The sequence below is a fragment of the Glycine max genome, chromosome 14 (assembly GCF_000004515.6).
Source record: "Glycine max cultivar Williams 82 chromosome 14, Glycine_max_v4.0, whole genome shotgun sequence".
Taxonomy (NCBI): domain Eukaryota; kingdom Viridiplantae; phylum Streptophyta; class Magnoliopsida; order Fabales; family Fabaceae; genus Glycine; species Glycine max.
Window position 1 is genome coordinate 30796416 of NC_038250.2, and position 72089 is coordinate 30868504.

Below are 72089 nucleotides of genomic sequence, written 5' to 3' on the forward strand. Positions count from 1 at the left end.
TTCTTGATTCAATCTTGAACTCATTCTTTGATTCTTGAGATCATCATCTTTGTTATCATGAAGTGTTCTTGACTTTTGAGCTTTTTGTCATCACCTTTGTTATCATCAAAACTTCTTTGAATCAATCTTGATTCATCATGAAGCTTGCTTCTACATTTCTCTGTAATTCAATGTTAGGTTTTCGAAAGACTTATTGTAGCTAAATTATCACAATGGATAGGAATTTTACTCTCATAGACACTATAGTCTTCAAGCTAGTTCTTTATCCATAGAAGTTGAGCATAACAACTTGTTGCTGACATGTATTCTGCTTCAGCAACGAATAATGCAGTTGATACCTACTTCTTGCATATCCATGTGACTATGTTGCCTCCTATCAAGTGACAAATTCCTCTTGTTCTTTTCCTTTCAACTTTATCACTAGCATAGTTTACATTGCAATAGCTTGTGAGCCTGAAATTTTATCTTCTTTTGAACAAAAGACAAAGCTTAGAAGTTCTAGTTAAATTTTTGAATATACATTTAACTGCAATCAAATGAACTTCCCTTGGTTCCTTTTGGAATCTAGCACATATACAAACAAAAAACATATATCAAGCCTGGGCATACCAAGGTAGAGCAATGAGCCAATGATTGCTTTGTACAAGGTTCCATCCACCTTCGTTGATTCCTTGTCCAGTCCAAGATGTGTAATGGGATGCATAAGAGTCTTAATCCCTTTTTCATCACTCAAGTTGAACTTCTTTAATAGTTCTTTTACATACTTGGTCTGATGAATATAAATACCTCGAGGTTTTTGCTTTATTTGCAATTCTAGAAAGAACTTCAGTTCACTCATCATGCTCATTTCAAACTCAGTCTACATTAACTTAGAGAAATCTTCACAGAGCATTTCATTAGTGGCACCTTTGCCTGGCCAAGTTTTCTATGCCATAGCTTATGATTTTCTTTGATAGAGATTAAGCATGACACCTTTTGATTTGAGAGTTCCCCTAGTCTTATCTTGTAGAGGTTAACTTTTCTATTTACAGAGAATAGGGGAGACCCATCATCACACTAGATGACACACTCATCCTTGCAAAAGGATACACAATATCCACTCTAACGTAATTGACTTATGCTTAGTAGATTATGATTAAGACCTTCAACAAATAAGATGTTATCAATAGTGTGGTAAGGATGAATAGTGATCTTACCCTTGCTAATTATTTTGCCTTTTGGATTGCCTCCAAGAATGACTGTTCCACCATAATAGGGAGTCAAGCATTGGAACATACACTTTTCTTCCATCATGTGTCATGAGCAGGCACTGTCTAGATACTATGACAGGAGTCTGCTTCCTATTATCAAGGATATCTGTAACAGGAAAAATTCTTTTCTTAGGTACCCAAATCCTTTTGGGTTCTTTTGTGTTAGTCATGAACAGGATGGGGGAACCCTTCTTAGGACGATCCCTACATCTGGACATCATGTGTCCAGTTCTTTTAGAGAAGTAGCATATAATTGTATCTTTATCATGAACATGTATCTTCCCCTCATACCCATTTCCAGATTTGTTAGTATAACTTCTACATCATCCTGACAACTTTTTACGATTGTCTGTTCCATTGACAAACTTGGATAATGTAGTATTTAAGGTTTTTATTTCCTCATGAAGTTTTACAACATCTTAAGATTGACGTTTAAGTTCTTGATGCTTCAGAAGCTCATCTTTTAGAAAAACTTACAAATTTCTTGTGTTTTTCACATTCCACCCAAAGATTGTGTTTACTCACTTTAAATTCATCATAATATTTGTGTGCTTGTGCACATTCTCTCCAAAGATCATATCTTTCTTCTTTTTGATGTTTTCCAGCTCCTAGAAGTTCTGGCATTTGTCTTTATCTCAATGCACAAGTTGAACTCTTTTTCTTTAAGAGTTTCACAAGCTTTACATGCTTAAACGGACTCATCCATTGAACCATATTCTTTATCCTGAAGGGTTTTCTTAAGCTTTAGATGATCTTTGGATAGATTTTTTAAATCTCTACATAGGATTCTATAAGCTTTTGAAAGAATAGATGAGTTTGATCAAAGTTCATGATACGCTTTCCTAAGAGACTCAAGGTCATCAAGATTTACCTTACTATCCTGGTCTGATTCAGATCTTTTAGAGGTTTTGTCTTCCATCAGGCATATGTTTGCTTCTTTATCATCTTCATTAGACAAGGTGTCGTCCACGTCCCCACGTGCACATAAGCCCCTTATTTTCTTTAGTCTTAAATATTTTCATTTTATTTTGATTTTTCTCTAGATCTGAATATTCTGACTTGAAGTGTTCAGGGTTTCTGCTCTCATACTAGACTACGGAACTTTTCTCTTTGTCCTTCTTGTCCCAAGGCATTCTTCTTGAAGAGATTCTCCATTTAGACCCACTTTTTTTTCACAACATCTTGCGGATTTTGTGAGAGATGAAGGCGAGTTCATCCTCATCCTCATCTTTTTCAAATTCATTGTCAAATGAATCATTGACTTTAAGCGCTTTGGAGGACCTTCTCCATACTTGTTCTCTAGATAATGGTTCTTTCTTGTTCTTTTAATTGCTAAGAGCCAGATATTTTCCTTTTCTAAGATTTTCGTCTTGCTAGAGCTCTTGTTCATGAACCTCGAGGGTACCAACAATTCCTCAAGGGACATAGACTTAAGATTATTTATCGCTCTCAGTGTTGTTACCTGTAGTCTCCATTTCCTAGATAGACTTCTTAGAATTTTGTCAATGTGATTATAATTATCATAAGTTATACCTAAGGATCTTAATTCATTAAGAATGGTCTAAAAACATCTAAACATACATTGTTTGTCTTCATTTTATTCCATGGAAAAGAGTTCATACTTACGAGTGAGGAGACTGAGTTTGTTCCTCTTTACCTATGAGGTGCCCTCGTATGTTACATCTAAGGAGTTCCACATTTGTTTGGTATTCTTGAAGCTATGTACCTTTTTGTACTCCTCTTCTGAAAAAGCACACACCATTACATTCATAGCCTTGGTGTTTAAGAAAAATCTGAGCTTGGGGATTTCATTTAGCTGGTCACTGTATGGTATGTAATCTATGTTTTCCACCACATCCCATCAGTCTTTGCGAATATATTCAAAATGGGATATCATAAGCTCCTTCCAGTAGTCATACTTTATCTCTCTCAATAGAGGTGCTGATGGAAGCTTGCTTGTAAAGCTTCTATGGAGGTTGGATCTTTGAGCTTCAATGAGGTCCTTCAATGGTGTTTTTCCACCATGGAGATGCAATGGAAGATAAAGGAGAAAAGGTGAAAGGAGGCACCATCCACTAGGGAATAAGCCATGAAAGAAGGAGTTTCACCACCAAGAAAGTGCCTTGGATAAGAAGCTTAGAGAGGAAGCTTCAATGGAAGAAAAGAAAGAGAGAGAGAGAGGGAAAGAGAGAGGGGGGAGCACGAAATTGAAGGAAGAAAAAAGGGAGAGAAGTTGAACTCTGAAGTGTGTCTCACAAGACTCTCATTCATCAAAGTTACAAAAAGTGTTACACATGCTTCTATTTTTAGCCTAGGTAGCTTCCTTGAGAAACTTTTTTGAGAAGCTTCTTTAAGAAGCTTCCTTGAGAAGCTAGATCTTAGCTATACACATCCCCTAATAACTAAGCTCAACTCCTTGAGAAGCTTCCTTGAGAAGATTCCTAGAGAAGCTAGAGCTTAGCTACATACACCTCTCTAATAGCTAAGCTCATCTCCTTGAGATGAGAAGCTAGAGCTTAGCTACACACTCCCTATAATAGCTAAGCTCACCCCAATGACAAAATACATGAAAATACAAAAAAGTCCCTACTACAAAAACTACTCAAAATGCCCTGAAATACAAGGCTAAAACCCTATACTACTAGAATGGCCTAATACAAGCCCCAAAAGACGGAAAAACTTATTCTAATATTAACAAAGAAGAGTGGACCCAACCTTAGCCCATGGGCTTAAAAATCTACCGTGAGGTTCATGAGAATCCTAGGGCCTTCTTTAGTAGCTCTAGCCCAATCCTCTTGGATTCTTCTATCCAATACCCTTGGGGGGTAGGATTGCATCATCCCCTCCAACATGGAAAGGATTTGACCTTAAATCCCAAGGATCTTCATACTCTGGGCTCCTTCCCTCGACACTTGTAAAAAGAATAAAAGCATATATATTAGAGATGTTGGGTATGTTAGAGTAGGATAAGGTTTGAAAATCCCTTTCATGGGCATCTTCCCATGAGGGAACATGGTTCTTCACCAAATCAATGAGTGGTACTACAAGTATAGAAAAATATGGGACAAACCTTTTGTAAAAGTTTGTTAAGTCATGGTAGCCCCAGATTTCCCTTATACTTGGTGGAGTGGGCCAATCAGGAATGACCTTTATTCTCTTAGGGTCCATGGGAACCCCTTGATCGTTATTAAGAAAATTAAGGAAAGTAATGCAATAAAACGTACCTTTTCTGTATTTTCATGTTGATTATCCCTACAAAAAAGTATGATAAACCTAAGGTGTCCCATATGAGCACCTAGGTTTGTATTAAAACCAAAAGTAAGAACAAACCTACCTAATGAGTCCCTATGTACACGAATCATGAAGATGTTGGGTGCATGAGTGATTTAACAAAAGAGGGTTGCACCACTCAACACATTCATCATACCATCTATTTTAGGGATTTGGTGCCTAATAATACCTATTTTGGGCACCAACAAAGCACAAGGATTTAAGCTCTTACAAACCAAACCCTTATCAAACAACTCCTTTACTTGAGGAATAACCTGAACCCCAAGAGGTGTGGCAATGCTAACAAGTGTCTTTTTACAAAAGAGGAAATGTGGAGGTTGTCTAAGAGGGGAAGTTTCTTCAATGTTTGTCTTTATTGTAAAATGACTTTCCTTCTTAGCTAACCTCTTGGAGGAGACACTTACCTCCTTACACTTCTCTTTAACCACTAATGGTTGTCCATCTTCTTGGGGGTAGATTTCTTCACTAGATTATTCCCCTTTTGCTTCTTCACTTTCACTTGAGGAAGGTGAAGTAGTAGCCTCATCTTGGCTACTATAAATGTCTTGGCCCTTCATAATCATGGGTTTCTTGGTGGGGCATTGAGAAGTAATGTGTCCTTTTCCAAGACATTTAAAGCACTTTATGGAGCTTGTCTTCTCTTGCATACTAGCCTTAAATGGTTGCTTTTCTATTATCTTCCCCTTATCATCTTTGGGATTAGAAGGTGTCACCTCTAAGATGCCTTACCCTTGGTCTTTCTTTGGATAAGAGTGAGAGTCATAAGATTTTGAAGTAGACTTCCTTTTATGTTATTGCTCTACCCTTTTTACCCAATCTAAGTTAGCCTCTACATTCTCCTTCCCATGGATGTATAGGAGGTTAATGTTAGCCTGTTAAGGCTTTCTTTCTTTTTTTCTCCTATGGGAGTGAGGTCTAAGATGTGACCTATGTCTTCCTTCATAATAGTCACGAAGTTCTTCACTTAGGCTCTTGCAAGAGTTATGACTACTATAGGAGGCATGTTTTTCTTTTCTTAACTCTTTTAGTATTTTTCTTATTTCTTCTTCCCTTATTTTCTCTTTTTCATCTTGATTTATTTCTTCCACTCTTTTTTTTCCTTTTTCTTTTCTCTCTTGTTTTTCCTTCCACAACTTAAGGGATCCCAACTCATTTAATATCTTATACAAGGGGTCCTTAGGAGTAGAACCCTCACCATTAATACTAGATGAAGAATGAAGACTCATGTTGGTTTCTAAGTTGTGGTTCTTTCTTGTCGGGGGTTTGAAAACAAAAGGTAAAAGAAACTATGGTTGAAACTAGCCAAAATAAATACTAAAAGAGGTGTGAAAGATAAGGTAAAAAGTAATTGGTAAAAGGCAAACTATCTAGGCGGTTTGACAATGGAAGGTAAAGGAAATAAGCTATGAAAATAAGCAAGAAATGTACACTAGGTGAATCCTAAGAGTGTTTGGATGACCACATTTAAGGCTCCGAACAAAACACTCACAATCCTAAGGTAAAATTTCCTAAAATTATTACACACAAATAGAAGTTTGGTAACCTATTGGAGGTTCCCAACACACTTCCAATGAAAGGCCATTTTGTTACAAAACTTGAAAGCAATGAAGGTAAGTAAATTGCAAATTACAAAACGGTCCTCAATTTTGGTGGTTGTTCTCTCTTTGGTGATTCACTCAATTTGGAGTGCTTCTTAGTCCAATAGCTCTTAAGGTGGTTGGCCCCTCACTTCTTGACTGAAATTCTTCAATGGATGGCACCAATCCTCATTTCCAATTCCCTATATGGAAACTCACAACAAGGAAACAGAGAGACAAGCAATAACCAACCACCAAAATAAAATGAAATGAAAGCTAAACCAATAGAGTTTTAACAAGACAATTTTTTTCAAGGATTATTCAACAATCAAAGCAATGAAAAGGACATAGAAGCAAACTAGGACTCAAAGAGAAACATAGAATGGCTCAAGAGTAGAGTAAAAAACGAAAAAAAAAAGACTCAACAAACCTCTAGTTTTGGCACTTGTTTTCACACTAATTTTAAATTGAAATTTCAGAACTAAGATTGGTATAAAATAGGAACCAATTATAGCACAAATTTCGAGCCAAAACAACAAGCACGTTTCCCTATCACTTTTCTTTTTCCTGAACTCTAATTTTTTTGTCAACTTGTGTGATTGTTCGTATTTTCTTCTTTTTCCAAATCCATTGGTTCTTTTTTTATAATTTTTTTCCAGATGTCCAAAAAATTCCATAAACATTTCAGCTCAAAATTCGCAGTTACCAATTCTCAGTAATTTTTACAAGTTCGTATGTTCAAGATGCCAGCACCAGCAATTTCAGACTTCAAATTTTTTTTAAGCATGGTATATTGATTGCCTTGGGCTTACTTTCAACCTTCTTATGTATGTTGAGCTCACTAGGCTTGTTTACCACAGTGTTAGGAGTTCAATATTCACTTAGGATCAAAATTTCAGCCAGCAATTCAATCACCAAAACTCAAATTCGCAATAGACACACTCATAAGAAAACCTATAAGTTCAAGAAAAGGTTCACAATCAAAGACTCTCTAAGAATTTTGCATGAACATGTTAAGGAATAATTAACATGAAATATTTTACTCAAATCAAATAATAGGATAAAAGAATTTCATACACTCATGAACAAATGAGTTAGACAAAGAAACGAGAAAAATAAAATTCAGCACAACATAAGAAATCTTATGTGACAAGTTTCATGACTAGACATGACTTCTATGAAAAAACTACAATAGATGAACAAGTCACTCTAGATTTTTGAGGTTTTCTTCTAATTTAATGTTTTTGTAAGAATTTTACGGTTTAGGTTTCAGCCACAAAAAATAACAAGACAAAAATCAAAGGAACCCAAACTCAACACAATTCATGGTTCAAGAACAAGAACAAGAAATTTAAACCATAGAAAATCAAATCTAGCTTCTATGGCAAGGTTAATCAGTGGAAACTCTAAAGAATCATGTTAACAACATTTAGCACAAGACATGTGAGGAGATACATGGAGAAAAATGAAGAAACGACAATGGAGGAGAAGGTAAAGCTGAAAATTAATAGAGGTTTAAGAAGCACCTACTTGAAGCTCTTGTGCTCTGATACCACTTGATGGAAGCTTGCTTGTGAAGCTTCTATAGAGGCTGGATCTTTGAGCTTCAATGAGTTCCTTCAATGGTAATTTTCCACCATGGACATGCAGCAGAAGATAAAGGATTAAAGGTGAAAGGAGGCACCATCCACTAGGGAATAAGCCATGGAAGAAGGAGCTTCACCACCAAGAAAGTGCCTTGGATAAGAAGCTTAAAGAGGAAGCTTCAATGGAGGAAAAGAAAGAGAGAGAGAGAGAGAGAAAGAGAGAGGGGGGAGCACGAACTTGAAGGAAGAAAAGAGGGAGAAAAGTTGAACTTTGAAGTGTGTCTCACAAGACTCTCATTCATCAAAGTTACAAAAAGTGTTACACATGCTTCTATTTATAGCCTAGGTAGCTTCCTTGAGAAACTTCCTTGAGAAGCTTCCTTGAGAAGCTTTCTTGAGACACTTCCTTTAGAAGCTTCTTTGAGAAGCTTCCTTGAGAAGGTTCCTAGAGAAGCTAGAGCTTAGCTACACAAACCTCTCTAATAGCTAAGCTCACCTCCTTGAGATGAGAAGCTAGAGATTAGCTACACACCTCCTATAATAGCTAAGCTCACCCCCATGACAAAATACATGAAAATACAAAAAAGTTCCTACTACAAAGACTACTCAAAATGCCCTGAAATACAAGGCTAAAATCCTATACTACTAGAATGGCCAGATACAAGGCCCAAAAGAAGGAAAAATCTATTCTAATATTTACAAAGAAGAGGGGATCCAACCTTGGCCCATGGGGTCAAAAATCTACCCTGAGGTTCATGAGAACCCTAGGGCCTTCTTTAGTAACCCTAGCCCAATCCTCTTGGATTCTTCTATCCAATACCCTTGGGGGGTAGGATTGCATCAGGTGGTTTGTTGGTGGCAAGTCCTTCTTCCATATCTTTGATATATATAGGATCTTTTCCATTACATACTCAACCCTCAAGGCCAAGCATTTTTTCCAACTATAATTGCAAGAAATACACTAAAAGGAAGGGTTGGATAGTGTGTATATCAAAGATAAAAACTTTTCGCAATAACAGAGAAAGTATGGATAAAAATAGAGACAAACATTGGTCATCCACTAATAACAATTAGACTAATGAGAAAGAATAACTTTGTTTATGCTGGTTCGCTCAACTTGAACTATGTCTTGTTCTCCTTTACTCACTAGTAAAGGCTTCCACTAATCAATAACTAATTACAAAGAAGTATTCTAACTGGCCACTCCTAGCTTTACAAGTATTCTTAATACCACTTCTAGTATCTCAATAGACTCTCCCTGAATCTAAGAATCCAAATATTTTTTAACATCATGCCACTCTGGCTTTCACAAACAAATGTTTGATCGAATACAATTATTCTTAACACTCAAAGATTGCATATACAATTTAGCACAAATGCGAACTACATTGCTTTTGCAAAAGATAATAACAATGTAAAACTTGTTGCGCTAATAATAGAGTTTCTCTTCAAATATTTCTTGCACTCTTGTTCTTTTTTTTCTCATTTTTCATCAGCTGCTTCATTGACAAAGACATCCTTTTATAGTCTTTAGTGAGATATCTATTGTAGTATCTATGTTGTTATCTTGGTAGGATTGTTGTCTCACAAAAAGGATTTGGTCGATGTGTCAAGCTCTAAATGGTAAGATTTATAAAAAGTACAGACAACGCCATGTGCTTTTTGTCCACTGTGAAAGCGACCGTCAAGAGAATATTCCATAAAAGCCTTCTATTCTCTTCTATACTATCTTTTTCTTAAATTCAAATGTTAGTTATTCAAATGTAAGAGAGAAAAATATAATGTGAATAAAACAGTACATAAGCACTTCCCTTTTCGTGATACAGTCTTTGCGACTAGACGCATGAGTTTACCTTATGACAACGTGCTATGTTTTTATGCATGAAAGTGGATGCTCAGTGAATATAGTATGTTGGATGCTTGGTTAAAATAAACATACTTTCTATAGATGTGGGTGATATTCTTTTAACATAATAATCTTGTCCACTTGTCAAAAACTCGTTATAATATCAATAATTTATACTTATTTTAACATCAAAATCTAGGCTGGATGAGACACATGGTCGTCTGGACCTAACAAGAAGTGGAAACACTTAATTTATATTGGTTCACTCAAATAAAACTACGTCCAATTCTTATTTACAAAACTAAAAAGGGTTCCACTAATTAGTACTTAATTACAAACAAGTATTTTATCCATATAATATTTGCTAGACATGTATTCTCTAGGCCACTACTGGCACAACTTTAGACTCCCCCTAAGTCTAAGAACACTTAAGCATTGTTTTTCACTAAGTCACTCCTGGCTTTCACAAACAAAAGTTTCAATGAATACAATAAAACTCAAATATAAATAAATTTTGCTTGACAATGGATGAACAAATTAAATGCAAGTGTATTGTCCATAAATTTTAACATCGCTTCACTTCAAAGAACTTTTGCTCATTTTCACTTGATATACTTCACTATTGATTTCTTGAGAAAGAGGCACCTTTTATAGACTTCTGTGAAGGATTCATTACGGATTAGAATTGAGCCTTGCTATGACCGTTATCTCATAGATGAAGGTGAAACCACATGGCATGCTATAAATGGAGAGAATAGGAATAATAGTACAAACAATTTCATGTGGTCCTCTTTTACAACTAAAGAAAACCTTAAGAAATATTCTGGAAATTCCTTTTATTTTCTTACATTTGGTCCTTTCTTTAAATTCAAATGTTAGCAATGCCTAATAAAGAGAGGCAAAACTAAAATTTGCAAAGCGAGATCGTTTACTTCCCGTTGTAGCTAACATTGTCCTTTAGTAAATTGTTGGTGTGAGTGTACGAATACAAGGTTTTGATGATGTCAAGGTTTCTTTAACAAACATTCAAAGGTTAAGCATTGCTTTTTAAGATTAATTCAAGGTCAAGCAAACAAGATCAAGAAAAAGATAATGGAGTGAAAATTGTATGGGTTCCAAAAGGATCCTTAGTCAAAACTTTGGACCCAAGAAAATTTGGGTACCAAAGTCAAAATATGATTATATGAATGATGGACTCCTTGAAGTAAAGTTCATACATTGATAGCGGTTGCTCTAAACACATGGTGGGAGATGCATCAAAGTTTATTCATATTTCTCCTAAAAATAGTGAACATGTGATCTATGGAGACAACAAGAAAGGTAAAATTGTTGGAGTTGGAAAACTAAGTATGAATCTCTCTACCTCAATAGAAAATGTTTTATTTATTCATGGTCTTAAGAATAGTTTATTAAGTATTTATCAATTATGTGAAAAAGGCCTTTTGATATCATTTGATTATCATATATTCCAACAAGTGGTATCAGTTTTCTTTTGGGCCAAGAAATGATACTTTGAACGTATGGCATGCTCTACTTTTTTAATTCATTATAAATTGTTGAATGCTTTTCTTCTCTTTCCTCATGATTTGTTTTTGATGTTGACAAAGGGGGAGAGATAGATAAAAAGCTAAGATAGTAAGGGAAATTATCTATTTTTATTGAGACAATTTTTTTATATATGTGAAATATTCAACTGTCTCATATATGCAATCATTGCAAAATCAAGGGGGAGTAAACAACCCAAATAGATATTCCTTTTACTCTTAACCTACAGATGGTTGTCATCATAAAAAGGGGGAGAATGTGAATCATGCAGGTTTTGATGATGTCAAAAAGAATATACTTGATAATGGCTGTCATCATCAAAAAGGGGGAGAATGTGAATAACGCAGGTTTTGATGATGCCGAAAAGAATTCACTTGATAATGAATGTAATCATCAAAAAGGGGGAGAATGTGGGTGTATGAATACAAGGTTTTGATGATGCCAAGGTTGCTTCAACAAACATTCAAAGGTTAAACATTGCTTCAAGATTAATTTAAGGTTAAGCAAACAAGATCAAGAAAAAGATAAGGCCTCAAACAATCTCATTGGTTGATTGGTTTTTGTCTTAAAACAAACTGTTTCCAAGATAGCAAAGGCTCTGGTAATCGATTACCAGGACCTGTAATCGATTACCAGAAGATAAATTTTGCAAATCAGCATTTCAAAAGGATTTTGAAATTTGAATTTAAAAGCTATAATCCATTACCATTGATGTGTAATCCATTACCATTGATGTGTAATCAATTACCAGTAACAGAACTTCTGAAATTCAATTTGAAAAGTCATGACCCTTCAAAATATAACTACATTACCATTGATGTAGGATTTTTCAGCCCTTGTATTTTAGGGCACCTAGACTAGTTTTTGTATTAGGTGTAGCTTTGTAATTTCACATGCATTAAGTGAATATTTGGTGTGTGTATTGGTAAATAAATTTAATTGAATTGGGAGAAGCCCAATCCAATTAAATTTTAGAGGGGGAAGTGAGCATTTGCATGTTACACCCCATTGCCACATCATATAGTCACACTTTGTGCATGTCCTTCATGCTTTACATGCCTCATGACACCTAAGCACACTTAGTGGAGAATCTTGGACTTGATCTTGGATTAGTGGGTTGAACCATAGCTAAAATTTACTAATCATAATTAGGGAAATTTTGGCTCCAAAATTTGGCTCCACAAATTCAATTTCAAATTCAAGTGAAATTTGAATAGAAATTCAAATTTCCCTCCAATTTTGTGTGACACTTAGGCTATAAATAGAGGTCATGTGTGTGCATTTTTTCAACTTTGATCATTTGAAAATTAAACTTCAGATTTCAGAGCTCTTTTAGAGCACAAAATTTCGTGCTTTTCTCTTCCTCTCCCTTCATTCATCTCCTTCTTCCTCCAAGCTCTTATCCATAGCCTCCTATGGTGGTGAGCTTCTTCTAGACTCATCTTCTCCTTGAAGTGGTGTCTCCTCTATCTCATCCTTCTCCATTCCACTGCCATTCATCTTTCAAGAAGCAAAGGAATCCATTGATGAAGAAGATCCTAGGCCTACAAGCTCCAATGGAGCTTACATCATGTGGTATCAGAGCATCTTCATCTAGGTGATGTTCTTTTGCTTCCTCTATCTTTTTGTTTGGTGAATTCTCTTTAATTCCTTGTTCTTCATCTTATTCTCCATGTATATCCTCCATTTTCTTGTGGTTTTGTGTTGTTTAGAGTAGATTAAAAAAAATAAACCGATTAAATCTTAGATCTACACTTATTCTTGCATTTCTATGGTTCAAATTTTGTAGATTTACTCTTGAATCATGTTTTTGTGTTGATTTTAGGTTCTGCCATTTTTCATTCATAATATTCTTGTACTGAACCTTAGATCTAAATTTTCTTCCAAAATATTGATTAGAAAAAAAAAACAAAAATCTAAGTGTAAATCACTTAATCCATGTTGTCTTAGAGTCATGCTTAGTCATAGTAATTGTCACATTATGTTTTAAGTTTGTGTTAAATTTTTATTTTTGTTGATTAAATTCTAGATACATTTGTTCATGTATTCTTGTCATTCTTAGCCTATCTTTTGAATTTTGAGTCTAATTCATGCATGTTATTTAGTTCATAACATGTTCTAAATCAATTCCTAGAAGTAGTCTTGTTGTTGAACTCCTTTTTTTTTCTAAGTTTCCTACATGATGCCTATGATGAAGTTGAGTTGTGGTGCTGAGTTGTGGCTGGATTTTTGAATCAAAATAAGTCTTAAGCTCTCTTGAATTGTGTTATTCAAGATAATTGAGCATAAGCAAACACAAATTGTAACTATCCAAACCTTAAGCAACATAAACACTACTCTTGATTTCTAGGTTGAAATCGCTGGTACTGGCAGCTTGAACATATGAACTTGTATAAATTACTGGGAATTGGTAACTACGTTTTTTGAACCAAGTGATTTGGAATTACAGGAAAAAATAATAAAAATCACACAATTTGAAAGAAAAATCAGTGTCCAGGAAAAAAAAGTGAAAGGGAAGTGTGCTTGTTGTTTTGCTCAAAATTTGTTCTATAATTGGTGCCTATTTTATACTAATCCTAGTTCTGAAATTTCAATTGAAAATTACTGTTAATACAAGTTCCAAAACTAGAGGTTTCTTGAGTCTTTTTTTTTAGTTTTTTTTACTCTACTCTAGAGTCATTCTAAGTTTATCTTTGAGTCCTAGCTTGCTTTTATATGCTTTTCATTGCTTTAATTGTTGAAGAATCCTTGAAAATTTGTCTTGTTAAAACTCTTTTGGTTTAGAAGACTCCTTGGAGGTCAATCTTGTGATCTATCTCAATCCCAAAGAGAGAACATCTTTCATACAAGATGCAAAATTTTAGATAAAAATTGTTCTCTCATTGTGGATAGTGGATCTTGTTGCAATTGTTGTAGCACAAGATTAGTTTCCAAGTTGAACCTCACTATCATTTCCCACCCAAAACCTTATAAACTTCAATGGCTCAATGAGCAAGGGGAAATGATAGTTAACCAACAAGTGAAGGTACCTTTCTCCATTGGGACATATAAGGATAAAGTTAATTATGATATAGTTCCCATGGAGGCAGGACATATTCTTTTAGGAAGGCCATGGAAATTTGATAGGAAGATCATTTACAATGGCCTAACTAATGAGATTACCCTCACCCATCTTGGCACTAAATTTGTGTTGCATCCTCAAACACCTTCACAAGTGGCCAAGGATCAACTAACTATGAAAGATAAGAGGGATGAGGAAGAAAAACTAGAAAACCAAAAGAAAAAGAAGGATAGTAAGGCCTTGTCTTCAAAGGCCAAGGGGAAGGAAAAAGAGGAAAAGGATTCCTCCAAGAAGATTGTTAAGAAGGAAAATCATTTTGCAACAAAATGTGATATCAAAAGAGCACTCCTTCTTAAACAATCTTTCTACCTTCTTCTATCAAGGGAAACATCCCTTAGCACCGCCATACCTCTTGAGCTTGAGGTTATTCCTCAAGTAAAGGAGTTGTTGGATAAGGGTTTGGTTTGTAAGAGCTTATATCCTTATGCTTTGTTGGTGCCCAAAATAAGTATTATGAGGCACCAAATCCCTATGATAGGTGGTATGATGAATGTGTTGAGTGGTGCAACCCTCTTTTGTAAAATCACTCATGCACCCAACATCTTCATGATTTGTATACACAGGGACTCATTAGGTAGGTTTGTTCTTATTTTTTGTTTCAATACAAACTTAGGTGCTCATATCGGACACCTTAGGTTTGTCATAATTTTTTGTAGGAATAATCAACATGAAAATAAAGACAAAGGTATGTTTTATTCCATTACTTTCCTTAACTTTTTAAATAGTGATCAAGGGCTTCCCATGGACCCTAAGAGAATAAAGGTCATTCCTGAGTGGCCTACTCCACCATGTATAAGGGAAATTTGGGGCTTCAATGACTTAACAAACTTTTACAAAAGGCTTGTCCCATATTTTTTTATACTTGTAGCACCACTCATTGAGTTGGTGAGGAATTATGTTCTCTCATAGGAAGATGGTCAGGAAAGGGGTTTTCAGTCCTTACCCTACTCTAACATACCCAGCATCACTAATACATATGTTTTTATTCTTTTTACAGGTGTTGAGGAAAGAATCCCTGAGTTTCAAGAACCTATGGATTTAAGGTCAAATCCTTTTGAAGGGGGAGGGAATGATGCAATCCTACCCCCCAAGAGCATTGGATAGAAGACTCCAAGAAGATTGGGTCAGAGATGCAAGAGAAGGCCCTAAGGTTCTCATGAGCCTTAGGGTAGATTTTGGGCCCATGGGCTAAGTATGAGCCCACTTATCTTTGTACATATTAGATTAGGATTTCATTATTTTTGGGCCTTGTATTTAAGACTCCATAATATAAGTAGGGTACCCTAGAAATGTAGGATTTTTCAGCCCTTGTATTTTAGGGCACCTAGACTAGTTTCTATATTAGGGGTAGTTTTGTAATTTCACATGCATTAAGTGAATATTTGATGTGTGTGTTGGTAAATACATTTAATTGAATTGGGAGAAGCCTAATCCAATTAAATTTTAGAGGGGAAAGTGAGCATTTGCTTGCTACACCCCATTGTCACATCATATAGTCATACTTTGTGCATGTCCTTCATGCTTTACATGCCTCATGACACCTAAGCACACTTAATGGAGAATCTTGGACTTGATCTTGAATTAGTGGGTTGAACCATAGCTAAAATTTACTAATCATAATTAGTGAAATTTTGGCTCCAAAATTTGGCTCCACAAATTCAAGTGAAATTTAAATAGAAATTCAAATTTCCCTCCAATTTTGTGTGACACTTAGGCTATAAATGGAGGTCATGTGTGTACATTTTTTCAACTTTGATCATTTGAAAATTAAACTTTAGATTTCAGAGCTCTTTTAGAGCACAAAATTTTGTGCTCTTCTCTTCCTCTCCCTTCATTCATCTCCTTCTTCCTCCAAGCTCTTATCTATGGCCTCCTATGATGGTGAGCTTCTTCTAGACTCATCTTCTCCTTGAAGTGGCATCTCCTCTCTCTCTTCCTTCTCCATTCCGCTGCTATTCATCTTCCAAGAAGCAAAGGAATCCATTAATGAAAAAGATCCTAGGCCTACAAGCTCCAATGGAGCTTACATCACGACTCAATCCCCGGATTTTGATAAGAATAAATTATGGCAAAAAATAATTAAAATTATAATATAAATATGTAATGGTTTTGATAATATCGTTTTTTTACAGAGAATTTTAATTATTTAACGATACTATTCACATATTAATTGTTTTCCTAATTAATTATATTCTATTATACTCTCTCCAATTCTTTTTATAAAACAAAAAGTTATAATGTATTTTATGCTATAACTTATTTTATATAAAAAAGCCAGAGATAGTATTTAAGTATCATTTTTTATACTTCATAACATTTTTTTATTTTTTAGAAAATTTATGCTCTCTTTTGCTATTGAATAAAAAAATAGGGTAAATATCTAAGTTGGCACAAGCAAATTCATATTCATGAAATAACCGAAATAAAATTTCTTTTAGACTTTAAATTTTGGAGCCATTTAAGAAAATTTTCTTTATTCTACTCCAAGCTCAATCTGCTATATTTTACAAATGTTTGTGCCAAGCCAAGTCAGCTTCCAAAAACTTTTTACAATTGAGTACCTTTGTTTCATCAAAAATCATACACTACTAGAAAATATGTTTTTTACATCAGTTATTTAGGACTTTCAACATCGGTTATTAACCGATGTTGAAAGTACCGACGTTGAAAGTATTAATGTTAATATCGAATATTTAAATAACTGATGTTATATAATAAGAATTACACAAAAAAGGTAGTAGCGTTGGAATTTGACATCAATTTTTGTAGAAAACCAATGTTAACATTTTGGAAGTTAACATCGGTTTTTGTTGAAAACCAATGTTAACATTGATAGTTAACATCGGTTTTTGGAAAAATTGATGTTGTTTGCGTAGGTTAACATCAATTTTTTAAAAAAACCGATGTTGTTATTAGGAATTTTTTTTAATGCATGTTTTTTCAATAAATCCAAAAGTCAACCTACAAATTTGAAATCAGACCACAAGCATATATCATTTGCATTCTATTTTGAAGTAGTTTTTAGCATAAAGCTAGCTAGTAAACTATCCATTGTAAAAATCAATTGATAACTATATATCAATAAAAATTTATTAATGACTATGAATAAAGAATATTCAATTAATGTTAAAAGGTTACATCAATTGTAAAGCAAGGTAGTAAACTAATGAATTAAACTAAAATTACAATGTTGCCTAACATCCTAAGTTGCCTAACATCCTAACTAAAATTACAAGCTAGTAAACTGAGTTTCATTTCTAACTTTGAGCTAATAGTTTGCCCACTGGATGCGAAGCGCCTTCAATGTGTCTGACTCCAATGGTCTAACATCATTAAAATACTGCAAGATAAAATAAAACATAAGTTAATAATATAATACCAATGATAAGAAAATCAAATTTGTTTGAAATAAACAATTGCCATTTCCTAATTATTCCTAAAACTTCCTAAAATTATAGTTGACATCCAGTGCATCACGTAATAGTCACACTCAGTGCTTCCTTTTTGTTTATTATACTAAATACATAATGAAATTTAGATATTCAACGTTAACTACAGATTAGTGTACACAGACATAAAATATATATAAGTAAAAGCATTGTTTAAAATACTTACTTTAACAACAATCCACCTAGCACCTGCAGCCATGGATTTGGGTTGTGAAGTATCGTCAACTCCTTTCAAAGCACTGTTGAATACAAGGAACATTAAAATATTGATGTTGTTGACTAATGCTAATGTAAATGTATTGAGAAACAACATTTACTTGTTAATTAATCCTTTCAGATAGTTGTCTGGCCTATTATGTAAGGAACAAAATCAGACAACAAGATTTTCCTTAGGCAAAATGGCAACCATTTGCCAGTGTGCACTACAGTGGAGACTAATATAGGTTATTGTAGTATTATACATTATTTAAATTCATTTGTTTGGTTTTACTTACCCATTCAGGTAGGCTCCCAGGTAGGCATCCCATTTTGAACTCTGCATCCAGTTCTTCATGTAACTTTCTGATTCAAACTATGACTGCCCAGATCACTGGATGGACTGTGGCTCGAGGAATCCATACACATCAGAATTCCCCAATCGCATACTTGTCTCAATCATATATCTATTGTTGTTAACACAAAGTAAATTATGTATCAATCTAAAACAATAACTCAGGTAATTAACAATAATCTAAATTGACTTACAGAATCCACAACTGTATAACAAAGATGCTGAGACATTGACCACCGTGTGCTATTTCAGACAGATCTTTATGCTTTATGTACAAGGGGAAGTCTGAATTAAACAGCTTAAAAAGGGAAGCATCCCACATAACCTGCAACGACTTCAAAAAAATTTGTGGGATGGTCAATGTCATTAGATATAAGAGATTATCAACCTCGGGATCCGGCCTATCTGCAGGTTTTGCTAGAGACACAGCTTCTTGTTTATCCAACATAGTTAATTAACATAATTTAATTACAGTGAACAATTCAATTGAAAAAAAGAAGCATATAATGAGAGTAAAATACTTGTTCTGATAAACGCTTGACGAGATGTGTCAGCCAAGCAAGGAAGGTGTTAAGTGTCTGCCCCACTAAAATAACCTCATCAGTGGGTATAGGAATGAGAGCATCTGCATCTTTAACTTCCTAAACACCAACCTTCACTTGATCATACAACAAAGGGATGTTGTGAACGATTGTGGATCCCTCATAAACTCTTCCTAGGGCAACCAGGCGAGGAAGATTTTCTTCGATGTACAACCCATATTTTTCTGAGTCACCCGTGTCTGGATCAATCGCTGAGGGATCAACACAACTCCCCTTTGTGTTGACACGAGTAGTTGAGGGACCAACCTCAGGCTCCAGAGATAGTGCAAGTCCCTGTGATTGCATCTGTGACTGAAACTGGGACTGCATCTGGCTGAAGGATAACATCAGTTGCCGAGTCACTTTTTCTGTAATCGACTCCTCCAGCTAGTCCCTGATTTGTTGAGTCAGTTGCTCTAGTTCTTCAGGAGCGACGGAGGAAGAAGTGCGGGAGGTCCGTTGAGCCGGTCCAAAGTATTGTTTGATGGTCACACTGGCTCCAGAAGCATGCACACGACCAGGGTGTTCTGGTCGACCAATGGCAGCAATCAAGACATCTTGACGTCCATGGGGGACAAACGAACCCTGTGACGCCTGCTCCTCCAACGAATCATGTATAGAATACATTTGCATGCCAAAGATTGTGACAAAATAAACATAACTAATTACGATTATTGATTAAAAGTGACTTACAATTTTCTCAGCAATTTCCTTTGCTACCTCAAATGTCATCTGGCCAGTTTTTTTGGTGTAGGTCATCTTCCACTTCACGTGTCGTCTGATGGGAGATGAAGGATCAATCATGGCCTCAGTACTTCCGAATTGAGCAGCTTCCTCCTGTTTTTTCTTTCTTTTCTCATCCATCAACTTCTTTTCTAAATATTCATAACCCCCATGAGACAACACGTGGGGGGCAACATTCTACTTCTGGATGGCGTGTGCCTTTTTCCGCACATCCTGCAAAAATCAAACATTAATCAAACTCATTATTACAATGTATTATAAGAAGTGAATTTAAACTTGAAAACAATGAAAATCACAATGTACATACCTCCCATGAGGGGTCTCTACAGCTCTGACAAAATTGGGCCCATTTCTCCTTGGTAATGCCGTATTTTTCGCATACAGTGTCATCGACACTGTCCTTGTCAACTGCAAGTGTCCATTTTGACGTCAAGTCAGACATAAATTGTCTCCACCGCTCCCCCACAAACTAAAGTATTTTCTTCTTTGTCCTAACGTCAGATGCTTCAAGGATATCAAATTCAGTCTGACAAACAATAAATTAGGTTTTATTGTTAATAAATGAAATTTTTTGGCTAATAAACAATATGCAAAATGAAAACTAAAATACCTGAATATCCTCCCATATCAGATCCTTCTGAGCAGCAGGGACTTGCTTCCAAGTCTCGTATGTCATGTCAACCTTATCACGAGCAACAATCCCCAAATATGTTCTTAATTTCTTCTTGTGGGGACTTTTGGCCTTCTCGGTCACATGATCAACGTGAACCATCGGTCTGTCAGCCCCAACTAGTCTAGTCGCCAATGATCGTAGCCGTGTGGCTTTTCTTGTCCGCTTCAAAGTAGACAACGACTGTGATACTGCTTCTATAGGAGGAGGAGGAAGAGGAGGAGAACTGGGTGGACTAGCCATCTGCCTGCAAAGAAAAAAAACATTATTTAATTAACATTATCAAAAAATTGTAATCGGTTATTTAAATGAATGGACTCAAATCATTGCACGCATAATAAGAAAATTACATTAGACGATGTTAATTAATTCTCCTTCATCATGATCATTACGATTAGCATGAACATCGTTAGCTTCTTCTTCTCCAATGACGTTAGGCGATATTTGTGTGGACAAAGGACTAACATAAGTATCAATGTATGATCATCATCTTCTACATTAACACCAATTATTTTCCTGTGTAGAACCACTGACCACCTTTTATCACAAGGGTCTTGAACATAAAATACATGTTTTGCTTGTTTTGCCCTGATAAAAAGGTCATTCTGGTAAGCTAGTTTCTTTAGATCTACCAATGTAAATCCCACATCATCGGTCTACACGTCGTTGTTGCTGTTAATCCATTTATATTTGAAAACACAAATAGTAAATTTGACATAGTTAAGCTCCCAAATTTTTTCAATGAATCCAAAGTAAAGGATGGAAGCTACACATGGATTGTCATCATGTACACTGGCGAAGTGTTGAGATTCAGCCCTTAGGGTGCCGCACTGTTTTGCATTTTACTTTTCTCGTCTTGTGCTTTTATATAAAAGGAATACTTGTTTCTGTCGTATCCTTGCCAAGTTGTAACATTTCTATTAGGCCCATCTGCTAGCTTTCTTAATGTTTCAGAAGCATTTTCATCAGCAAAGATTGTATCTTTAAACCAATCAAGGAAAGTCCTGTTATGCTTTTTCAAGACCCAGTTCTTTGACATTTTTGGATTACTTTCTTTGACTAAACCTTCATGTTGAAGTATGTATGGCAAAACTTCATTACTATTATTCAACACATACAAGTGAGCTTGTAACAAATCTTCTACACTTGGAGTGATAACATGTAGTCCTCTTGAATCCTTACCGCCCACCTTGTCGTCATGCCGACACTCGAGAAGCCTAACCGGTTTAGCCTTTTCAATCTACTCTGAACAAAAATCAATGGCTTCTTCTACAATGTACCTTTCAACAATAGATGCTTCCAGACGATGCAGATTTTTCATATACCCTTTTAAGATCTTCATGTATCGCTCAACCGGGTACATCCACCGCAAAAAAATAGGCCCACAACATTTGATTTCTCTGACCAAATGAGCAATTAAGTGACCATGATGTCAAAGAAAGTAGGAAGACAATACATCTCCAACTGGCACAGTATAATAGCAGCCTTGTTTTCCAGCTCATCTAACTTCACAGGATCAATGACCTTGCTACATATGACATTGAAGAAAAAGCACAGACGCATTATGGCTAGCCTTACTTTGTTAGGCAAAATGTCTCATATGGCCACCGGTAACAATTGTTGCATCAAGATGTGAACATCGTGAGACTTTAACCCTACTAACTTCAGATCCTTCAACTGCACAAGGCTCTTAATATTTGAAGAGTATCCTTGGGGGACTTTGACCCGGCACAGACACTAACAGAAACTGATCTTCTCCTTTTTGGACAAAGTATGACAAGTTGGAGGCAAGTATATTTTTTTACCATCAGACATTGGATGCAACTGCGATCGTATACCCATCTCAGCTAGATCTTGATGTGTATTCAAACCATCTTTTGTCTTGCCTTGAATGTTAAGGAGCATCCCAATGACATTATCACATACATTTTTCTCCACATGCATAACATCAATTCATTGTCTAATATCCAGATCAGACTAGTACGGAAGATCAAAGAAAATCAACCTCTTCTTCCATATGCAAGTCTTACTTTTTTCCTTCTTTTGGGTCTTTCCAAATGTAGTATTTAGGAGTTAAACTTGCTGGAAGACCTGCTCACCAATCAACGGTATCGGCGCAGTTTCGTGCTCTTGACTTCCATTAAATGCCTTTTTCAATCGCCTGTAAGGGTGATGAGGTTTTAAAAAACGCCGATGCCTAGTGTAGACTATTTTTCTACCATGTTTTAGTTGTATGTAGCTTGTGTCTTCTTCATAGATGGGGCATGCATGATGACCCTTAACACCGTATTGCTCAAATTCCCATATGCTGGAAAGTCATTAATGGTACAAAAAAGTGTTGCACGCATTAGAAAAGTCTCATTCTGAAACCCATCAAACACTAAAACCCCATCGTCCCGCAACTTTGTCAGGTCTTCAATCAACGGACTTAGATAAACATCAATGTCATTTCCTAGCTGTCTTGGGCCTAATATCATCATAGACAACATCATGTATTTTTGCTTCATGCACAACCAATGAGGCAAATTGTAAATTACTAGTAGAACTAGCCATGAACTGTGTTGAGTGCTTAAATTGCCATATGAATTCATTCAATCACTGGCTAGTCCAAGCCTAAGATTTCTTGCCTCTTTGCCGAAATTCGAAAACAAATGATCTATCCTTTTCCACTAGGAGCAATCATCCGGATGACGGACCATTCCATCGCAGTTGCTCTCATTTGCATGCCATGTAAGATGTCTTTAGCATCGTTTCCATTAGCAAAAAGACGCTTAAACCTTGGAACAATTGAAAGATACCACAACACCTTCGCTAGGGGGCCCTTCTTTGAGTTTTCATCACTACTACACTCATCATCATCCTTGACTATGTACCGTGATACCCCACACCTAGGGCATTTGGACATTTCTTCAAATTTATGTCTGTACAGTATGCAATCATTCGAGCAAGCATGAATCTTCTGATACTCCATACCCATTGAACACAATATCTTCTTCGCCTGATAGTAACTCTTAGGCAATGTGTTTTCCTCTAGAAACATATCGTACACTACTTGAAGCAGTGAACTAAAGCTTTTGTCACTCCACCCATATCTAACCTTCACACTAACCAGACTTAACACCGCTGACAACAGCGTCAAGGAATTCTTACACCCCGGATACAAAGGCTTCTTTGAATGACTTTGCAATGTATCATACATAGGGGCATGTGCTTGCTGAAAAGACTCTTGTCCAAGGTCACAAATCATATCCTCCAACGATCTCCCATTTCTACATCAAACGGTTCAAAATGGGACCCACTCTGCATGTCTGTCAATTCACCATGTCATATCCACGTGGTGTAATTCTTCTTAATCCCATCACACAATAGATGCTCCCGTATATCATTCATTATTTGTTGTCTTCCGTTCAAACAATTGGTGCAAAGACATTAATATTTTTTGTCCTCATTCGGTCGACTTCTTTCGGAGGCAAATTGCAAGAACAGTTCAATGCCTTCCTCATATGCAGGGCTCATGCAACTTTCATTCATCCAACTTCGATCCATCTAAATAATAACTTCGTGATACTCACAAAGTTATTCAATGCATGAAAATCTCACTTTTTATTATAGGTGTGGCCCTATACCATTCAGGAAGACCTTTTTTAATGTTAGCTTCATACGTCAAGGTTAATTTTATTTTGTTAAATTTTGACAATAATTGGTCTCCAAGTACACAACATGAAATCGGTGAAATTAATTTCCTGATAATCAAGTATGCATTCAGAGAACAACTAGAAATAATTTCATCAAATTAAACAAAATAATGTTAACCTTAACGCATGAATCTACCATAAAAATATCAGTCTCCCCAAACTATCCAAACAGACAATTCAATATTGAATACAATGATTAATACAAACTGTTTGCAAGAATCATTGCATTCAGTCTCAAACGGGAATCTAAGGTTCACTCATCATGAACACAATTTGTATAGCATATATCAGTTGTCATTAATGGCAGTGAACAAGTAATAAAAACATTAATTGGTAACAAACATTTGTACATGTGATGATGAGCAGCACAATCCAAATAGCAAGGCAACTAACTCTTCCTAGAGCAGAACAATTTTGAGGCTATCACATTGGGAATCCATACTTTGATTTTCATTTGGAAGTTAATTTCAACAAAATGTTGTGTTATCTGTAGCTTTGATACTAAGCTGGAATCCATACTTTAAATTTGTTTAACGAAAGAAAGATCAAGGTGGCTTTAAAGAGAAGAAAATAGATAGAAAAATGAGAAGGGAGGGTGATCGTGGTAGGGAGATAGGGATGGGGGAAGGAGAAGGCAGAGCAGTTTTAGTATATTAAAAAAAAGGTGTCAAGAGTTACTTCAGTAGCTTATTTCATTGAATGTTGTTCTCACTTCTCACAGCTAAATTCATGGTTCTTTCAGTAGAGGTTATAAATTAAGTTATATGACACTGTGTGTGACAAGCAAACACTTGAAAGTTATTCTAGTAGGAGTGGGACAGCCCAATACTTCAGCCCAAGACCAAATCATTGCTCACAACAAGAGGAAATTTCAGCACCAACACAAAACATGCATCCTTAGCTTAATGGGTCAGTTGTCGCTAAACAAAATGCAAAGAAAGCTGATTCAAACCTCCATGGTTTTAATTTACTCCTGGTATTGAGACACCAATTGCTTCAAATGCAGCCACTACTAGATAGGAATTACGATTAAATATAGTGTTTCAGGTATACAGCTTACAAAGTTGATGGATGTTGGATTATTCCACTTTAAGCTTTACTTATCCTAACTAATAATTGATGGACACCCATCACCAGCTATTAATCCTATCAATGGAACAAAGACTAATGAATTTCTACCCATTGCTTTCTACCATCATGCCACTCAAGGCCATAATTGATTGAGGGGACAGTAAACACTTGTGAAAAATCAAATCATTCTAAAAATTTGACATTTATGTCTGCTTAAATTGATGTGAGTGCAAATTTCAAGTGAGCAACGTAACAGCATAACAAACATAAACTACAACCACTACTAGCTAGGAATCACGATTAAAAACAACGTAACAATGTGCTTTACACATATACATGTATATATAAGCAGTAGTAACAATGTGCTTTACTTGGAGTTGCTATAATCAAACAACTTCCACAACAAGGCCACTAAGCAATAGTAAATGATAACCTAAAAATAAAAAGCATATGCCAGTTAGTCATGGGCCATACTGCCACAACAACGATATGTATCGCATTTTGCAGAAAATAACCTTTGAGAACTAATGAGTAATGGCATTAGAAGAACTCAAAGTAATTCAGCTACAGCAAAGTAATTCAGCTTATGCTCAACCAAACTATGTAACATTACTAATGCTCATATGACCAGACTGCATGAACTAATGACTCTGTAATAACTTAGCCTACAGAATTGTGGAGTTCATATAATGAAAGACAAAACTCTACAAAAATGATCATGTTCTCAACTCAAATTATGATATGTGGATAACAATAATTCAATATGTGCATTTTCTCTAGTTTTTTAGGGCTTTATTTGGATTTTCTCTAACTTCTGGGAGCCATACATGTTAGTTATCAATTATAATTCGGAGCATGAACAACACAATTCCCTTTTGGAGCATCACAGTGATCCTTCTTTTGATGAGCATGCTAGTGGTCATCATCACAGTGACATTGCTTGTTCAAAAAGGACAAAGTTGCTTGAAAGGCTAAAGAGATGGGTTGATGCAGGCAGTGAAAAACCTAGAGTTAGGCATTCTATTTCCAAAGGGGCAGAGGAACATTACACCTGAATGGCTAAGGAATGCACTAATTAATAACTGCCAAAGTTGACAAATACATGGCACGAGTGTCTAAAAACTTTGTTTCCTTCCTAGTATTGCCTCTTTCAATGGATACATGACATCAGTGCATAGAAGGGAAAAACATAAACAATAGGACCATATTGGCTAAGGAATGCATACTACCTTCAATTAGAAACACTAAACTATGTGTTTTGTCCTTTTAATAAGAAAGAGTGAACTGTGGATCGGGTTTCAGATTCAATTTGAAAAAGCAACTCAGTCCAATCCAAATTAAACTTATATGTGCATATATACTTTTTTAGTCAAATTTTATCTCCATTTTCTCTCTACTCTATATCTTTCTAATCAGATTTCTGCATAATCAAGTGAAAAACACTATTATTCTTTCTACTTTCTATGGTATCCATGAACAATACTTAACTGTATAGGGGTGCAAACATGTTTATATGCTAACAAAATAGCATAGTTTTGCCACTATAGGACATGCAGTTTAGGTTATCCATATTCTACAAGGTAAAGGCAATATGGAATGTTGAACCAAATGCCTCTCATAACACAAAGTTTAGCCAACTACATTTCACAAGTACAGAACAAACCCATGCTATACTACCATAGGTTTAGTGAAATGTTACAAAACAAATAAATAATTTTATCTGCAATGTTCCTTCTATGGAAGAAAGAAATAGCAACTACAACTCCTAAACCTGCAGCAACAGAGCTTCATCAACAACAACACAAATAATAATCACTAAGAACAAAGGGGTAATTGCCAATAGGCTAACTCACCTCTGATATAGTGCAAATCAAAGTGCCTGAACCTAGTTTCAGGGTATCTGAACCTTCAAACAGTCAAAACAACTTTCCAAAATAGATCAAATGCAGGTTGCGACCAACTAAGGGAAGTTAAAGGCTTAGTTTAAGGGAACTTATAACCAAGGGAAGTTAACAGAATAGCGAAGACTGCGAGGGTGGGGTGAGCAAAACTTACCTTGTGATTGCGAGTACAAACACGACCAAAGACTGCTTTTGTGCCAATGGAATGCCTGCAAGAAAACCAATGAAACTTGTTCTAACACAATGGCAGTGACCTGAGGGTGAGGTCAGCGTGTTGAAACACCAAGCTTGTTCAAACATGAAGGTCGTTCAAGGAAACCAACAAAACTTATCAAAACACGAGGGTGGGGTGAGCGTCACGACGCCCACGGCAACCTGAGCGTGGCTATGCGAGACTCAGCGTTGGGGGTCAGGGACAATGCCAGTGACGACGGCGACCTGAGGGTGCCTTTGCAAGAGTGAGCATTGGGGGTTAGGGAGAAGCAAGAGGGTGGGTTTGCAACAGACTGATGAGCGCAAGAAGTTTTGGCTTTTGAGTTTGTAAATTTAAGTAAAACGACAACAACTGTTTTTTAAAAAAAACCGATGTTAACATATGATCGTTAACATCGGTTTTTGAAAAAATCAATGTTAACATAGAATTCTTAACATCGGTTTTGACAAAATCGATGTTACCTACGTAATGTTAACATCGATTTTCACAAAACTGATGTTACCTACGTCATGTTAACATCAGTTTTAAAAAAACTGATGTTAACATCTGATGTTAATAAACTGGTCTTAATTACAAGTATGTCAGCGCGTTTGTGTTAACGTCGGTGTTTTTAAAACCGATGTTAACATCGGTGCTTTTAAAACCGATGTTAACATCGGTTTTTTTAACAATCTGGTCTTAATTACAAGTATGTTATCGCGTTTGTGTTAACATCGTTTTTTCCAAAAAAACTAATGTTAATAATCTGGTCTTAATTACAAGTATGTCACCAATGTCAATAATCTGGTCTTAACATCAGTTTTTTTAAAACCGATGTTAATAAACTGGTCTTAATTACAAGTATGTCACCGCGTTTGTGTTAACATTGGTTTTTCTTAAAACCGATGTTAACCAAGTGATGTTAAATGTATAATTTTTAGTAGTGATAGCAAATACATGTGAATTTGTTTTTGCAAATAAATCTGCAGTAAATGCCTACGGATTTTTTCACACCAAAATCCACATCAACCTAACAAATTTCTAGTAGTTTATATGATAAAACATGATCTAAAAAAAAATAAACCAGCTGGATAAATAAAGGAACACTATTAAACCTGTAGGGCAAAGCGTGTACAAAGAGCAAAATGCATATAAGAATGATAATAAAGATCAATGCAGTAACAAATGGAAGCACAAAGCGCATATATGAAGACTTAAATGATGAGTAGAAACAAAATAAAGGTAAAGGATGAACATGAGAGGGATCAAACTCAAAAAAGTGAAAGGCGACTCAATCCCCGTATTTTGATAAGAAAAAATTATGGCAAAAAATAATTAAAATTATAATATAAATATGTAATGGTTTTGATAATATCGTTTCTTACAGAGGAATTTAATTATTTAATGATACTATTCACATATTAATTGTTTTCCTAATTAATTATATTCTATTATACTCTCTCCAATTCTTTTTATAAAACAAAAATTTATAATATATTTTATGCTATAACTTATTTTATATAAAAAACCCAGAGATTGTATTAAAATATCATTTTTTATACTTGATAACATTTTTTTATCTTTTAGAAAGTTTATGCTCTCTTTTTCTATTGAATAAAAAAATAGGGTAAATATCTAAGTTGGCACAAGCAAATTCTGTTGAAATATAAACTTGATTTGGGCCCAAATTAATTATTTGATTCCTTGGACTTAGTTATTTTGGGCTTAAGTAATTATGGGTCATGTTTCTAGAGAATTCTTGTAGTGTTTGGAGTGTCTAGATATTTCTTATGGTTGTAATATTCTCTAGAATACTCTTTGGATCTCTAGAGTTGAGAACTCTCTAGAATTAGTGTGTCTAGAGTTCTCCTTAGAGTAGTATAAATAGAGATGTAATCCTACACATTTGTATCAAGCAAAAATACAAAGTTCTCTCCTCCATAAAGAATTCTCCTTCCTATCAAGTGTCTATTCAAAGTCTCCAATATTCCTAAACACTTTTCCTAAACATAAAAGCCTTATTTCCAACAAATTCATATTCATGAAATAACCGAAATAAAATTTCTTCTAGACTTTAAATTTTGGAGCCATTTGTGCGAAGCCAAGTCAGCTACCAAAAACTGTTTACAATTGAGTACCTCTGTCTCTTTTTTTATTTTTAGCAAACAAAAGACCCTTCTAATGCGTTCTCGGCATTTGAGGCCCAGGGCTGGTTGTTATAATATACAAAATTAGAGATGTCTTGATCTTCTGAAAACTGAGTATAAAATGAAATTCACGGGTTTTGCTTTTTGACGATCATGCATATACTTTTTGATTTCTTTTTCCCTCTCTCTCTCACTTTCTTTGTCCGATTTAAATGTTTTTAAATTTTATCATGCTTATGGCTGTCTATATCTCACCGCATTCCTTCTCTTAACATTCATTTTGCACTTTTGACTGAGAAAATTCATTAATTTTAGAACAACATTAATTGTGTGCGAAAATTCCAATCACTGTTCAGTCTTCCTCAAGTCAAAACACTACACAAAAAAAAAAAAATTAGAGTTTATAGTTTATAATTTATAAATAAATGAAACCCTCAGGCCACTAGGCAGCACAAGAAACTACAAAATTGTCCCTTCCAAAGCCTTATTTTCTAATTTGTGATTGTAAGCAAGGGAACACTTGCAAATGTGCAGGGTGCTAATGCTTGCATTAGCCCTGGTAGTAGTAATAGTAGCTATTGCACCTCATCAAACCCTTTCTGCACCACTAAACAGAACACTGCCTGGATGCAAATCCACTTGTGGAAATGTCGAAATTCCATATCCATTTGGTATAGGCAACTCATCTACACCCGATCAACGACCCTGTTTCTTGAAGCCCGTATTTAATCTTGCTTGCAATAACTCCACGTTAAAATGGGGTACGGTCACAGTTTTAAACATAAGCGTCCCAGCTCATCAAGTGGACGTATTGCAATTGGTTTCATGGTTTTGTAATAGCGAAGATTACTGGGAGACTTGGTTGACAACTGGTATATCCAGAATTTCAAGGAAGGAAAACAAGTTCATAACTGTAGGTTGCGACAGTTACGGCAATCTCAATAGCGTTTATAATGACAAAACATATACAACAGGGTGCTTAACAAGATGTTATGGCAATGCTTTGGTGATTGATGATGGAACATGCTCAGGTATAGGGTGTTGCCAGGTTGATATTCCTCCTCGAATGACTAATATCACTATAAAAGCATTTGCCTTCACAACCTCAAGGAGAAATATCAGCATAAATAATGCCTCTGTCATCTCCAATTCAACCTGCAGTTATTCCTTTGTTGTCAAAAATGGCTTTTATAATTTTTCTACCACTCATTTAAAAAGTTTCCCAAACAAGACGCTACCGTTGGTTCTTGATTGGACCGTGGGAAACAAAAGCTGTGACGATTCCAAAAGTAGAGGCGACTACGCGTGCAAGGAGAATAGCTATTGCGACGACAAGGACAGTGATTATGGTTACCGATGCATGTGTCGGGATGGTTATGAAGGAAATCCATATCTTGGCTGCATAGGTACTTTAATTTATTCCCCCAAATATTAATTACCCATCTTCTTCACATAACTCTTCATTCACAATTTGACAGACATTTGCAATCATATACCACTGTTTGATGTTTATATACAGTTTTTTGTTGGATTAGTTGGTGAGAAGTATTCACTAATTTTTTTAATGACTAATATTCACTAATTAACTCATTATCTTTATTTAAGTCTTTTCTTCTAATTCACAGTTTTATTCAATATACTTTTTTGTAATTTTCCCGTTTTTGTAGTTTTATTGATTAGTTATTTTCCAATTTTTTTCTAATATCTCCCGTACTATGTATTTGGCTAAAGATGGTGAGGAGTAGACAAAAGATTTAACATTTGACATGGTATTATTGGAAGGTTACAATTATTAATTACTGACTTCGAAATTTAGTGAAGTAGGAAAAAATTACTTCAGAACTAATCACGAATATTTTGATTCTTAAATTCTTATTTATTATTTTTAATATAAGATCTAATTAACCTAATATACTAAATATATTATGAATACATAAGGATCTAAAACTTATAAAATTTATATAAACAAAAAAACAAAAAATAGGCTACTATTTTTGGACCATATCAATTTAAGATTAGACTTAGGTTTCAGTTAGCTCCATAACTACATCTCTTTTATTGACTTTGAAAATATAGAACCTACCACAACAAAATTTCAATTTAGTGAGTTCTCCGTTGTTTCTATTTGGGATTTGCAGACATTGACGAATGTAAGACAGGCCATCATACATGCGTAAGTGAAAAATATTGTCTCAACACCAATGGATCGCACAAATGTTTCTGTCCAAAGGGGCAATCCGGAAATGGAACAAAGGAAGAAGGGTGCCACAAAAAAGATGTAGTTACCAAGGTTGTCATAGGTAAGCAACAAAGCAGATGCAATTATTTTAAGGTTTTTTTTTTTCATTTCCTCTTTAACCTTTTTTTTTCATGTATCTATGTTCTGTTAGTATGTAAGCTACTAATACCAGGGTTTAGTGTGGATAAATTTTTTAATAAGTACTTGTACGAAAGAATTAAAAAGATAAAATGAACTAAATTTCTTTCCCAAGGTAAAAATCAGTTTTAGAAATTCAAATTTTATAGATGTTTTTTTTTTTCAAAAGCTGAGGTGTATAAATTAATTTTCATTTATGAAAATAATTGATTTTTTTATAAGTCTTTATTGAAAAATTTATTCAGATCGGAAGTAGTTTAGAAAACGATTCAAGAATTGTCTTTGACATACTTTCAATGCAGGAGTCGCAGCAGGAACTATTATTTTAGTTGTGGGGACTACCTTACTGTACTTGATATACCAGAAAAGAAGACTCAACAAACTCAGAGAGAAATACTTTCAGCAGAATGGTGGTTCCATTTTGCTACAGAATCTCTCTACAAGAGAAAACTCCTCCCAAATTCAAATTTTCACAGAAGAACAACTAAAGAAGGCCACCAACAACTTTGACGAGAGCTTAATCATTGGTAAAGGAGGTTTTGGTACAGTTTACAAAGGTCATCTAGCAGATAACAGAATTGTTGCTATCAAGAAGTCCAAAATAGTTGATAAGAGCCAAAATGAACAATTTGCTAACGAGGTGATTGTTCTATCCCAAATCAATCATAGGAATGTTGTCAAGCTCTTGGGATGTTGTTTAGAGACAGAAGTTCCATTACTGGTTTATGAATTTGTTAATCATGGCACCCTATTTGATTTTATACACACCGAAAGAAACATAAATGATGCAACTTGGAAAACCCGTGTAAGAATAGCAGCAGAGGCAGCTGGAGCTCTATCATATCTGCATTCAGAAGCCTCAATACCCATTATCCACAGAGATGTGAAGACTGCTAACATCCTCTTGGATAACACTTACACTGCCAAAGTGTCTGATTTTGGAGCTTCAAGATTCGTCCCTCTTGATCAAACTGAAATAGCAACAATGGTGCAAGGAACTTTTGGTTACCTGGATCCAGAGTACATGCGTACAAGCCAACTAACTGAGAAAAGTGATGTCTATAGCTTTGGGGTAGTGCTTGTAGAGCTGCTAACAGTGGAGAAACCATATTCATTTGGCAAGCCAGAAGAGAAAAGAAGTCTCACTAACCACTTTTTATCTTGCTTGAAAGAGGGTCGCCTATCTGATGTTGTTCAAGTTGGCATTATGAATGAAGAAAATAAAAAGGAGATCATGGAGTTTTCTATTCTTGCTGCAAAGTGCTTGAGACTCAATGGGGAGGAACGACCTAGCATGAAGGAAGTGGCAATGGAGTTGGAAGGGATGCGGCTAACTGAGAAGCATCCTTGGATCAATACATTTCAAAATCCAGAGGAGGCTCACTTGCTTCAAAAGGGATCATCTAGCGTCTGTGAACCTGGTGATAGCAGCAGCCATCAATATACTATTGGGTATGACAGCATTAATGATCATGTACAAATTGCTTTTGATGATGGAAGATGATCATGGCTTGGCAGCATACCCTCCATTTTATATCAAATTTCTGTGTTACCTTTCGTAATCTTTTTGAATAATCCAGTTAGTTGTTTTCAGGAGTGTGTATTTGTGTGTTTGTATGTATTGAAATATGTTAATGCAGAGAGGTTACAGCCTCAATATACTCTGAATTTGTGTACTTTGATAGAGATTGAAACTTAAATCACCATGAATTGAGTATGGTCAACGCTTCTTATAAATGGTTATTTCTGAATAGACCTCTTCTACAGATTCTACAGATTCCTCTTCAATAGGTTGTGGCCTTGTGGGATTCGGTAGTTTTGTTTGTTAGATCCGAGGTGGGCTAGTTGGTGATAGGGACCATTTTCGGTTGCTTGGAGTTATGGAAACAGAAGGAACAACCCATTTGGACTTGGAATCAAGTTGCAGAAATGTTTCAGGTTGCGATGGTATGTGGAGGTTATATCAGAAATGTAGGCCAGCGGACAAAGAGACCAAACTTGCCAATTTTGAAAAGTAATTAATTTAATAACTATTAATCATAATTATTTGTTAATAATCAAAATATAAGTGTGTCACATAAGAAATTAATTGATCAACGTTCTAATGGTCAACGGAAGCTTTGAAAAACTAGGGAGATTAAAATTGCAATTTAGAAAGAACAAAATGAAAGGTTGCTTGGTTCAAATGGAGGACCGTGATCCTCCTTTCCTGAATTATTCAATATGCTGAACATTAAAAATAATTTTTGCAGACAAATACTATTCATGAATTATAAAATACATACGACCTCACACTTCTCACACTTATGTTAAACATATTTAATATATTACATTACAATTTAATACATAAACATTTTTTTCCAAGATAAACACCAATCGGATAATTATATAATTCACAACTCACAGCACAAGTAATATCACATTAATTATTAATCACATACTTATTCACAATCATATCTCATATCTACAATTTAACATCTCACACAATTTAACTAATTACAAAATATACATAAACATGTATAATAATAATAACAAAACACATCTAAGTTCTTCAAGACTTATAAATATATTTACATGTATCAAATATATATAACACACCATTAATATATAATTACATGTAATACTAAATATATATATATAATTAATAATAACAATAATAATAAACATATCACTAGATAAATATTATATATATAGATACATAAAAATAATTAAACACATTACATATATCTGTAAATAATTAAATGTATTATAAACATTAATATATATATATATATATATATATATATATATATAAAAGTAATTAACATACTAAATATGTTAACGTAAACTTAATGATATATATATATATATATATATATATATATATATATATATATATATATATATATATATATATATATATATATATATATATATATATATTAATATTAAATAATAACAATAATATCAACCATATCATTAGATAAATATATAGTATATATATATATATAACAAATCAAAAATCTATATACTTATATTGATTTACATGAAAAACAACATGTATACCTATATCTTAAACATATTTCAATGAAGTCATGGATATTGACTAAATATCTAATTACAAATGTGAATAAAGCTTTAGTCAATTCTTTCAAATAGCTTTAATCCAATTATCCAATAAAAGTGTATGTGTATACAATGCAGCGTCAAAAATTTTAGAAAGAAGAAAAAGAAATCGACAAGATTGAAAGGTCAATATATCAAATATAAAAAAATCATTGTCACACAATTTTTATGTTAATTATAAAGAATCCCAATTTCTAGGATTTACACTCAACACAAGAACACATCAATTTCACAATAACTTTGCATCAGGATTCCAATTTGTCCATCAAAGGCAGTCAATCCACGATTAAAAATATAAAAATATAATTGAATTTCATAAAACAATCCAAAATAATCCAAAAATTGATCCTCTGAGGTCCTCACACATGTTCATTCTAATCCCCAAACATGAATAATTCATTTCTTATCTCGATGTTGTCACTCAAGTGTTCTTCGTTAGTAGTGGTGGCGTCTCTAGAGTGCTTCTCCTCCGGTTGCTCTGTTAGGGTTCTTGTACGTCATAGAAAAAAAAAGAATAGAAGGTGTTTTGTAAAGATTGCTCTGGGTTAAAAGTTCCTTTATAGTGAAGGAACTAATGACCTAATTTTTTTAAAATTTTAAATGAAAACCAAAAGACATGACTGTTACAATTTCATCCCACTTAAAAGAAGTTTCACCCCTGAAACTTACCAGTATCAAACAAGTTAGGATATGCGTCACACATCTAGCCTTCTAATTCCCAGGTGGCATCCTTGCCCGAAGCACTCCCCAATACCACTTTGACTAAAGGAATCTCCTTCCCCCTTAGTTGCTTGACCATACGGTCATTGATCCTTAGTGGTTGTATTTTATATGCCAAGTTCTCTTTCACTTGGACATTGTCCAACTCAATCACGTGCATCGGGTCATGAACATATTTTATGATATGGAAGACACTATGGAGATTTGAGAGACATGGTGGCAAGGCCACCTGATACGCAGCTGGACCGAGATGCTTTAGGATTTCAAAGTGACCAATGAATCTAGGTGTGAGCTTACAGGACTTCAACACCCTGCCTACCCCAGTCCATAGAGTGATTCTTAGGAATACAGGATCACCTACAGCAAATTCAAGGTCCTTTATTCTCCTATCATGGTAGCTCTTCTGCCTGCTTTGGGCTACTCCCATCCTCTCTTGGATCAACTTGACATTTTTTAGTGGTCTATTAAACCATCTCAAGTCCTAAGGCAATGCTCTCACCAGGATCTACCCAACGCAGAGGTGTCCTACATCTCCTACCATACAACGCCTCGTAAGGTGCCATAACTATACTGGAGTGAAAACTATTGTTGTATGTAAACTCTATCAAGGGTAAGAAACCATCCCAACTACCCCTTTGCTCTAACACACAAGCTCTCAAGAGGTCCTCTAAGGAATGCATGGTGTGCTCGGTCTAACCGTTAGTCTATGGATGGTAAGCAGAACTCAACCTAAGCTTGGTCCCTAAGACTTTATGAAGACTTTCCCAAAATCTTGAGGTAAACTTGGGATCTTTATCAGAGACTATGCTAGAAGGAACATCGTGTAGTCTAACTATCTCACTGACGTAAAGCTAGTCAACCTCTCTAAGGAAATATGATGTTAATTGGGATGAAGTGAGCAGATTTCATCAACCTTTCCACGATAACCCAAATGGAATCTAAACCTTTGGGGGTCCTAGGTAACCCCACAATGAAATTCATAGAGATGTTATCCCACTTCCATTCAGGTACCTCTAAAGGTTGCAAATTCCCTGAAGACTTCTGGTCTTCTATCTTAGCTTTCCGACACACTAGGCATGCAAGGACAAACTCATTAACCTCTCTCTTCATACCCGGCCACCAAAACATCTTCCTAAGGTCTTGGTACATCTTAGTCACTCCCGGGTGGATACTCAGACTACTATGGCCCTCTTCCAAGATCGCTCTCCTAAGCTTGGGTACAATAGGAACACACACCCTATCCTAGAATCTCAAGACTCCACCAGGCCCCACTCTAAAACTACTTTCTCTCCCTGTAGTTATGGACTCTAACTGGGCTGACAAGAATGGGTCAGACTTTTGACCTTCACGGATCTCGCTCAAGAGTTCACTGGTGACTCTTAACATACCCAACTTAATGCTACCAGAGGTGATCTCACATGCTAAACTCATGTCACTAACCAGCTCTAAGAGGTCTAACTCTTTAACCATCAAAGTAGACATCTAAAGGGATTTCCCATTCAAGGCATTAGCTACTACATTATCTTTACTTGAGTGATAGCTAAGCTCAAAATCATAATCCTTAAGGAACTTTAACCATTTCCTCTGCCTCATGTTAAACTCTCTCTGATCAAACAAGTATTTTAGGTTCTTATGGTCACTAAACACCTCAAATTTAGATCCATAAAGATAATGCCTCCAAAGCTTAAGTGCAAACACTACGACTGCCAAATCGAGATCGTGCGCGGGATAATTCCTTTCATGAATCTTGAGCTGTCGGGAAGCATAGGCCACTACTTGGCCCCGTTGCATAAGCACTCCACCCAAACCCATTTTGGATGCATCACAGTACATCACAAAGGGTTTACTCAGGTTGGGTAACACTAAAACAAGTGCAGTGGTCAACCTTTTCTTAAGGGTACATAAACTACTCTCACACTGGGTATCCCACACAAAAACTTGACTCTTACGAGTAAGCTTGGTCAAAGGTAAGGCTAGCTTAGAAAAACCCTCTATGAACCTACGATAGTATCCTGCTAAATCAAGGAAACTCCTAATCTCAAACACTGACTTAGGACTTTCCCAACTCATCACCGCCTCTACCTTGGAAGGATCCACTGTTATCCCTCCCTTGGATATAACGTGCCCTAGGAAGCTCATCTCCTCTAGCTAAAACTCACACTTGGATAACTTAGCATACAGTCAGTTGTCCTTGAGGGTTTGCAACACAACCCTTAGATGCTCCTCATGTTCCTCCCTAGTCTTGGAATACACCAAGATATCATCTATGAAGACCACTACAAAACTATCTAGGTAGGGATGAAAGATCTTATTCATGTAGTCCATGAACACACTAGGGGCGTTGGTCACAACAAAAGGCATAACCAAGTACTCATAATGGTCGTAACGGGTCCTAAAGGCAGTCTTCAGAATATCCTCAGGCTTCACTTTAATCTGGTGGTAACATAACCTGAGATCTATCTTACTGAACACACAAGCCCCTACTAATTGGTCCATCAGATCATCTATCCTAGGCAAAGGGTACCTATTCTTAATTGTCACCTTGTTTGACTGACGATAGTCTATACATAGCCTCATAGTCTCATCCTTCTTCTTAACTAACAACACTAGTGCTCCCCAGGGTGACACACTAGGCCTCACAAATTGTTTCTCTAAGATCTCCTCTAATTGTTTCTTAAGCTCGCTCAACTCTACAGGGGACATCCTATAAGGTGCTATGGACATAGGTCCAGTATAGGCACTAGGTCTACTCAACCTTTCTCTCAAGTGGTAATGCAGACACCTCCTCAAACACCTTTGGAAACTCCCTCACCAAGGGTATATTACTCACAGGGTTTTGGTCTCAACACTCATACTAGCTAAGATCATGTATACTTGTGCATCCTCCCTCAAAGATGCCTCAACTTGGTTAGTAGACAAAAACATATCCTCTTCACTCATACCAAACTCAAGAAAGACAACAAATTTCTCAAAACAGTTTAATAAGACATGGTTGGAAGATAACCAATCCATACTAAGAATAACATCAATTTGACTTAAAGGTAAAACAACCAAATCAATCAGAAAATCGTCTATCAGAAATTAAGACATTACATTGCAAACACACATCAAAAGTTAAAATAGACCCACTAGTAGGTGTATCCACAATCAAGTCAAATTTCAAAGAAGACACAACCAAGGAAAGTTTTCACGAGAAATAAATGAATATGTTGCACTTGAATCATACAACACAATCAAGGGGACTTGACTTATGAAACACGTATCTTGGATGAGATCATTGAACTATGCAACATTAATACCACTAAGAGCAAACACTCTCCTCGGGGTCCTCGGTCATCCACTTTGGTTATTCAAACTTCCACTGTTCTTCTCCTTCCTCGAATGTGGGCAACTGGTACTGAGGTGGCCCTAACCTTGGTAGTTAAAGCAAGTCACCTCTCTATCTATGCACTCACGAGCTATATGCCTAAGTCGACCACACTTCCCACACCTGAGTGGTGTAGAAACAATAGCATGAGCACCACCACCACCACTACCTCTGTTAGTAGGCTAAGACATCCTGTTAACTGGCTGAGAACTCCCACCAGCTGGGTGAAGTCCTCCAGTAGTCCTCTGTCCCCTAAAATAGTTTCCATATTTCCCAAGAGGGGAAGAATACGGCTTGGCACGACTATGAGTCACAAGGTTCTTCTCTTTCTCATGACTAGCATTGGCATTCCCATAAAATGCGAACTTCTCCCACTAATCCTCGTCAAAGATCCTACACATGTTGGTCAACTGTGCAAAGTTGTGGATACTGTGACAATTCACCATCATCTTTAGTTCTGGTCGGAGGCCATTGATAAACTTCACACATTTGAACCTCTCCCCAGTTTCCCCCTTTAAGGTCGCCCTTAAAGGAACTTAGCATTAACTCATCGCCCTTAAAAGGACTTAACATTAACTCGTCGCCCTTAAAGGGACTTAGCATTAACTCGTCGCCCTTAAAGGGACTTATGGTCGTGTGATTTTACAATTCATAGTTCACAACTCAATACACATATATATCTCAATCATATACATACTCAATTTATCACATACACTCAATCTCAATCACAATGGTATAATCTCAATTTAACACGTTATCACACCTCATGAATCATATACATTTTACCTATGAACTATACAATGCACACAATTACTCAATTATTTTCGAAATCATTTTAACCCGTCGGGTTCTCATAGTGGATCTCATCACAATACTTGTCGCCCTTAAAGGATCTTACAATTGTGTGATTGCACAGTTCATAACTCACAACTCAATACACACATCTCAATACACATTTATTTCACCATTTGTCACAGGTTCAATTTATCACATACTCATAATTTGAATCACCATTTCATAATCTCAATATAATAATTTATACAAAAGGTTTATCACAACATGGACAGTAAAACCCCTCAAATAATTTCACACAATTATATCAAAATCAAAGGTCAAAACGCAAAAACATCAAGAACACTCAAGTTCATCAATTAATTCTTATCAGAACATCAATTGGTACATAAAGACAATAATATTGTATTTATAATTGTAAAGAAAAAATTATAATTTAATAAACACCCCAAAATAAACCCCAATTTAATCCTCTAAGTATCCCGACACATGTTCTCACTAATCTCCAATTGTGAATAACTCATCTCTTACCTCTAAGCGAGCTCACGTATGTTCCGGCAACGATAACAACATCTCTAGCAATTTCTTGAGATTCCTAAAGTTTCTCCTCTTATTGCTCTGATAGGGTTCCCAAACGTTAGAGAGAAGGAGAAGGGATTGAAGTCTCCATTTGTACTATCTGCGTGCGATTCTGTTATCTTCCTCCATGAATACTAAATCGAAAATCCCAACGGTGAAGGTGTGGGGAATTGAATCTCCAACAACATATCAAAATTTTACAACAATCCAACGGTTAACGAATCTGGAATAGTAGTTTTACCGAGACAGTTTTGGATTTCTGCGGGAAAAGAAAATGTTACGATGCGAAGTGTATTTCTCTCAGCTCCGATATTTTCTCATAATTCCCAACGGTGAAAAGCCTAGGAATTGAGTTTTGAACCTGGTGCTTAAATTTCATGATGATCCAACAGTGAATGAGTCTGAGATCGTCATATTTCTAAGACAGATTTGGTGGTCTGCGGGAAAAAGAGAACGAAAATGAGAAGAGGAGACATCGTCGGTGTGAAAACTGGCCTAATATCGTTATTTATACCTAGGATACTCACAACTTATTATTTACTCTATTTATTTATTTTTATAATTTTATAAAAACAAACTATATTTTATTCTCTACATGATAAAAAGTATATATGGAATTACTTTTCGTCTTTTTCCTTCCAATAAATTCTTTAGTTGTTGCTATAGATATGTAATTGTTTCAATGTTTCTGGCTTGAAATAACCTGCATAAACCTGGTTTTAAAAAAATGGATTGGATTTTAATTGGTTTGCATATTTTTTTTTTTTGTAAAAATCTAGGTGTTCTTTAAGTATAATTTCTTTTTAAGCTTTTCATTGATGAACCTATAGCAAGATTGTGTTCAAAGTGTGTCATTAACGATAAATGTTATTCCTATGTCAAATATTACTCTTGAATTCTTTTAAGAGTGTATTTGGATAGGGTAATTTAATTAGGTAATGTATTTTTTATAGGAAATTAAATTCTTTTTTATTAAAAAGAACTGTTTGGATATTTTAGTAAAAAGAATTTAAAATTTTAGAAATTTAGAAAGGATTTTAGTTATTGAAAGAATAGAATTTCAAATTCTATCTTCAAGAGAGTGAATTTTGAAATTGCTTACTTTCATGAACCCAGATGGCAGAAAATGAAGGTATCGCTTCTCTTATATCCTCCCAGTCAATCTCCACCACACACCTCACCATCATCACCCCCACCACTATCAGCGACGGCCCCACCGCCCATGCCAGAATTGACGCCAGCAACGATGCGAAAAAAAAAACGCCATGAAAAATATCCTGCACCGTCACCACCGTCCTCCCCCCTCCCATATCCCCGTTGACAACTCGATGAACACCGTCACCGGCGACGTACCCAAGGACCCCACTACAATTGACGACGCGCCCGCCATGAACGCAAAATACCGTTGTCATCAACAAACCCTGCTCAAAAAAACCAGTTTTTTTTTTAAAAAAAATAATAACTATAACTAATTATATAATAACAAGTTATACAAAAGTAAGTAGTTATAAAATTATAATTAATCTTATAAAAATAATTTACTTTTATTTATTCATAATAATATATAATTTGTTATATAACTAATTATATTCATAAACGATTATATAACTAACCTTACATATAACTTGTTAAACAAAAAATAAGTAGGGTTATAATTTAGCTATTTACTAATTATAATTATGATTATTAAATAATGAAACCATGACCACATCTACCTGCAAATCTGGCCATCGAATATAACGTCCCTGTGTCCAATACATCAGAATTTTTAAAAAAAAGAGAGTTTAAATTGAATATTTCTTGATTGTTGAAGAGATAGGTTATATCCAAATAAAAAATTTTAAAAATAAAGAAATTAAATTAAAGTATTTAAAATTCTCATAATTTAAATTTCTTTAAAATTTTAAATTATTTCATCCAAATACACTCTTAAAAAAATTTCCAACTTTCATTTTGGAGGATTGGACTAATGTTACTATTTATATATATGCAACATATAATGTCTGACACATCTTGTTAGGAACCAGATTAGAAAAAAAATAAGAAAAGAGTTTCTGCGTAGTTCTCTCAAAATATAAGATTGAGTGATCCCCATTCTTCTAGCATACAAACTAAGTTACTGATTATTCTAGTTAACTATTGATACTCTACTTTAATTTGGCTAACTTGTAACTAACAATAACACATTTTATTGAATACAGTTCACTCCAGGTGCAAGTAGTATATAAAACTGGAGTTACTGCACTTAGGACAAGGCGATGCTGGTTCGGTATAATTGAGAATTCTGATTCCCTCTGTCGATACCAGTTGGACAAGGGCTTGGTATACTCATGTAATCTCCTTTAAGATTTTATTCATGTTTTATCCACCATATTTTCTAAAAAGTAGTCATTGAACTTTAAAAAATCTTTATTTTGTTGGACAAGGGCTTGGTATACTCATGCATTTAGGACAAGGGCTTTTAAGATTTTGTGGTTTAGCATCATGTTTTGACTTTTATTTGTAATCACACTACACAATGCCAAGTTGAGTTATTGCCAATTGCCCCTGATATTGTATCCCCTTGTGTGCCATTCAGCCTGATAACATGGTGTTATATATGTTCCTTCACCATTAGAATCCCCATTCTACAATTAACGTCTTTTCTAAAGGAGCAGGGGGCAAATTGAAAAGACTCGGTGACTTGCAGAAGGACAATTCTTCTTGTGATAATGAAGAACAACTGAAGAAATTCTCTGCCAAAACTTTTAATTGACGAAGGAAGCAAGATATTTTGGCGCGTAATGGCAATTAATAGAGGAGGGTTGAGTCTCTGTATAAATAGTAATAAAAATAAAATAAAACAAAAAAAAAATGCGAATTGAATTAACAAGTTGAACGGTAGACAGGTAAAGCTTTTAAAAATTAGATGAGAGATAGTTTCCAAAAGTGAGTTTTTTTTGGGTACAATCCAAAAGAGAATTTCTGAGAGTCTCCTTAGCATTAATCTTTTAATAATTATTCCGGGTTAGAGGCTGTACATAATTATTTGTTGTTGTTATAAACATCAGGAAAAATTTCATGAGATTGAAATATGATTATTTAGAAACTGTGATATAGAATAACTTAATAATTTCTCTAACGTGTGACGTGATCAATGATGAGTGAAAATGTAAAATTTGTGACGTGTGAGTTAAGTGTGCAATGAATGAAAAAGTGAGGTTTGTTATGTGTCTGAATGAAGCACACTGGGTGAGAGACAAAGAGAGTTATTTTTATTGAGCGCATTTCCTCGTGTCGAATTGTGGATAATGATTTTTCATTTGCAAGCTGTAAAGCGTAAAAAAAAATTAGAAAAAAAAAACAAAATTTAGTGGCAAAACAACTCCAACGGCTTATGGACAAAAATAAACAATTTTGACTTTTATTTCTAGTGTAAGTCACATTAGTGTGATTTGTGTATTATCCAATTATACTATGATGTGATTTAAATCTCATATTAAATAATTTATTTAATTAAATTTAATAAAATATAATCTAATTAATTGTAATTAAATATTATTTAATAAATTTAAAATTTATCTAATAAAATAATATGATCTAATTATATATAATAAATTAATCTTGTAATTGTGTTTTATCCAACATTAGAACAAGTCTATATTTTATCAAAATTTAATAAAATTTCAAAATATATATTTATTTTATCTTTATCTTAATTTCGAAATATATATTTCCGAAATAACCATCAATAATTTTTATAAGTTATTTGAAACATTCTTATAAATATTTGTTACAAAATAAGTTTAAATAAATTATTCCTAAACTAATTTTAATGAGATAAAACGATAAGATACGCGTTGACTAGCCTAATCAACTGTGTAAGTCAAGGTTTAATTATGCCTTGCAGTCACCATTCACTTAGCTGGACGAGTACTGGTGTTTAGTTATTTTCCGCCATAAATTATCTAACCTCTCCCTTGGCCTACCTGCGTGAAATATTATCGTTTACTTAATTTTTTTTTTCTATCTCATTATTACTTTACTTTTTTGTACTAGTATTTCTTTCTTATTTTATTGCATCCTTTTTAACATTTGTTAATAGGAATTGACTCTAGTAAAATTGAGGTTAAATAATTTATTTCATTTCTAATAATTTAGACAATTATTTTATTTTAAAATTTTATCATTAATGTTATAATTATCACATTTAATGTAGCATCTTTAATTTTTCTTTTATATTATTTATGTGTAAAATTAAACCTTTATATTTTTGGATTAAAAGTTAATAATTAAAATTATAATACAATTTTAAAATATTAAATCTTAATAATCACTTTTTTAATTCACTTTAAGTAAATAGTTATTAGAAAAAAAAACAAATTTTAGGTAAATAGTTTTGATTTATTTCACAACTTCTAAGTATGATACTTTAAATATTTTTCAACATTTTCTTTATAATTTTTAATTAAAAATTATAGATAAAGATTATAACTTTTAATTAAAAATTATAAAATTAAAATTACAGCTATATATATTTTTCCTAAGGTGAATAAAGAATATAGTGATTAAAAAATAATTATTAAGGATTTAAATATTTTATAATTTTATTACATATATATTTTTGTATTTTAGTGTAATTTTAATTATAAAATTTTTAGTTTACATATAAATAAATATGCAAGAAAAATTAAAGATGATGCATTAAATAAGATAGTCATAACATTAATGATAAAAATTTTGAATAAGACAATTGTTTAAATTCTATTATCAAATTATTTAATCTTAATTTTATTTGAAATTAATTAGACAAACCTTTCTTAATATATCTTTCTTGTTTTATCTTTCTTCTTTACTGTTTACTCATACTATACTGGCGAACCTTTAAAGTATGTTTGGATAGAAAATTTTAATTAAGGAAAATAATTTATCAAAAAATTTTAATTAAGGAAAGTAATTTATCAGAAAATTTTAATTAAGGAAAGTATTAGAATTCATTGTTTGGATGTTTTTTTGTGAAGAATTTAAAATTTTAGAATTTTAAACAACTAAAAATCTGGAATTTCAATTTTCTTCTAAAATGTGAGAAATTGAAATTCTCTTCTTACCGTCTTCTTCAAGAAACACTGTATGAAACATCAATCGGGTCTGAGCGTAGAGGAACGGGTATAACTAGCACATCAATCATATCTTGTCTTTTTTTCATTCATTTTTTTCATCCTCATAATGTTAACTTTTTTTATCCAAATATAAAATTTTGAAAATAAAATAATTTCAATAGAAGTATTTAAAATTCTTAAAATTTAAAATTTCTCATAATTTTAGATTCCTCCATTCAAACATACTCTTAATATTTTCCTAACATAAAATTGACACAAAACAAGGATAAATACAGTCAAATAACCAATCAGATTTACTATGACATTATCCTTTCGTACTATCAACTTTATAATTAGGGCCGTCCAGCTTTTCTCTTTGCAACAATCAGATTCTTTGGTATCGCTTCGTCCTATCAACGTTTAATATCATGCAGCATTTCTCTTTTAATAATTTCTTTCATACTTTAATCCAATCTGACCCGGGCTGTCTAAAGTAAAAAGTAAAAACCCACTTGCTACAAATTTGCTCATAGAAAAAGAAGCAACTACTACAATAATATCGCGTCCCTTCCAAAGGTGGCCTATATAAAAATTGTAATCCTGTAAATTGAGTTATATTAATATTGAACTTATGACAACAATGGGATTGATGGCCATGTCGATGCGGATGCAACTAGCCCTGATACAAGGTCAGTCCAAGATACGGTTGCTAACATCAATCAACAAAATTTATGTTGTTATTTTATGTTAAACAAAAAGTTACACATAGACCAAAAGACTAAACATATAATTTTCTGGTTTAATTAAATTTATTTTAGATCTCACTCATCATAATTTTGGATTCTAGTGGTGTTGGTGATTGTGCCGGCAAGCATGGGAACTACAGCAGCTAACCAAACCCTGCTTGGCTGCCCAAGGTTTTGTGGAAGTGTTCCAATTCCATATCCATTTGGAATAGGCAAATCATCTGAAACCGGTCACAACCGTTTCTTGGAGGGAGCATTGGAGCTCACTTGCGAGGCAAAAACACCAAAAGGGGGTCTTTTTACAAATTATTTACCAAAAAGAGGCTCTTTTGCAATTATTTGTGGGGGGGTCTGTTTTTTTATTGCAAAGCGCCCCCCAGATAGGCGCCTTCACTGTGCACGTGACACGTGGCACAGCAGGTAGCGCCCCTGACGCGGGCGCCTTTGGTAGCGCCTAGGGGTCAGGCACCACTGGTGGCGCCCCTACTGTAGGCGCTACGGCTAGCGCAGGGCAGCCAGGCGCCTGCCCCCCCAGCCCCTTCCCACACCCCCCCCCCCCCAGCCTCTTCTTCTCACACCCCCCCAATCTCTTCCCACACCCCCCACCCCAAAATTGTATATTTTTTATATTGTTTATCAAAAATTTAAATTTTGTTTCATTTTTGTTATTAGTATTATTTGTTATTTTTTTATATTCCCACACCCCCCACCCCAAAATTTCAATAAGATTATTTTTTATACACTCTAAATTGTATATTTTTTAATTTGTTTATCAAAAATTTAAATTTTTTTCATTTTTATTATTAGTATTATTTGTTATTTTTTTATATTTTATTATTCTCTCTTTTTGAAGTATATATAAGTACATTTTCAATAAAATACATTTTCACCTAAAATACATTTTGAAATCCTAAAATGTTTTAAAATGCTTTTTGATTTGGTCAATTCTTTTTTGATTTGGCCATTAAATTACGTTAGAGATCACTTTTGGTTTATGTGTCATTAACATTATGGTTATTTATTTTTATTTATTTTAAAAGTATTGCACAATAAATTGAAACGTTGAAGTGACAATAATATAAAATTAACATAAAAAAAATCATACAAAGTACATGACAATATGAAACACATGGAAAAAAATAATACAAAGTACATGAAAATGTTAAACCATGCGGAAAAAATGTAAACTCATTATTAATCAATCATCACTATATCTGTGATGCCGTGACGAAGTCCCACATGGCCGGTCCTAATTTCTAGCTGCCCTATCAGGATTTCTTCTTCTAGGATTCGCCCTTTCATCCACTTGGTCAGCCTCGGCAGAGAAATCATGACGTAAATCGACCCCTAATAAGTCGTCCATGTCGGGTATATCTCCAAGTACATTCCACGGACCAGCAAGTGGGGCATTTGGGGTCAATACTTGACCACTTTGGGTAAATGAAGGAGTTGCCGTTGAAGAATGAGAGGACCCAAATATGCCTGCAAAACTATACCCTGGTTGAAAATCATGTGGGTATGAATACATCGGCGGCATCTGAGACGGTTCTTGGGTGAATGTCGGCGGTGTGTAATACATTCCATGTTGTCGTTCTGGCATCGGAGGCAAACTATATGTTGCTGCATCAATAGTTTCCCGACGTCGCGCTAAGCCTCGAGTCTCCACACTTTGCCGTAGTATATTAAACTGTTGATGTTCAAATTGTGGCTGAGAAGGGGGAGCATCTTCATGTGCCTCAAGTATCCTATCCTCTTCCTCAGACAAAAGAGTGATCTTCTCGATACATGGCAGTAAATCGTCAAAAGTACAAACCCTTCTCCCAACAGGCGATACCATAAAATGTAGTGTTTCGGCGATTTCACCCTGCATAGAAAATAAATGAATAGTTATTAAAATAATCTTAAATAAGCACAACATTCTTTTCTAAATTATAATGGACAATGTATACCAATAGTCCTCTTCTTGCATGTTTTGGGTCGACATAAACTTTTGTTTTACGCCTGTACCACCTCATATATTCAGAGTTCAGACCGAGGGTCCCTGTTTGTGGCGGCGTCTGCTCTACTCTCCTTTCATAGCGACTATTCCATTCATTAAGCGCGGGTTGCATTAGTCGCATCCAATTTTTTCCTTCCTTTCCCTTTAATGTCAAGTCATGTATGTTGTTGGGTTGCATTACTGGTCCCAGAATAGGTTGCTGCATTCCAAATTGTCTCATGACTCTATCCGGCTGGTGCCATTCCACTTTTTGAAAACAAATAAGTGGTATGATACATGTCCATAATACAGACCCAAAAAAATAAACTTGACTCAAATTCATTTCCACATGTCCAGCATAAGGGATCCATACAAACTGCATATAAAAGTTAAATTTAATAAATTAATTAAGAAATACAACATCATTTAATAAACAAACATCAAAATTGTTACCTCGTCGCGTTTCATGACATCTAATTTACGACGAAACTCAATTAAATTGTCATTGCCTATGTGATGCAATTCACCTCCCAACCATCTTCACAAAAAATTAAATAACAAAATAAAATGTTACATAGAATAATGATTAACATCAACCAAGCATGTTTATTAATAATGAATTCAAAATAGTAAAGGAAAGTATACCTGTAACCAAGTGGCACGTTTTGTTGTTGTGGAGGAATAACTAAGGGGGCTAATGTTGGGCATCGTTCCCATGCCCATAATTGAATCAAGAGAGTGAAACCGCCTATTGATTTAGCATTATAGTCTGTTGCGATGCACATCTCTCTATAAAGGTTACCCAAAACAGCAGCTCCCCATGCATAACTACTGCACTCTCTAAGGTCTCTCAGAAACTGCAAATATTTCAAATGCACCCGTTTGCTGCTTTTGTCAACAAACATTACCCCTCCTATGAATCGTAAGATCCAAACACAAGCAAATCTTTGAAGGCCTTCTTGGTTGCCTGTAAAATCATGAATATTTGCAAAATGAGAAGACAACCAACTCAATTTAATTGAGTTCTCATCAATTGCAGCATCGTCAGGCATGACACCCAATAATTCATGAAACAATTCAAACTAGTCAATATTTGTATTTCCAATTAATAGTCTTCCATCCACAGGAATACCAAGTAGCACAGAAACATCTTGGAGTGTAATAGTTGTCTCTCCACACTTCAAATGAAATGTATGCGTTTCTGGCCTCCACCTTTCAATAAAAGCATTCACCAATGCTCCATTCACTTTCAGTTGCGCTAATTTCATTATTGGGTACAAATCCGAAATTTGTAATAGAGGAATAATTTCTTCGGGCGGTGCTTCTCTATGATTGTACAGTGGTGTGGCTCGTCGAATTTTTAATGTCCTATCATTAGCACCATTCCAAATATGTTGGGATACATGATTTTTTTGCATCCACAATAAATCATCCTCTAATGGTCCAGATACCACATCATAATGATGAGAAGATGACGAACTAGCCATATTAAAACTCCTGTATAGAAAGAAAAAAAAATTAATAGTCACACATATCATAAATAATAAATAAAGTCAAGTACGTACGCATAATTTAAATTTTAGAAACGAGCACGTAATTTAAATTTTAGAAACGAACACGTAATTTAAATTTTCTTCACATTGAGTGAGGAATTTTTTTACTTAATTTTCAGAAAATATATATATTTTTTTTCTCCATTTCAACAATTTCAAAAAACATATATATATATATATATATATATATAAAATAAAAAATAATTTCTACACATTGACAAATTTTTTTTCTTCATTTTCAGAAAATATATATATATTTTTTGTCAATTTCAACAATTTCAAAATATATATATATATATATATATATATATATATATAATAAAAAATAATTTTTACACATTCAGAAATTTTTTTCTTCATTTTCAGAAAATATATATATATTTTTTGTCAATTTCAGCAATTTCAATATATATATATATATATATATATATATATATATATATATATAATAAAAATTTCTTCACATTGAGGAATTTTTTTTCTCAACTTTCAGAAAATATATATATATTTTTTGTCAATTTCAGCAATTTCAATAAATATATATATATATATATATATATATATATAAATAAATAATTTCTTCACATTGAGGATTTTTTTTTCTCAACTTTCAGAAAATATATATATTTTTTTCCTCAATTTCACCAATTTCAGAAAATAATATAAGAACACGTATATATATATTTTTTATATATAATAATAATATGCCTTTCTTTTTTAAATACGCCTAGTAACAATATTACAATAATATTTATTATGAATCTTAATTAAATTTATATTCTAAAAATTAAACAACCGTAACATAAATAAACAATTTGTTATATAATTAATAAAAAATAACTAAAATAATAAACAAGTTAAACTAACAGCAAAAATATATAAAGATAAAAAAAATAAACTTGTTATGTTGTGGGGGGTGGCGCCTGGTCCCTAGGCGTCTAGGGTCGCGCCTGGTGCAGGGGCGCCACCAGTCGCGCCCAGTGACAGGGCGCTACCAGACGCGCCTGCGTCAGGGGGACACTACCTGTTGTTCCCTCGTGCGTCGCGCCTGTGCCACGTGTCACGTGCATAATGGAGACGCCTGTCTGGGGGGCGCTTTACAATAAAAAAACAGATTCCCCCAAAAATAATTACAAAAGAACCCCTTTTTAATAAATAATTTGTAAAAAGACCCCCTTTTGATGTTTTTGTCCACTTGCCATGATGACACCAATTTATATGATGGAGGCACGAATGACAAAATTTTGAATATAACCCTCGACGGTAAAATGGACTTGCTTTTCAATATATCCCACGTTTGCAAAAGGAAACTTGGAAACAGATTAAGAACGGGCACTGCATTCGCGCTCAAAAGTCAGGCTTTTGCCATTTCCAGCGAGGACAACGAGTTCGTAACTGTAGGCTGCGACACTTATGGCTATCTCCACTCTTTTCACAACCGTACGAAATCTTCAACAGGATGCTTGACGAGATGTGTCAGCAAGGAGAGTGTGGAAAGCATTCAAAGACATGGAATACAAATTAAACATTCAGCTTTGAAAATTTCTATTACTCCTCCCACTTCAACAACTGCAGCTCTTCCTTTGTTGTCAAAAAGGGAACCTACCATTTCTCGGTGGATCATTTACGCTACTTCCCCCTCCTGAACACTCACATTGTCATTGATTGGAAAATTGGAAGCGACAAATGTGAAATTTCCAAGAAGAGTCCTCGCCATGCGTGCAGGTATAAAAATAGCCATTGTGAGAACGCGGGAAATGGCTACCTATGCAAATGTAATGCAGGCTACGAGGGAAACCCATACCACCCGGATGGTTGCGTAGGTAATTAACCTTTCTGGCTAGTTTCTCTTGTATAGGTTTAATTATATTCTTAAGTCTCCCAGTCTGAGATAAATCAGAATTGGTTTCCATAAAGAAAATTATTTTTTTTAAAGAAAGAAAATTTAATTTAATCTCTACAATTTCAAAAATTCTATTTTCAGTCGTCTATATATAAATACAATTAATGTTAACGAAAGTGGTACATGTGACCAATACCGATAACATCTTATATGTTACTACTTTTGTTATTAATGTTGTTTGCCTTTAGAGACTAAAAACTGATTATTATTTTTAATTCTAGGTACTATAATGTTTTTTTTTTCTCAATTTGAAAAATAAATCCCAATTCCAAATGCTAAAATCATAATAATATCCTCGTGTATATAACTATAGCTATTGTGGCGGCATGAAAATTTATTCCCCAAAACATTAATTTAAATATATATATATATATATATATATATATATATATATATAACTCTTGTCTTTTTTTGACTTTGAGAATAAAAAAAATTAAATTAGTCATTTGTTCTTTATAATTTCACCATTCTTATTTTTTTTTTAGTTTCTATAGTTGAAAGTAGATTTTTTTTAATTCTTATAACATTTTAATTTTTGTTGAAAGTGGTTTTTTTAGTTCTTATAATTTATATTTTAATTTTTTTAGTTTCTATAGTTTGAAAGTGGTCTTTTAGTCCCTATATTTTATATTTTAATTTCATTTTAATCCTTACCATCAAAATATGAGTAATATTATCAATTAGAATTAACTACAAAAATATTAGCAACTAATTCATAACTAATTTATCGTAAAATAATTTGTAATAAAAAAATAGTTGATAATGTATAACTAATTTGTAGTTAATTATTTTTATATATTTTTAAGGACTAAAAGGTAATTAAAATATATATTATAAGGATTAAAAAGATCAATTTCGAACTATAGAAACTAAAAGAGAATTGAATGATGATAAGAAATTATTTCTCAACAATTATTATTAAGTTTTTTTTTAGCAAATGATAGTGAAAGGTAGAAGTTTTCATAAATGGATTTAATCTAACAAAAAATAAAAGTTAAACGAATCAAAAGTAAAATAAAAAAGAATTTTTTCACTAGATTGAATTTTGGATTTGATTTAAAAATAAATTTAATCAAATTAAATCTGAATATACACTTTTATTTATAAATTTATGATATATACACTCTTGTGTTTAATTTTTTTATTTCTTATATACATTTAAAATTATCAATTAACTTATAGAAATTTATGATAAATAAATTAAATTAAATATATTTAAAGAATTATATGACTAGTAGCTATAAATAACTTAATTATAGATGAAATATTTGATAATTTGATTTACTTTTTATTATGTTTATCATTTATTTAATCAATATTTTACTGAAAAATAAATTAAAACTAAAATAAAAAATTATTTCAAGTCAAACACTTTTAAATAGAATTGTACAATTAATTAGATAAAATTTAAATATTAAACTAAAATAATTAAATAATGAATAAAAATTAAAATAATTGAATCAAATGATTTTTTTATCAATACGGTTCCAATTCAATCTACAAATGCGCCCAGTGAAATGTACAAAAAAACAGGGGGAAAGAACTTTTGGGTTTGACATGGAACTATTGGTTGTTGACAATTCGGGTGTGTTTGGGATAGATGTAAAAATTAAATTATTTCAATAATTAATTATATGTATAATTGATTATTGTTATAATTGATTGTAAAATTGTTTTTTATGTAAGTTTGTTGAAATGTCGTTTTAAGATAACTAATTATTTTTGTTTGAATGAAAAAAAAAAACAAGTTTTTACACCATAAAAGAGTATAAAAATAACTAAAAGGATAAGAATTATTGAAAAATAATAATAAACTATAAAATTTCAGATTAAGAAAAAATTATTTTTTTTCAACTTATTTGTTCTAAATTTCAGTTGTTTCCAATTATTTAGATTATATTGAAAACAATTATTTTGAGAAGAAAACAGCTAAAATCACAATACTTCAGCTATCTCAACACATGCTCGTTGCTAACTTCAGAAATTTAGTAAACTATCACAAAGAAATATTATATTTACTTGGCTTAAATAATAACCCTTTTTTCCTATAAAATAGGGTTTTTCTTTTCTACTTTAATATTTTTAATCTTTTAAATATTTAAAAATTTTAGTACATACGATCAAGTAACAACATTAACATTCACTAACATGACAATGACATTAATATTTAATTGACTTGTCATTCTGAATAATAGTTACACATCATTTTATTTATAAATTACATTTTTAATTCTTCAATTAGTTTGATGTCATCTTTGAACACGTGAAGAATTAAAATTATAGTTTACAAAAAAAAATTATATCAAACTAATCTATAATACTCCTTGATGACATTGTATGTGAATTGACTACCAATATCATTGTAAGATTACTAGTTAAAGTTGTCACGTATCACAGAAATTAAATAAATCCAAAATCTTTAAAGAAATAAATCAAAACAAGAATCTTTAAAGCACTAAAGTAATAAAAAAACATTTTATAGATCCAAAATAGTCCTATTACTTGGATGATTTCTTAGTCTAACAATACAGTTATTTCTGTTACACACTTGCAGACATTAACGAATGCAAGACAGGACAACATTCATGCATAAGTCCTAAGAAATGTCGAAACACCATTGGAAATTACACATGTTTCTGTCATAAGTGGCAATCCGGAAACGGAAGAAAGGAAGGAGGCTGCAACATACATACCATGGTTATCGTTGGTAAAAAAACTAAACGGCTCCAATTTACTTTACTTTAGTTCTTGCAGTTGAACTCTTTTCCTGCACGTATCTCTGCTCGAAAAACAATTAAAAAATTGCATTCAACATATTTTGAATACAGGAGCCGCAGCTGGATTTGTTATTCTATTCGTGGGGACTGCTATGCCGTACTTAATATACCAAAAAAGGAAGCTCGTCAAACTAAAAGAGAAATTCTTTCAGCAAAATGGTGGTTTGATTTTGTTACAGAAACTCTCTACATCGGAAAAGTCCTCCCGTTTTATGCAAATTTTCACAGAAGAAGAACTAAAGAAGGCCACCCGCGATTTTGATGAGAGTTCAATCGTTGGCAAAGGAGGTTTTGGTACAGTTTTCAAAGGATTTCTAGAAGATAACAGAACTGTAGCTATCAAGAAATCCAAAATAGTTGATGACAACCAAAAGGAACAATTCATTAATGAGGTGATTGTTCTATCCCAAATCAACCATAGGAATGTGGTCAGACTCTTGGGATGTTGTTTAGAGACAAAAGTTCCTTTATTGGTATATGAATTTGTTAACAATGGCACCCTTTTTGATTTGATACACACTGAAAGAACCGTGAATGGTGCAACTTGGAAAACACGTGTAAGGATAGCAGCAGAGGCCGCTGGAGCTCTATCATATCTGCACTCAGAAGCCTCAATTCCCATTATCCACAGAGATGTGAAGACTGCTAACATCCTCTTGGATAACACTTACACTGCCAAAGTGTCGGATTTTGGAGCTTCAATATTGATTCCACTTGATCAAACTGCATTATCCACATTTGTGCAAGGAACTTTTGGCTATTTAGACCCAGAGTACGTGCAAACAGGCCAACTAACGGAGAAAAGTGATGTGTACAGCTTTGGGGCAGTGCTTATAGAGCTGTTAACAGGGGAGAAACCTTATTCCTTTGGCAAGCCTGGAGAGAAAAAAAATCTAGCCAACCACTTTCTATCTAGCTTGAAAGAGGATCGCCTAGTTGATGTTCTACAAGTTGGAATTTTGAATGAAGAAAATGAAAAGGAGATTAAGAAGGTAGCTTTTCTTGCTGCAAAGTGCTTGAGACTTAAAGGGGAAGAAAGGCCTAGCATGAAGGAAGTTGCAATAGAGTTGCAGAAGCATCACTTGATTAATACAGACCCAAATCAAAAGGAGAATGAATACCAGCTGGTTCATGAGGCACCATCTAACATTTATGAGTCCGGTGATAGCAACAGCCATCAAGGGCTTGGCAGCATTGGGGATCAAGTACTAGCTGCTATGAATGATGGAAGATGATTATGGCTTGGCGGCATACACTCCATTTTTTATCAAAGTTATTTTACAACCTTTTTGTAATCTTTATGAAAAATCCACTTAGTTGTTTTCATGAGTGTGTATTTGTGTGTATTTATAAAAATAAGCACATATTTTCATTAAAAAATTGTATGTTTATTGCATTTAGCGAGTGACTAACAAAGTTTTAATAAATTTTAAAAATATGTATTATTTTTTTTCTTCCATCAACTCCTATGTTATCATGAGCAAAATATTTTCTCAACTTGTAAAATTTTCGCCTCACCTATCATCTACAAAACAAAATACACATATTATCGTAAAAAGTGGTTTCTTTGAGTATTTCGAGAAGCAAAATCATTAATGATAACATCAACATCAATATTTTCTAACATATCATTCTCAATAGATAAAATTATCAAATCACTCAATCTTTCTTGTGACATTGATGACCTCAAGTAAGTTTTTATTAATTTTAACTTTGAAAAACTTTTTTCAGCTGATGTTGTTACATTCACCAGCACAATTAATAAAATTCTATAAGCAAATAAAACATTTGGATAACAATTTGTAACTTTGACAAACTCAAATATTTCAATGGTTGATATCAACTCATGAGACAAAGTCATTTTTAATACTTTCAATTTAGATAAATTGACATCTCATGAATCACCATCAGAAAAGGTAGAGTGAAAACATTAACACAACATTTTTGCAATTCATTGTCATTTAATGACTTTAACTTCTTTGAATCAAACAGAAATCCAGAAACACCTTTCAAATATTTTTAATTGTTCAAATCTATTCTTTAAAGAAGTAATGGTCATATTCAAAACAACTAAAAAATAATTAACTCTAAATGACTCATCAGTCAACTAGATTTCTTCATCCTGATTATTCTCGTCAAATTTTATTTTTCAAATAACACGACGTTTTGTTGGAAGTATAGGCTAAACATCCATATCAATGACAACACTTTTAGCATTATCCATACTAGATGTGAAACGTTCATCTCTATACTTTTCAAAATACAACAATACATTTTCTAATTTTTTTTATGCTCGTGTCAATGCACATAGACTTAGATTGTAGTTTCTTGCTCACCATATTAATAAAAAATAAGATGTCATACCAAATAACTATACTGAGTAAAAACTCACTCTCAAGTGAATTAACCAAACTCCCTACTTCATTCTTTGACTTGGTATCATCACAATATTTTTGTAATTCCAACAAAGCAAATCTTATTTGGGAACCTTGAAATCTAATAGCTTAAACACTTTTAATTCAACTCTCCCAATGAGTATTGAACAAAGATTTTAGTGTTAATCCAAAAACATTATCAAGAAAAATTATTTCAAGTTTGTAGTCAAGTTTGTAGTCAAGTTTGTAAATAAATTATTTCAAAGATCTAAGGTGAATCAAGGTTGGGCAACAATTTCATCATTCAAACAAGGTGTAGATAAATGTCTTAGTGAGGCATGGGATAGATATCAAGATCTACTTTCGAATACACCTATCCATGGTTTTAATGATGCACTTCAAATCAATATGTTTTTGGATGGCTTTATAACTCAAAGCAAGCTTATGCTAGATGCATCTGCAGGGGGTAAGATTGCATTGAAGACTCTAAGTGAAACCTATGAGCTTATTGATAACATGGCTTCAAATGATCATGAGATTCAACATGAATGGATTTTGGAGCAAAGAAAGGGAATTTTTTAGCCTACCTCTCAAGATGCCCTAAATTGTGACTCACATGCATATAAATAAATGTTCCTTGTGTATTTGCAAAACATTTCCATTAGGTTAACCTGTAATAAAGTCTCATAGTAAAATATAGCTCAATATAGAAAATTGGGGCAATTCAAATTTTCCATCTCATTTAAAGAGAAAAAATCATCCACACTTTTAAAACTTGGTTACTTGAAATCAAAATAAGTCATAGCCTTAGTTGCCATATAGCACGTTAATAAAATATTGAAATTCATGGTTATTTGTACTCAAAATCATATTCTTGAAACCAATTGCATAAATCAATAATACACATGAAAATATACATGCAACATGAAAATTTGGACAAAGTAAACATATTAAGGTGTACCTCTGTTGTTGACAAAATATATATAATTGTGTGCCACATAAGCATAAGGAGTAAGTGTATTAATGGAAGGAATGAGTATATTATTTGCAGCCAATGAATCTTAGGTCTACCCCAAATAAATATATGAAAAAACAAACACATGTGACTTAGAGAAGTCATCTACTACTATTTACATGTGTACTCAACTATAACCTCCCTCAAAACCTAACCTAAGAGATGGCCTAGGAAGACCCATGTGAAGAATCATCCATCAAATCCTTTTTGAGATCCTCTTCTGACATCTTTTGGTCCTGGATGCTGCTCCTTTGACTCAAGGTCATCTAGTATCATTGTAGGCAAAATCCCAAATAAATTTCAAAGACCTAAACATAGTTAGTGATACATGAAAATAATTTATAAAAACAAAAAAAATGTTGATAGCACACAAACAATACAAGCATTTTTCCATTTTTGTAACATTTGCAAGTGACCCATGATAGAATTAGTTCCCAAATAGCGCACCCATTCCACCCCAAATCGAAGAGGAAAACAATATGATTTAGTGAAAAGAGAAGAAAATTCGTCCATACCTAAGGATTAAGAGTGAGAATGGAGTTGGAAAATGGGTCAAGAAAGCTCCCATGAGTGTAGAAAAACCTAAACCATCATTTTACCCAAAGATGAAGGTAATGAGTAAAATAAACTTAAGAGAACAAGAATAATGGAAGAATATGAATATAAGGGGTATGCTTACCAAAAACCAAGTAGAGAATGGGCCCCAAGCTCTGAAATCCTTTGGGTTTTTACTTCCCACACACTAAGAACCAAACAAAACTCTTACTCTCACTCTCTTTTCAAATCCAGTGGCTCCCTCATTTTGGGAGGGGGGGGGGGTGGGAGGTCACATTTTGCTATCATAAAGGGGTCCCCAACCCTAATTGAGGGGACCCCACCTTAGAACATGTTTGAATCTTATGTTTTAGGTTTTTGTCCCTCAACCTTCATCATTTAACTCAAGTTATATTAATTAATCTAATTTATGTGTCTTATTATTATTTAATATTCCACCACTGATTTAAAACTTATTTATTTTAACTCCACTTGACTAAAAGCTGTTTCTATTAAAATTTCATTAATTGATTAATTTTTGTCTATTAAATCATTATAACTATTAACTAAATCATTTTGTCTATTCACTAATTAATTCTAATTTTTATAAGTATAAACATACATTTATATTGCACCATAATAAATCTACAAGAAATTTCCACAATAAATAAAATTAGTTTCTAATTAAATCACACAATTGCATATAAGTGAGTGTAAGTTTTTAAGGTATTACATGTTCCAATTCTCTCAAAAACTTCAACAATTGGAAGGAACACTGGCTCAAACCAACCAAGTCCTTCATTGTCAATTATGTGGTGGTATGCTAATGGTGAATGTGTTGTTCAAAATGAGAATAAGAGCCTCCACCTCCACAATTCAGCCTTTATGTGAGAGGACAAGAAAACCGGAAGATGTGATCCTTCAATTTGTTCAAGTATCACTCTCCAATCACAAGAGCACCGAAGCTTCCATTAAAAGGTGGGAAGTTCAATAAGTTGAGCATTTGGAAAAGCAATTGGTGGAAAAATCCGCCAACACTTTTTTTTTTAGTCAACATAGTAGAAGGAATACTCAAAAAATGAGTTGTCTTAAAGTGGTAGGTGAGAGAAGTGAAAATATGAGTGAAAAATAAAATATCAAAGAGAGGAAGGTTGTTGAACAAGAGAGTGAAGAGAAAAGTGAGGAAGATGAAAATAAAAAAAGAAGAAAATTGGTAGAAAAAGAAAAAAAGAGTTGAAAAAGAATAAAAATGAGATTATTAGCGAAAGGAATGAACTCCAAAAAGAGGCCACAATAAAGGATGTTCTCTGTTCTTTGATTCCTTCTAAGAAAAACAAAGAGGATTTGCTTTCAAATCTGGTGAGCTTCATTATTCTCATCATCCATGGAAATCACTTGAGTGAATCATGAATTGTATCACCGGTTAAACTAGTGACATTAAAGAACGACTCATTGAGAGGCAACCAAATATTCTTTTCCTAGTTTTGTTTTGTTTCAATTCTTGGCTATTGATTGTGTTGTATAAATGTGTGAAGTATATTTTTGTTTAGTTGTGCATTTTATGATTGATTAAGTGAATGCATGTGGTTATGTTGTGTGTTTTGCTTTGAGTGCATTTGTTTTGGCTTTTGCATTGTTCTATTTTAGTCTTGACTAGGAAGGTACATTTGTTCATAAATAAAGATGTTTCAATGAGAATCATACAAAGGTCCAAGGGTGGCTTAAGCTACACTTAAGCCATCACTTTGACAACTTAAGCTACACTTTGAGTAAGACTCTAAAACATTTATGGCTTAAGCTACAACTTTTCTAGCTTAAGCGCTATTAGAAGGTAGTGACACTTATTGCTTAAGCGATCACTCTTGTGGCTTAAGCAATAACATCTTCCACTTAGAACCTTGAAACTATCTTGCTTATGAAAAAATTGCATTGTTCATGAGATTGTTGTTTTCTTTTTATTGTTATTGTCACTAGTTGTTTTTCAATAATAAATTTAGGTATGCACGTGAGATTTATTGTTTAGTTTTAGGATGGCACACAGATGCACCAATCCAATGTTGAACGTGATCCTACAAAAACGAGGGGAAGTAGCAGCTTATGTTGCATGGCCAACTAGGCCAAGGGACCAGTCAAATCTTGGCCAAGGGGGTGGTACATAAGTTGAATATGTAGGAACTCAAGATGATTGAAGATGTTGCCATTTTAATTTTTTTAATGCATGTTTTTAATTTCTTTTATGTGTAGATGTAATTGAGATCATTCAACACTAAAACCATTGCATGAGATTGAAATTGATTATACCTTTTTCAATGCAATTTTGTGTATGTGTTTGCAATCATGAGTGATAGGAAGACTCATGATCCATTTGATTTGGGTTAAATTGTGTGGCATGGCTTGTGAGGATTCATGAAGTATGCTCATAACTATGAGAGTTGCGTGTCCCATTGAATAATTAACTAATCCCATTGGTTTGTGCACTTGAATTTGATTGATTCTCACACAACATTGTTTAATTTTGAATTGTTTTTTTAACCAATTAGCCAAAAAGCCAACCAAGGAAAAAAAATTCCTTTCACATGTTTCTCATATCTTAGGAGTTAGATGAGCAATTTTGGGAACAAGATTTTGACGTGAGTTTGGGGTGATTAATTGTCACCACATTGGGAAGTTTGAGAAAAGGGATGGTCATGGGTTTGAAAATAAGGCTAAGTAAAAAAAAGGCAAGCAAAGAAAAGCAAAAAAAAAGAGAATATAAAATGAGGAAAAAAAGAGAGAAAAAAATAAGATGAAAGAAAGTAAAGGAAAAAAGAAAAGAAGAAAGGAAAAGTAAAAATAAAGAGAGCTACAAACTGCATTTCAATATGAGATGCTTGGTTGGAATGAGTAGCAAAACAAAGAAAGTGAGCTTAATGTCAAATCTTGAGTGAAATTGCTCTCTTAACTCTTGGATGCCACTTTGCTAGCTATCTCTAAAAACCATGATTGTTTGAAAATTCAACCAATTTACAGGCCAATAAAGACCTTGTAATTTATGCTTGTGCATGAGAATTGAGATGAAAATCAAAGTTGGATCACTACTACAAAATATGGATTCAACGTCGGTCATTTAACATTGATTCTAGGAAAACCAATGTTAACCCAAAGTGTGATGGCATTTTTGTAAATAAAGTATTATTGTTAATTGATTTTTAAAAAATTGGTGTTACGCCTATACCTTGACATCGGTTTCTTAAAAACCGATGTTGTATATGTGAAGTTAACAACAATTTTCTTAAAAAACCGATGTCAACTTCGGTTTTTAAGAAAATTGAGGTTAATTTCACACACATAAAATTGGTTTTTAACTTTTGCTACACCTTGAAGACTTGTCTCCTCCTCTCCTTTGACCCCACTCCCTCTCCTGAATCTCCGCCTAGCCTCCTCTCCACTTTCCTTAACGGTGACCTTTTATGCTCAATTAACAAAACTGCAGAACTCTAGTGAAGGCAATTTTTGAATTTGAGCTTCCTCGTTGAAGAATTAAAAGCAGAGAATCTATGCTTTGTTTGTTTCCTTTTAGAATAGAGTTTTTCAATCCCTTGCGATCCTCGATGCTAATGAGAACCAAACCTAAGGCGATAATGACTTGTTCGAGAAATTCAACACTAGTTCTTGCTATTACTCTGTTGTCGACATTGTCAAGGAAGCAAAATAGTTGATCCACGAAGCCTTCTATTTTGCCAAGGAAGAATTTATTATGGTGAGAATATTTCACGAAGTGGAGTAGTTTTATAGGCAAACTGAATTAGAGGGAGTCTGAGTTTGTTTTCAAGTCGATGACGGTTCAGATGACTTGGTTCCGAGAAAGGACCATTTTGAAAGTGGTTTGGTTGCGAGCCAAATCAGACTAGATCTGGATGAGGCTTTGGAGAGTGCAGTTGGGGACAAAGTGTTTGGTTAGGAAGAGTTGCATGGTGGGGGACAGGTGTTACTATCGGTGTTGAGCCAACATTGGATGTTGAACTGGTCGTAGGTGACTCCAGTGGAGAGGCTGATAGGGGATTTCATGATGTTGAGGGAGATAGGGCACTTGAAGAAGCTAGGAACAATTATGCATAGATTGTCTCTAGCTCTCACCATGGTTAAGTTGATCCAATGGGAATGAAGTGATTAAGAAATGAAATAAACAAAGGAGGGAAGTGGGATATTGTGCGGAGAAGAGAATGGAGTGTTTAAAGATGGAATGGGATCGTGAGAGTCAATGGTGGGTGACGTAAGATGCTTGTTCTTTATTGTATCTAAGTTTTGTCCAAGTAAGTGTTAGTTCACATTGTTGCTAAGATTCCTCCTATTGTGCATATGGAATTGTCATTAACATGGTTGTTGGTGGGGAAGTGGTAACTCGAAAATGCATAGAAGAAAGTAGCATTATTGTCATGCAAAAAATGCCTATGCAATTAAGTTTGCTTGCTTACTCTTGTTAGTTGAGTTTGCCTAGGTCAGGATCACATGGCATTCATCTCGCTCTGATGGTTGAATTTTATTCATATATTTAAGTTTCTTTTCAGAGCAAGAAAGTTGGTCTTATATATTATTCCATGAAGCACTCTTTTATTTTTGTTTCTTCTTATTAATATTGGTCCGCTACTTTTCCGTTAGTACAGTTGTATAAATGTCTTATGCGGTTCTTTAATTGGTCTTATAAATAAATATGTTAAACACATCGCAGATTCTTGACATTATATGAAGATAATATTACCGTTTGTATTCACGAATGGCTGAACACTTGAAGCTCTCTCATATTCCTTTGAATATTCTGTGAGTAGTCATTCCTACAAAGAAAATATATTGATAAGTTTTTTATTACTATTTTGTGTTAGGAATTTTATAATTGCTAGTTAATTAATATGGGATACTTATTATATTATAACATTTGTATTAGTTATTTACATTTAAATGGGTTCAATATAAAGTGATCTATTTAAGTGAGTCCATTAGATTGCCAGAAAATTGATATGGGCTTAATGAGCGGAAACCAGTTTGGCCCATTAGGGGATAATGGGAACCCTAATAGGTTTAAAACATAAGGCATGGTTATGGTCCCCAATATACCAAATCAATAAATAGTTTATCCTCTCCTCATCTGAAGAGAAAATGAAGGTCCCATAAGGAAGAAAGTGATTTGGTTGAGGAAGGTCATTAAACCAATTGTTTGTGACCACTGTCAGATTCCGCTGCGTGTTAATCAAGCTCTATGGATCTAGGTATTCCTTAAAACCTCTTGATAATCTGACATAATATGTTTTGGTGCTCATTTGGTATTTTATAAGATTTATTGAAAATTCCCAACAAGTGCTATCAGAGCCACCATTACTGTTAGATTATTGGGATTTAAAGCTTTGTTTGATATGTATTATATTTGGATCCCTTTAGTTATATGAACCCTAATTTTATTTTGGGGGAGAAACTATTTTGATCAATAAAATTGTAAAACCCCTAAATTTATGTGTTATGGCCATAAAGTTTTTCTCCTCTTTAGAATTAATAAAAGGCCTCTGCATTTGATTTCCGGGGTTGTACAATTTTTTTTGTGTTGCAGTTGCTGACATATTATTCTATTTGGGATAAAGGTTCTACGTATCTGGTGTTGACATTTAGTACGTGACACAATTTCATATATATATATATATATATATATATATATATATATATATATATATATATATATATATTGTTTATATGAATCAGTAATAAGACAATGGTCTTTTGTCTTATATGAATAATTTATTTTTTTTGCCAACTGTTTTTTTCATGAAACAGTGATAAGCTAATAATTTATGTTATTCATGTGGTTTGGATAAATTTGTGATCGTACCGTGATATGTTTGTTTCGGGTGCGTAATTAGTTTACCACGATGTAGTTTTTCAAACATTTACTCCTCTCACAATTGGGTGCAAATTTAACTATTATAGATCCTTTCCATTTGATTGTGTGTCCAGTAATTTTAATTAAATTGGTTGAACCATTATGTTGCCAAAGTAACCTCTATTGTGTAAATTGATTTAATTAAATTGCATGGATGTTAGTATCGAATTATTTATGCGAATTGTGCTCGACCCAAAGGAAGACACAATTTGGCCAAATAATAACATACCTGATAAATATGTGATAATTATTAAGTTTTTTTTATGAGAATAATAGTCGGTCCAAAGAAAGGCTATTATTTGTCAGAATTAATTGTCAATATTTGATCATTGCGTTGAGAGTACCAATTACAAATTAATTTCTCTGTCCAAAGATTAGAATTAATGTTGTGCTGGGTATCTTGTGATGGGTCTGTTATGGAAAATATTTGCATGTCTTGTTATATATACTTTATATGACTTGCTTGATTATTTGTGAACATGTTAATTTTGTTCTTTGTTTAGTTAATATTACCGGTGTTGCAAATGTTACTGCCCAAGTGAATTCTATCCCAATGCTGAATGGGACAAATTTTAAGGTCTGGAAGGAAGCCGTAGAAATTGTTCTTGGCTGTATGGATTTGGACTTGGCATTGAGGACGGAACGACCCATTTCCACTCCGAAAACCTCTAATGAGATAAAAATTGAGAAGTGGGAACGGTCCAATCGAATGTGCCTTATGATCATGAAGTGCTTTATTCCAGAGGCGTTTCGGGACTCTATTTCTAAGGGTTGAAGTGCAAAGAAATTCCTTGAGAAAATTGAGCAATACTTTGCCAAAAATGAAAAGGCGGAGACGAGTAACCTTTTGGCTAAACTCATCTCCATGAAGTATAAAGGCAAAGGGAACATAAGGGAGTACATTATAGAGATGTCCAATCTCGCATCAAAACTCAAGTCACTTAAGTTAGAGCTTGGTGAAGACCTGCTCGTGCACTTGGTTTTGATCTCGCTTCCTACACACTTGGGCAATTCAAAGTGAGCTATAACACTCAGAAGGACAAATGGTCCCTCAATGAGCTTATATCTCACTGTGTGCAAGAGGAGGAGAGGCTGCAAAAAGATAGGACTAAAAGTGCTCACTTGACTTCGACCTCTTAGAATAAGAAAAGGAGGAAGACTAAGGGTGTTGCAGAAGGGACTTCTCAGCAAAAGAAACAAAATAAAGATGAGAAATTTACCTGTTACTTCTGCAAGAAGTCGGGACACATGAAGAAAGAGTGTCCCAAGTATGCCGCATGGTGTGTGAAGAAAGGTAAATTTCTTACTCTAGTTTGTTCAGAAGTTAATTTGGCTTTTGTACCTAAAGATACTTGGTGGGTAGATTCTGGTGCTACTACTCACATAAGTATGACTATGCAAGGTTGCCTGTGGAGCCGACCACCAAGTGATGATGAAAGATTCATCTTTGTGGGTGATGGCAAGAAGGTTGCAGTGGAAGCTATTGGAACTTTTAGATTACATTTAAAAAATGGATTTTATTTGGATTTGCTTGAGACTTTTGTTGTACCGTCTTTTAGGCGGAATTTGATTTCTATTTCTAGTTTGGACAAATTTGGATTTTCATGTTCATTTGGAAATAATAAAGTTAGTCTGTACCAAAATTCAAATATGGTTGGTTCTGGTTCTTTAATTGATAATCTTTACATGCTTGATGTTGTTAGTTCTTATAATGAAATACTGCAAATAAGTTCACATGGTACAAAATGAAAAATTGAATGAGAATTCAGCCACCTTATGGCATAAAAGTTTGGGCCATATCTCTAAACAAAGAATTCAGAGACTTGTGTTGGATGAAATTCTTGACCTTTTGGATTTATCAGACTTTGAGGTCTCTATTGAATGCATACAGGGAAAACGAACAAGCATAAGGAAATTAGGTGTCGAAAGAGCTAAAGACGTCTTGGAACTCGTGCATACAAACATTTGTGGTCCTTTTCCTACAACTTCTTGGAATGGACAACAATATTTCATTTGTGGTCCTTTTCCTACAACTTCTTGGAAAGGCCAAGCATTAAACATTTGCACATTTGGGGTTGTCCAGCTGAGGCATGGCCTTATAGGCCATATGAAAGAAAGTTGAACTCAAGAATAATTAGCTGTTATTTTGTTGGCTATACTGAACACTCTCGGGGCTATAAATTTTACAATCCCACCTTAAGATCTTTTTTCGAGACGGGAAATGCGAGATTTCTTGAGGAAGTTGAGTTTGGGAAGGAGGAGAACATAAAGAATGTTGTCTTTGAGGAAGAAATTGTTATTTACAGTGATCAAGTCCTCATACCTATTACTATTCAAGACACAACTCCAGTAATAGAAGACAATGTTCAAACTATTAACATTGTTCCAGAACAAGACAACAATGAGGTTCTCCCTCAAATACCTTTAGAGCAACCTCAACAACCTCAAGAAGTGTCATTAAGGAGATCCATTAGAGAGAGGAGAAGTGCAATCTCAAATGATTATATTATATTTCTCCAAGAACATAAGGATGGTGTTGGTTTAACAAAGGATGATCCAATCAACTTCTGTCAAGCTATGCACAATTCTAACTCTCAAAATTGGATTGATGCCATGAAGGATGAGATGAAGTCTATGAATGACAATGAATTTTGGAATCTAGTCGAATTGCCTGAAGGTGTGAAATCTATTTGTTGTAAATGGATATTTAAAACCAAGAAGGATTCAAAGGGTAATATCGAGAGATATAAGGCTCGTCTAGTTGCTATAGGCTTTACTCAGAAGGAAGACATTGACTATAAAGAAACCTTTTCTCTAGTATCTTTAAAGGATTCTTTTGGTTAAATTGTGTAATTTTAAGAAAATTTGTGTAATTTTAAGACCTCTCATTTATTGTATTAAATTATCTTGTATTTTTGGTTAAATTGATTGAAACAACATGTTGCCAAAGTAACCTCTGTTGCGTAAATTTATTTGATTGAATTTACATGGATGTTGCATGAAATTATTCATGTGAATTGTGTTCGGCCCAAAGGAAGACACAATTTGACAGAATAATTACATGCTTGTAATGGTAAACATGTGGTGATTATAACTAGTGTGATTTTCCATATGAATAATGAAATGTTCAAAGACAATCATTATTTGATCGGAATAATTATCATATAAGTTTTCCATGTGAGCAATCGAGTGTCCAAAGGCAACCTTTGTTTGACAGGATTTATCACCAATGTTTGATCAATGCATTGAGAGTGCCACTTGCAGTTAGTCTTTTTCAATCCAAAGATTGAGGATTAATGGTGTGCTAGGTATCTTGTTTGGGTCTTGAAATTTACCATAAAGATTATTTGTGCATTGCATGTTTGTTGTTCTCTTCTTTAATTATTGTTGTTGTTACTACTATGGTTTAAATTACTCATATTATGTGAATCCCAAATCTGCATGTGTAAAATTTAGAGTTTGAAAAGGGAGTCCTAAGGTGATATATGAGTAATCTAGGTATGTAACACTAGAAGTAGTAAAGTGCATTATGCGTTAATTGAAGAGAACAAAAACTACGTGTTTTCATATCGAAAGTCTAGAAGTTTAGAGATCATTGGTATTCTGACTTCGATTTTTCATAATGTCTTAATAGCAATCACTCTATATAAGGATCCACATTTAACCATGTTGGTGGAGTTAATATTTTGCTATGAGACATCATACTAGAATTTATGATTGCTAAATTATTGTAACCGGTTTGCCTGTTGTCGCCAACATCAAGTAGCCATCAGGTGTTTATTGAGACAATATCTTAGCAGTCTTATTAAGGATTCAACCAAATAAAAGTTTGTTAACATAAAGTATTTGGTTGTTAAATAAAGAATCCAAAAAATATAGATTTGTATAGAACATGTAGGAACTCATTCCATGCTAGCTGATCCACTTACTAAAGATATGATACTAAAGTTTTTTTTTTTCACGAGCACAATGCTCATATGGGTGTAATTCTTGATAGTACCTTAGTTTAGTGGCAGTCTTATGTTCTATATCTTACGGTTTGCAAACATTTTGTTATTTGGATTTTCTGCAGAAATAAAGTTGAAGTTTATTATTTCATTATAAGTGTTTTTGTGTGCAATATTTGTATTGCATTTTGGATTGGTCTCTATAAAGAATAAAGTTTGGACTAGTTGGAAATAGACATGATTAAGATCACATTGTATGTAATTTCCATGCCGTTTATCCATATTTGATCTATGTCATCAAGTATGAGTAACAGTAGTGATCATTGTGGCTTAGTCAAACTAAATTGTGATGAAAACTGCAGTGGTTTCCTGTTGCTATATGAGATGGACCAGATTGTATAAAAGGAGTCTAAAAGTAAATAACATACGGTTGCGCGCCTAAAAAATTTTGTGATATAAATGTCTAAGGTTAATATGAAGCCCAAGTGGGAGATTGTTAGGAATTTTATAATTCCTAATTAATTAATATGGGCTACATATTATATTATAACATTTGTATTAGCTATTTACATTTAAATGGGTTCAATATAAAGTTATCTATTTAAGTGAGCCCATTAGACTGCCAGAAAATTGATATGGGCTTAATGAGCGGAAACCAGTTTGGTCCATTAGGGGATAATGGGAACCCTAATAGGTTTAAAACATAAGGCATGATTATGGTCCCTAATATACCAAATCAATAAATAGTTTATCCTCTCCCCATCTGAAGAGAAAATGAAGATCCCATAAGGAAGAAAGAGATTTGGTTGAGGAAGGTCATTAAATCAATTGTTCGTGACCACTGTCAGATTCCGCTGCGTGTTAATCAAGCTCTATGGATCTAGGTATTCCTTAAAACCTCTTGATAATCTGACGTAATATATTTTGGTGCTCATTTGGTATTTTATAAGATTTATTGAAAATTCCCAACATTTTGGGCATGCAGATTTTTATGCTAGATTACATCTTTTATTTTGTTTCAAACTAGAAAACAAAAATTTGTTAGACTCATATTGTTCAACATTGTAAAGGGGTATTCCAAATTTCTCTCTCTATCTCTAAGAAAAGATTAATGGGAACAACTTGGGTAATTATGTTTCTGAGGAGAAATTTAAAAGTGAATCGGAATGCCAAGCATATGGTGAAATTTAATAGGAAACTTCTCATGTATCAACTAACATTGACATATAAACTTTGTCAAGGCAAAATTTACTGGTTATTAAAATGTCTTGAAAGGCTGAAATCTGACAGTGACATTTCTTAGTTGGTATGTTTTGCCACAAAACAAGGCTTTTATAGCATAAAGGGGCCTGAAATCTGGGGCCTTATGTTTTGCCTGATCATTGCCTGGGAGAACACTGAAGCAGTGGAAGTGCTGAAGCAGATTTAACAAGTGCAGTGAACACTGAATACAATTTTCATTGAGATTACCCTTTCTATGAGCTACTACCCTATGAGTTTGGCTGTCCAAAAAAATGTTGTATTTACGTTAGGTTCCCTATGAGTCAATAGTGAACATGTGCAGGAAGATACAAGTTTTTAATAGTTGTTGTAATGATGGATTGATGGTTATTATTTGCTTTTTGGCACATGTTACTCTAGCTAGCTTAGAAAGGTGTAGGGTTTGGAATTTAGTGTGTGGGTAGGATTTATTGATGTGGTCATGTCATTATGTAGCGTTTACAGAGATTTATTTTTAGTTGAACTTTATAAAGTTCAGAGGTTTATTTTTTTGAATGATGAGCAACTTGATTAACTGGTTTCATATCACAACCTTTGAGTTAAAATGCTGATGGTCTGGTATCACGGTTACATTCTCTTACATGATAAAAATTATATATGGAATTACTTTTGGTCTTTTTCCTTCCAATAAATTCTTTAGTTGTTGTTATAGATATGTAATTGCTTTAATGTTTCTGGCCTGAAATAAACTGCATAAACCTGATTTTAAAAAAATGGATTGGATTTTAATTGATTTGCATATTTTTTTATTGCAAAAATCTAGGTGTTCTTTAAGTATAATTTCTTTTTAAGCTTTTCATTGATGAATCTATAGTAAGATTGTGTTCAAAGTGTGTCATTAAGGATAAATGTTATTCCTTTGTCAAATATTACTCTTGAATTCTTTTAGAGTGCGTTTGGATAGAGAAATTTAAAATTCTGAGAAATTTAAAATTTTAAGAATTTCAAATACTTCAATTGAAATTCTTTTATTTTCAAAATTTTGTGTTTGGATAAAAAAAATTAAAATTATGAGGATGAAAAAAATGAATGAAAAAAAAAGAGAAAATATGATTAGTGTGTTAGATATACGTGTTCCTCTATGCTCACACCCGATCGATATTTTAGGAGCTCAGACGGTGTTTCTTGAAAAAGACTGTAACAAGAGAATTTCAATTTCTCACCTTTTAGAAGGAAATTGAAATTCCAGATTTTTAGTTGTTTAAAATTCTGTTTTAAAATTCCAAAATTTTAAATTCTTCATAAAAAGCATCCAAACAATAAATTCTAAATTACAGAAATTCAAATTTTCTGATAAATTACTTTCCTCAGTTAAAATTCTCTATCCAAACATACTGTTAAGAAAATTCCCAACTTTCATTTGGAGGGTTGGACTAGTGTTGCTATTTATGTATATGCAACATATAATGTCTGACACATCTTGTTAGGAACCTGATTAGAAAAAAAAAAAAAAAAAAAGAGTTTCTGCTTAGTCCTCTCAAAATTTAAGATTGAGTGATCCCCATTCTTCTAACATACAAACTAAGTTACTAATTCTTCTAGTTAACTATTGATACTCTACTTTGGCTAACTTGTAACTAACAATAACACATTTTATTGAATGCAGTTCACTCCAGGTGCAAGTAGTATATAAAACTGGAGTTACTGCATTTAGGACTAGGCGATACTGGTTCGGTATAATTGAGAATTCCGATTCCCTCTGTCGATACCTGTTGGACAAGGGCTTTGTATACTCATGTAATCTCCTTTAAGATTTTATTCATGTTTTATCCACCATATTCTCTAAAAAGTAGTCATTGAACTTAAAAAAATCTTTATATTTAATTATTTTTTATATATCTCATAAGTTATTTATTTATCTCTTAATCATTTTTATATTTTTAATTTTAAAAAATAAAGGCACAATTTTAACTAGTTATTATTATTACTATTGAAGAAGAGACACTCTGTGCCTTTATCTATATTTTTTAAAATAAAAAGAAAAAGTATTTGAAAAAAAAAATAGTGACAACAGTTATATTTTGAATGTTTATGAAAGAAATGAAAATAATTATATATTTATATATATTAAAGAATAATTTAAGAATAAGAAATGTGAATAGTAATTGTGTTTATTAATAATTATAGATTATTATGTGTTAGTTTGTTTAAGTTTATTTTTAAAAAAATAAGTATTCTATTAAATAAAATAAACATTTTTTTTATTTTTTATGTGTTTATCTAAATTATTTTTACTTGAAATAAGTAATTTTTATTTTTTTTAAAAAAAAACCTCGAATCTTATTCACAATTGTAAGAATCTTATTTACACTTGTAGGTGCAAATAAGATTCTATTGTGGAAGATAATTCTATTGTGTACAGTGCAGTGTTTTCCAACGAAGGAATAAGGGGCCAATAATCTCATATTCACAAAAACCCCGAACTTTATTATGTTGTTGTTGTAGAACGAGAAGGGTAAAATCGTGGTGGTGTCTGCTCTGCAATTTGCTTGCACCGATGATGTCACAACTAATGTCGCCACCATCGAGAGGTGAAAATTTTACCTCTTTCTTTATTTACCCACTTTCAAATTCAATTCATTTCGGATTGTTCACCCTTGCAATAAAATTTCATGCTCTGAATCCTGAACTTGGTGATGATGGTCACTAGTTTATGAGCTGCCCAGGTTGAAAGGTTTCATTTTTAGCTCTTAGTTGCACTAATTATGGCCTAGATTTAGAGGAAACGTTACAATGGAACAAAGTTTTATAGCAAATCAGTTGCTATAGAACAAAGTCTAGCTAATAGTAGACCTCACTTATTTCTCACTGCATTATATATAATTTCTTTAGGAGATTTA

The 72089-nt window shown here is 33.7% G+C and overlaps 2 protein-coding genes across 2 annotated transcripts; both read left to right on the forward strand.

Moving 5' to 3' along the window:
- The first annotated feature begins 29633 nt into the window (after window positions 1-29633).
- Window positions 29634-33251, forward strand: LOC100775699 (putative wall-associated receptor kinase-like 16). The gene is made up of 3 exons (XM_014766573.3): window positions 29634-30623; window positions 31356-31517; window positions 31897-33251. The coding sequence occupies exons 1-3, from the start codon at window positions 29744-29746 to the stop codon at window positions 33096-33098; spliced, it is 2244 nt and encodes a 747-aa protein (XP_014622059.1). The 5' UTR covers window positions 29634-29743; the 3' UTR covers window positions 33099-33251.
- A 17793-nt stretch (window positions 33252-51044) lies between these two features.
- Window positions 51045-55511, forward strand: LOC100776778 (wall-associated receptor kinase 5). The gene is made up of 3 exons (XM_006596185.3): window positions 51045-51335; window positions 53970-54122; window positions 54244-55511. Exons 2-3 carry the CDS (start codon window positions 54110-54112, stop codon window positions 55425-55427), a joined length of 1197 nt encoding a protein of 398 aa, XP_006596248.1. The 5' UTR covers window positions 51045-51335; window positions 53970-54109; the 3' UTR covers window positions 55428-55511.
- Window positions 55512-72089: the final 16578 nt, after the last annotated feature.

Coding starts and splice junctions, on each gene's coding strand:
- LOC100775699 (XM_014766573.3), top strand. CDS start 29,744: ATGTGCAGGGTGCTAATGCTTGCATTAGCCCTGGTAGTAGTAATAGTA. Junction 30,624..31,355: donor TCCATATCTTGGCTGCATAG/GTACTTTAATTT, acceptor TGGGATTTGCAG/ACATTGACGAATGTAAGACA. Junction 31,518..31,896: donor AGTTACCAAGGTTGTCATAG/GTAAGCAACAAA, acceptor CTTTCAATGCAG/GAGTCGCAGCAGGAACTATT.